Source organism: Zingiber officinale, chromosome 8B, assembly GCF_018446385.1.
Source record: "Zingiber officinale cultivar Zhangliang chromosome 8B, Zo_v1.1, whole genome shotgun sequence".
Classification (NCBI taxonomy): domain Eukaryota; kingdom Viridiplantae; phylum Streptophyta; class Magnoliopsida; order Zingiberales; family Zingiberaceae; genus Zingiber; species Zingiber officinale.
This window is the reverse complement of record NC_056001.1, coordinates 66,857,171-66,929,259: the sequence shown is the minus strand read 5'-3', so window position 1 is coordinate 66,929,259 and position 72,089 is coordinate 66,857,171. Positions and strand designations below refer to the sequence as shown.

At 37.7% G+C, this 72,089-nt stretch overlaps 3 protein-coding genes and 1 long non-coding RNA gene across 5 annotated transcripts; 1 reads left to right on the top strand and 3 right to left on the bottom strand.

The window, feature by feature from the left end:
* The first annotated feature begins 20,220 nt into the window (after positions 1-20,220).
* On the top strand, positions 20,221-25,774 carry LOC122015071 (transmembrane 9 superfamily member 1-like). The gene is made up of 12 exons (XM_042571742.1): positions 20,221-20,491; positions 21,695-21,887; positions 21,974-22,078; positions 22,231-22,248; positions 22,341-22,429; positions 22,536-22,688; positions 23,015-23,149; positions 23,230-23,396; positions 24,113-24,207; positions 24,432-24,805; positions 24,988-25,261; positions 25,350-25,774. Exons 1-12 carry the CDS (start codon positions 20,393-20,395, stop codon positions 25,415-25,417), a joined length of 1,770 nt encoding a protein of 589 aa, XP_042427676.1. The 5' UTR covers positions 20,221-20,392; the 3' UTR covers positions 25,418-25,774.
* A 215-nt stretch (positions 25,775-25,989) lies between these two features.
* On the bottom strand, positions 25,990-40,766 carry LOC122015931 (transcriptional corepressor SEUSS-like). Of its 2 annotated transcripts, XM_042573038.1 has the most exons (10): positions 40,464-40,766; positions 38,763-40,352; positions 38,479-38,598; positions 38,236-38,284; positions 37,904-38,118; positions 37,722-37,790; positions 37,524-37,621; positions 30,303-30,396; positions 28,380-28,449; positions 25,990-27,345 (listed from the first exon to the last, which is right to left on the bottom strand). In XM_042573038.1, the coding sequence occupies exons 2-10, from the start codon at positions 39,828-39,830 to the stop codon at positions 26,459-26,461; spliced, it is 2,670 nt and encodes an 889-aa protein (XP_042428972.1). In that variant the 5' UTR covers positions 39,831-40,352; positions 40,464-40,766; the 3' UTR covers positions 25,990-26,458. The 2 variants fall into 2 exon arrangements, with proteins under 2 accessions (XP_042428972.1, XP_042428973.1); XM_042573039.1 differs by having other exon boundaries at positions 38,763-40,766.
* A 13,131-nt stretch (positions 40,767-53,897) lies between these two features.
* Positions 53,898-54,225, bottom strand: LOC122014628. Its single transcript, XR_006120725.1, has 2 exons — positions 54,174-54,225; positions 53,898-54,089 (listed from the first exon to the last, which is right to left on the bottom strand). It is a non-coding gene; the product is annotated as an uncharacterized LOC122014628 (long non-coding RNA).
* Positions 54,226-58,545: 4,320 nt separating this feature from the next.
* Positions 58,546-61,412, bottom strand: LOC122013929. Its single transcript, XM_042570140.1, has 5 exons — positions 61,180-61,412; positions 60,403-61,095; positions 60,258-60,350; positions 59,216-60,086; positions 58,546-58,908 (listed from the first exon to the last, which is right to left on the bottom strand). Exons 1-5 carry the CDS (start codon positions 61,410-61,412, stop codon positions 58,546-58,548), a joined length of 2,253 nt encoding a protein of 750 aa, XP_042426074.1.
* Positions 61,413-72,089: the final 10,677 nt, after the last annotated feature.

Below are 72,089 nucleotides of genomic sequence, written 5' to 3'. Positions count from 1 at the left end.
TAAGGAAGTTTTTATTTAAATTTTCCTTATTTGCCAAGACCAAGGATTATAAAAGGGGGTAGGGGTGCCTTCATGGCTAACAACTCTATTATATTTTTCCTCCCTCTCTTCCTTGGTGGTGGCCGGCCCTAGAGTTTCTTCCTCTCCTCTTCTCTTCTTCCTTAGTGGTCGGTTTTCATCTCCCTTGGAGCACTTGTTGGTGGCCGGTTCTAGCTAGGAGAAGAATGAGAGAAAGGAGACTTTGTTTCTTGCATCCCTTAGAGCTTGGTGGTGGTGGCCAAACCTCTACATCTCTTGGAGACTTGGTGGTGGCCGAAACTTGCTTGGAGAAGAAGGGCTAGTAATTATTTTCCACATCATGCTAGTTTTTATTTTCTTTGTATGAATTCCAAACACAAGAGGCATATGATTCTAGAGTTTCGAATTTGTGATTCGAGTTTGTATTTTTTTTTATTTTTTGAATTTGTGATTCGATTGTTCTTTTTGGTTAAACCTAGAGTTATATAAGGAAATTAAATATTAGCTTTCCTTAAAAGGCTTTGTCTAGGAAGTGGTGGTTGTTCCCATATCCAAGAAGGTCTAGTGCCTCGCCATGTTTAACCTGGAAGCCAATTTTGGAAATTGATATTTAATTGAATTTATAACATAGATGGATTTGGATCAATAGTGTTAAGTTCCGCTTGCAATCCAAGTCTAAACCATTAAGAACAGATAAGTTAAATTTGGAATCAATAATGTAAAGTTCCGTTTGCGATTCCTAATTTAATTTCTAAAGAACACAATAGGTTGTTTAGGAAAGGTTCGACACTTGTACAAAATTTTTGTACAGTGGAACCGGTACGATCTTCCTAGGACCAACCAACAACTATGTGTTTACTTTAGTAGGTGGAGCCATTGCATGGAGGAGTGTTAAGCAGAAATGCATTTCGGACTCAACCATGGAAGCTGAGTATGTGGCAGCCTCTGAGGCAGCCAAAGAAGCTGTATGGCTTAGGAATTTCCTAATGAACTTAGATGTGATTCCTAGTTTGCCCAAAATCACAATTTATTGTGATAATAGCGGTGCAGTTACAAACTCGAAGGAACCACGAGCCCATAAGGCGAGTAAACATATAGAGCGTAAGTACCACCTGATACGAGACATCGTCAAGCGAGGAGAAGTTGTTGTCGCCAAGATTGCATCAGCAGATAACCTAGCAGATCATTTCACTAAGGCCTTTCCGGTGAAAGCTTTTGATCGGCATGTGGAGGGGATGGGAATCAGATGTATGGCAGCGGATATGGCAGCTTAGTCTTTTAGTATAAGTGGGAAATTGTTAGAGTGTATACTAAAGGTCTAGCTTTTGTAAACATTTATTTTAAAATAAAGAATCACATTGGTCAAAAATGTCTACATTTATATGCTAAGTGTAGTTGTTCAATTAATTTATATTGTAGATAACATGGTGTGTGGTGTCACACACAGAATATCATGTTATCAGTTCCTTATAAATTATAAACAGTAGCTCACGACCGATATGAAAATGAACAAACTATCAGAATAGTCGTAGTGTAATTAAGTATTAGTTTATCTTGACTATATAATTACACTAGTACACTTAGAGTGTATTGAGTAGGACCATTGAGGCAGTTTCTTTTTATACTTACTAAAAAAAAGAGAACAAGACCTCGGTTATTATGGAAGTGTGTGCTCTTAATCCTAATATAATGACAAACACATATATTTAATATTTATTTCTTTGACTTATCAAATGGTGAGATTTAGTTCGATAAATCAAAAGGCCCGATAAGTTGGGAAATGATATTACTTATAGTGTGTGTTGTTGATTATAGAAGGAAACTGTGTCCTAGTAATCTAGGTCGGTAATGTCCCCAAGAGGAGCTCATAAGGATTGTCATGTTAAACCCTGCAGGTGGACTTAGTCCGACATGATGATAAGGTTGAGTGATACTACTCTTGGACTAAGACATTAATTAAAATGAGTTGTCAGTAACTCAATTAATTAGTGGGCATCTAATATCTTAAACACAATGATATTAACACACTCATGATAAGAAGGAGTCCATAATGTAATTTGGGATTGGTGCGGTAGTGCAATAATAACTCTCTAGTGGAATGAGTTATTATTGATGAACTTGAGTTGTGTGTTCGAGGCGAACACGGGATACTTGAGCTCGTCGGGAGGCCAAAACCAATTTCTCCTCTAGGTCCCTGTCGTAGCCTCATTAATGTCTCATATCCACCCATGAAAAACTCATCTTGGTGTCCAAGAGAGGGGCTGGCCGGCCACTACCTTCTCAAAGGGGGTCGGCCACAAGTAATTTGAAGGGGGTCGGCCATATAATTCAAAGTATGAGAGGTGTTTTGAATTTTTAAAATCTTCTCTTTGTAGATATCTACAAGTTTTAAAAGAGAGATTTTAAAATTATAAAACTTTCCTTATTTGAATTAGGTCACATGGTTTAAAAGAAAGTTTTAAAACGTTCTTTTTTTAACCATCCACATGGTTTTTAAAAAGAGAGTTTTAAATTTAAAACTTTCCTTTTTGTAACCATGTTAAAAAAGAAAATTTTAAATGAGAAGTTTTAAATTTTAAAACTTGTTTTAAAATTTCCTTTTTTAAAAATATCCACATTAGGAAATTAAAAGAAAGCTTGTAAAATTTTATAAGAGCTTTCCTTTTTTGCTTATAAAATTTTTACAAGATTATTATTCCTTCTTTTAAGGGCCGACCACTCTTGCTTGGTGCCCAAGCAAGGGGCCGACCATTCAATCAATTAAGAGGAGAAAAAGGAATTAAAATGGAGGAAAGGAAAACAAGAGGAAGATTTTAATTTTTTGTAAAAATCTTTCCTTATTTGCCTTGGGCAAGTATTATAAAAGAAGGGGAGGAAAGACCTCATGATGTATCAATTCTTATTCTCTTGCTTGTGCTTTCTCTTGTGGTTGGCCCTCTCCCCTTTCCTTTTCCTTTGCTCTCTTTTGTTCCTTGGTGGTGGTTGTGGCCGAAACTTAGAGAAGGAGGAGGAGCTTTTGGGTGGTGTTCATCTTGGAGGTTCGTCGCCCACATGACGTCCTAGAGGAGGCGAGGAATACAGCAGAAGATCAAGAGGTCATTGCATACAAAGAAAGGTATAACTAGTAATTATTTTCCGCATCATGCTAGTTTTTTTTTTTGTATGAATTCCAAACACAAGAGGCATATAATTCTAGAGTTTCGAATTTGTGATTCGAGTTTGTGTTTTTTTGTTTTTTGAATTTGTGATTCGATTGTTCCTTTTGGTTAAACCTAGAGTTATATAAGAAAATTAAATATTAGATTTCCTTAAAATGCTTTGTCTAGGCGGTAGTGGATGATCTCATTCCCAAGAAGGACTAGTGCCTCGCCATGCAGTCCTGGAAGTCAATTTTAGAAATTAATATTTAATTAAATTTATAACATAGGTGGATTTGGATCAATAATGTTAAGCATCATTTGTGATCCGAATCTAAACCATTAAGAACAGATAAATTAAATTTGGAATCAATAATGTTAAATTCCGTTTGCGATTCCTAATTTAATTTTTAAATAACACAATAGGTTGTTTAGGAAAGGTTCGACACTTATACAAAATTTTTGTACAGTGGAATCGGTACGATCTTCCTAGGACCAACCAACACCCCACTACACTAATATAGCATAGGGAATGACCTGGACCATCTCTCACCAGGAATATAACGATAGGGTGATAGTCTCATGATTAAGTCACTATTGGTTTTGGGGGGTTTTTAATTGTAAATGGGTGGTCTGTGTTGCATTCTAAGACTACTAATTGGAAAAGTAATGCGAATAATTAAAACTCTAACCTAGTTAAACTATAATTTGAAGAGAATTAAAAAAACAAAGAGTAATGGATTCCTAACCTAATCTAACCTAATTACAATTCAAATTAATGATAAAACTTAAAGCGTTAGGCGAAACAAGCATGCAAGTAATTAAAGGAATTGAAATCTATAAACAAAAGTAAACAAAGCGTAAGGGGCATTAAATAAACACATGATAATAAAAACTAGACTAAACTAGAGATAAGTGGAGATTTTTCCCATTAAATGAGTTGTTGTCCTTAGTCGATAAAGGGGAACCCGAGACCCTTCATAACATAATTGATGCATCCTTGTGACAAATATTTTACAATTTATTCACAACAGTTTGTGAGTTATTTCACAATATGTTCTCAATAAATTGATGCAACCGCATCAACGATTATGAAAATCATGAATTATGTAAGATTTGTCAAATGAAATTAGACTATAGCATTTCAGTCCGATGTTGCAATCACTTCAATTTGATCAACACAGACTATTTCATGCCTGACAAAACACTCATACAATCATGCAAATCATAATAAAGACATATTTGTTATCTATATCATATATAAAAATAGAACTAAAAATGATGTATATGCATTCGCAAGTAGCTTTGATACCACAGTAAGGATCTTTTACGAAAAACAACATATATATATATGCGCTGAAAAAGGATCCCTCCAGAGATCCAAGCGAATAGAAAATACACGTTTTGATCATATTATTATCTTTGGTGCGTGAACAGAACAATCCTAGCAACATGACAACACTGATGCTTTGATAGATCTCAGCGCGATCAGAATATCTATGCCTCTACGGTATCCACAAGAGCAAGTCCCTTGATTCTTCTCTAAGAACTTCAAAAAATGGAGAGCTCTCTCTTCACATGAAAATGGAAGAACAAGAATGGATAGTCACATGCCACTCATCATCTTGCTAGAAATGATATATACCTCTTCACCTTCTTGTCATCTTTATAGATATTTAAGGTGACATTAAAAGAGGAGAAAACACTAACTCTTCATCTTATCCAATGAACTCTTCATCTTCTCCAATGACTATTAGTGATTATTTTAGTGGGCTCTATAGTTAGGTTAGGCTTTAATAAGGTCCGAAACCAATTTCAAAATTAAGGCTCAAACCTATACAATTTTAGTCAAACTAAAATAAATCAATATGCAAGTCAACATGCTCTTTATGTGTAACCTAAAAGATTCTTGTAACGTTGGAGTGTCCTAAAATTATTTTAGATATACAAGCAATAAGTGACATCTAACAATGTATTATTATTACCCAAATGGTAAGAATATCGAGATCTCACTTAACCTATTTGTGTCTATTATCTTGTATAATTCAATTCTTCTATCTTCGATATTTAGATTGATCTATAAGGCATAGACCATGCTATCCTCTTATTAATCTTTATGTTTCTTAATCTCTAAGTAGACTCACTTAACCAAATAAACTCAATATCTCATATTGACTTATTTGAGCATGACCATGCATTTTGGTGGTCGTACTTAATCAAGGGGACCACAGATATCACTTCCATTATATGGAAGAGATAGATTCCATTTACATCACTCACATCCCTCTGCATAAATTATTACATACCCAGTGATTGACTTTATAGTCCACTCCTTTATAAATGATGTTTGTCGATACCAAAGTACACAACTCTTTATGTAGGTAACCATAGTGACTTTAGGTATAAGTGTTGGTGCAATTTTCCTAGGTTAAGGTTGGCCAGGTTGACTAAGCTTGAATTGGCTCAAGCTTGAGTCGTAATGTGCGAGTTTTGATATTTGAAAATATATGAAGATTGTTTTGACAATGTATGGAGATTGCAGGAGCAATCGTCCATTTGGGGAGATTGGTCAAGGTTGACCAGTTTAATGTGAAGAAGAGTCAAGCAGGTCAAGGTTGACCAAATACTTGACTGGGAAGTCCAACAGGAAGGTTGGCAGAAGATGAAAATCCAAGTGGGTCAATCTTGACCGGACACTTGATGGGAAAGTCCTGTGAGTGAAGCTAGGTAGATGGAAAATCTTGATGAGTGAAGCCAGGTGAAACCCCTAGTGAGTGAAGATAGGCAGATGGAAATTCTGGTGAGTGAAGCTAGGCAAATGAAAATTCTGGTGAGTGAAGCCAGGTGAAAGCCCTAGTGAGTGAAGCTAGGCAGTAGGGAAGTTCTGGTGAGTGAAGCCAGACACGTGGAAATCCAGGTAGGTCCAGGAGGACCGGACACTTGACACGGAGAGAAAAGTCCAAGTAGATCAAAGGATTGACCGGACACTTGGTGACGAAGTCCCAATAGGTCAAGGTTGACCAAATGTTGGGTTTAGAAACCCTAGACTTGATTTAGGTAAGTTAGGGTTGGTCAATTTAATTAGGAGATCAATTAAACCAGAGCACAATCGATCAGTTGATTGATTGGGAGAGTGCTGCGAGAAAAAGGGGTCTAATTGATCGACTGATTGATTAGGAGACATTCTCATGAGCACAGATAGGTTCCCAATCGATTAGCCGATCTATTGGGCAATGTCAATCGATCAGCTATCGATTGGGGTTAGAATTCTCACGAGGTTGTGAGGAAGCCTGAATCGATCGGTCAATCGATTCTAGGTATTTCCAGCAAAGAGCACAGAGGTGCTCTGAATCGATCGATTGATCAATTCAAGCCTTCTCAATCGATCAACCGATCGATTGGGATATGATCGTTGCCCGGGTAGCGAGCTTTGGACAGCTGGGATTGTGCTGATCTGACGTGGCAATCGATTGGGAACAGGCCCAATAAATTGGAAGTCCTAGGAGTACAGAGTATAAAGCAGTTGGCGAGCTTTCTTCTCCACAGACTTCTCTCGATATTCTCCACCAAGTTCACGATTTCTTCCACCAGTTCTTGAAGCATCTGTATTGTTGCACTTTCAAGAATCAAGAGGTATCCTCAAGCTACATAAGATCAAGAAAGAAGAGGTTTTCTTTTAGATTTCTGTATTTACTTCTTTCTTCGAGATATATCTTGTTGTGTGAGTATTTACGAGGTTTCTCCACCTCTGGATTGTTCTGAGAAGAAGTGTTTTTCTTAGTGGAGAGTGCTTGTATGTGTAGATCCTTGGATTAGTCACCTCTTCTTGAGGTGGATACCAAGTAAATCTATGTGTTAGCATTAGAGAGTTTGCTTCGAGTTTATTTCGCTGCAAATCAACAACACTGAAGCAAGCAAATCAGCAACACCGAAGCAAGCAAACAAGCAAGACGAGTTATTCACCCCCCCCCCCTCTAGGTCCCGAAGTGACCCAACAAGTGATATCAGAGTGAGACCGCTCTTCACCAGAATCATCGCCAGAAGGACAACGAAGTAGAGGAAGAAGAAGTTGAAGCCAAATTTCAAAAGTAAAAGACTTCATCTACAAGCTCAACTTCAAGATGGAATTTCAAGATGGACTCGAATTCGACATGAGGGTGCCTCCACCATTCATAGCATCAAGCTTCGATTCTTGGAAATCAAGAATTGAAAACTTCTTCGTGATAGAGATAGAGCAATGGTTTGCTCTAATGGAGGGATTTGAAGCTCCAAAGGATTCAAAAGGCAACCTTATCAAGAAAGACAAATGGAGCAAGGAACAAGTTCAAAGATGTGAGGCTAATGACAAAATGACCAAGTTATTGGTCAATTTATTGTCTAGCGACATCTTGAGCAAAATAGGGGAATACAAAGACGCCAAGGAGCTTTGGAGCAAGTTGGTGAAGATCTATGAAGAACCCTCCACTACACCAACCAAGAAAAAACCAAAGAGGACAACTCATTAGATCAACAAGAAGAAGACTCTGAGGTTGAGAGGTGCTCAACATCGAAAGAAGAAGAAGTCCAAGAAGTTTCATCCTCAAAGGAGTACAACAAAAAGAGACAAAGAGGGAGCATACTCTTTGTTTCATGTGCAAGAGGATAAAAATGAAGAGGCCTCCGCCTCTAGGATTGAGGGGGGCGTCATTTATTGACACTGAAGCAAGAAGAAGCTTCTACCTCTGGGTCAAATGGAGGATCAAGTGCCACCTCTATAAGTAAAAGTATAACAATTTCAAGTTGTAATAATAAAGATCATATTATTTGCTTTGAGTGTAGGGAGAAAGGGCACTACAAGAGTAAGTGTCCTAAAGTGTCCAAGAAGAAGAGTCAAATGGCACCAAAGGGCAAGGAGAAGCCCAAGGAAGTTAGTCTCATGGAACAAAAAGGCAAGGAGCACATTGTGTGCTTCTCTTGCAATCAAAATGGACATTACCGGAGTCAATGCCCAAAGGGGAAGAAATCAACCAAGCTCAAAGGAGGAAGCTCAAGTCAAGGGGGAGCTTCTAAGGGGAAATCCAAGGTATCATTTATTGAGTCAATTCCTCTAAGTAATGATAAAAAGCATGCTAGAAATAATTTATATCATTTCAATGCTATTTATCATGAAAATAGAATGCATGATAGGATTAAAGAAAAATATGTAGCTTTTCATGTCAGGACCACCTCACCTAAGGTTAGGAAGGTAAATAACAATCTAGACAAAAATTCTATGGATTTTAGATATAAGCCTAGAATTAGAAATGCTCAAGAACCAAATGAAAAATCAAAATCTAAGGATTTAAGGATGAAAAACCAAGCCTTGAGGTCAAGGCTTGATAAATTAGAAAAGATCCTAAAAATAATGGAAAATATCTTAAGGGGCAAAATGAGCACAACCTAGGTTTAGGAATACAAGAGTCATCCTATGTCGATAGAGGTTTGGGATACAAACCTAAAGCCAAGAAGGATGTGTCTTCTTATCATAGAGTTCCATATAGTTATAGAACTAACCCTAGGTCTAGGGGTCAAGTCAAAGATACAAGAGAAGCTATCCCTAGAAGTATATTTGAGAATACTAATGTGACTAAGGCTTCAAAGAAATTCAAGAAAGACACTAAGAAGGTTACAAGGGAAGCTATCCTTAGAGTTGACCTAGAGGAGAGGAGCATGACCAAAGCTACTAAGAAGCCTAGGAAGGTAACTAGGGAAGTTATCCCTAGTAAATACCTAGAACACTCAAGGAGCACTAATAGATTTTGGGTTCTTAGGAGTATATTCTCTACACCTTAGATGTGTTTAGAGAGTGTTAATTTTAATTGGAAGGGTAGTTAACCTAATCTTGAAAAAGTTGATACTTGGAAGTCATTTTCAAGGTTTTGTTACTCCTTGAAAATGAAAAGGATTAATTGATTACTCTTTGGAAGAGTAAAATATGTCAAACTGAGAGAAAATGGACTTAATTTAAATTGGCACAAATAAGGAAAAGCAAAAGAAATGTCAAGTTAGGATTTTGACATTTTCTTAGGAAAATAAGAGCAATCTAGGATTAATTTTAAATTAGCAAAGATCTAGAGATACTTAGATAGATAATCTAGGTATATTTATTTACACTAAATTACTATGATTGTTTGTCCATCATATGTCATGATATCATATTTTACACTCATTTTATTATGAAAAATACAACAAAAATATCATGTCATGTCATATATATATCATGTAGCTATAGTATATTTTTCTTTAGAAAATTACTCATTTTGATGTATGTCATAAGTCATCATGCATTATTTTAAATTCCTCGTAATTAAGGACAGTGACACTTACCAACAAGTGTGATAAGGGAACATATCAACAAGTGGCATCCTAGGTAGATGATCATAATCTTTAAAATGCTTAGATAGATATGCACCTTAGATTAGGGCAAAACCAAAGTCTACATCTCACAAAGACTATAAGATGACTTGTAAATATTTTAGTGTACATTAGATATAAGTGAAATGTTAGGATGATGAACTAGACTCAAGATGTTGATTTAGTGCATTCAATTGAGTTTTAACTTCATCAAAACACATAGTTAGGTGTTATCCAATCATTAGGAAAGGTAATATACAAGTCATGTGCATTTAGCCCAAAGAACATGATTGGAAATTGGTTTTAAAAATTATTTCAAAATGTTTTTAGAAAACTTTGGTGTAGACTATCTTTTGATAGTAATCATCATTGAAAGGTTTGACCCAAACTAGAGAAAATCATTGAAGTTTTTTAAGAGTTTCCAATTTTATGTCAATCTTTGAAAATAGGAATTGTTTTCTTAGAAATCTATTTTTTTTTCTTGATAATATATGTTTTAAATAATGTCTACAAGAATTTTCATGATTTTTAGAATTTTGTAGAATTATTGGGGCATTTTTAAATTTTGACTGAAATTTGATTTCAGGAAATCAAAAATCCAATTGATCATCCGATCGATTGGGAGAGTTCAATCGATCAGTCGATCGATTGGGAGAGTTCAATCGATCAGTCGATCGATTGAACTGGATTTTCTCATGAGCAAAAGCTCACAGAATTGATTAGTCAATCGATTGACCCTGCCTAGATCAATCAAGTGATCGATTCAAGGGTATTTTCCGTGAACATAAGCTTGCGGAATCTATTAGTGGATCGATTGAATGACTTCAATCGATTGAGTCTCAACTTTAATCGGTTAGAAAGGCTGATTTTGATTGTAAATGTCTTATTTCAGCCCATTAAGTCATTTTAAGTCACATTAACCATTCCTAACCTTATGAAATTTATTTTTGAACATTTAAGGATAGTTTTCTTGATGAAAACAAGAGTGGATTAGTTAAAGAAGATTAAGTTAAAGTTTAGGATGAGGTTTAGTTTTATTATTGGATTTTCGACCTCATAACTTCAAATCTTGGCTATCCTAAAGTTTTAGGAACTCCAAGTCATTGTTGGCACAATGACAGAAGTTTGGAGCATATTTTGAGGGGGAGCTACTCCTTAAAGACATGAGAATAATTTTTGAAACCACAGAAGATTGTAAAACCTTCGTTATAGTAATTGTTCAAGGTTGAGCATTGAGTGTTAATGCTCAAGGATGAGCATTGGAGACGGTGAAGGGTATGGGGCATTCATTGTGGTGTTGTGAACAACATGTGAGGTTGTGAATAACAAATGAATAACTCTTCAGGGGGAGAGTTTTTTTATGTGCACCAAAGGGGGAGAATGTAGGGTTTAAGTTAGACCTCATTACTCTAAGGAGGAGTTTGTCCTCTAGGAAAGGGAGAGAATGAAAGAAACCCCTCATTCATGATTTAACATGAAGAAGAAGTTGAGGCTATGGATTAGTCTAACTTAAATGTATTGTCAAACATAAATAAGGAGGAGATTGTTAGTGTAATTTCCATAGGTTAAGGTTGACCAGGTTGACTAAGCTTGAATTGGCCTAAGCTTGAGTCGTCATGTGCTAGTTTCAATATTTGACAATATATAAAGATTATTTTGACAATGTATGGAGATTGCAAGAGCAATCGTCCATTTGGGGAGATTGGCCAAGGTTGACTAGTTTAATGTGGAGAAGAGTCAAGCAAGTCAAGGTTGAGCGGATACTTGACTGGGAAGTCTAACGGGAAGGTTGGCAGAAGATGAAAATCCAAGTGGGTCAGTCTTGATCAAACACTTGATGGGAAAGTCCTGGTGAGTGAAACTAGGTGTTGGACCCCGTGGGTGTTTTGATGTGGTCAACCAAGTTAGGTTAGGTCCTGCTTGTTATTTGATCCCTGTGTCTAAGTGTGCAGGAACTTAGGAGTGTAGGAAGTCGAGCGGAAGACGCAGCTAGCGAGAAGGACGGTATGGGAAGGGAGCCGATTGGCTCGGTGCGTCCGAAGGATGAAAGAGCTGCGGAAGAGTATACCGGTGGACGAGAAGAACGTGCATAGCGTTCGAGGGACGAGAAGCCGGGTCGGAAGCTTGCTTGAGGAGAAGGCCGGAAATTGGGTTCGGGTGAGACCTATTTTGGTTGGCCGAAATCACCCAAGCGATCGGAGCTTCAGAAGAAGAGGAAAAAGAGAAGCTGGAAGCTATTTATACCATGCAGGTTGAAGGTGCCCTCAACATCATTGAGGGTGCCCTCAATATTGAAGGTGCCTCTATCACCTTGAAGGCACCTTAGACCAATCCGAGGCACCTTCAAGGGCATTGGAGGTGCCTCAGACCCAGTCTTCGTGACCGTTTGCAACCGAATAGAGCTTTATCCGGTTAAACTGCTTGGAGGCGCCCTCAACCCTCTTGGAGGCGCCTTTAACACTCGGGATAAGATTTCTAGGAGCTATATAAAGGCCCCTGGAGCTAGAAAATTAATTGATCAACTCTATAACAACTTCCTAGCAACTTGTAAGAGCTTTTAGTGTGTAAAAGGCTTCTCCGCCTTCAGAGAATGAGACTTTTCTAGAGCGCTTTCCAACCACCTTGGATTAACAACCTTCTTGGTTGTAACCAAGTCAAAATCGCTTAGTCTTCTTTTTTTCTGTTATTCTGCTTTATTTATTTTCTTATTATTGTTGCTATAATTTTAGAGTTGAAAGTTTGATGAGGGTATTCTTATTTTACAGGCAATTCACCCCTCCCCTCTTGCCGGCCCGCTGCACAAACAAGTGGTATCAGAGCCCGACAACCTCGGAAGGACTAACCGCCGACTAAAGCATGAAGATTAAGACAATGGCCGGAACAAACATTCATCCACCGAAATTTGACGGAGACTTCACTACATGGAAGCAAAGAATGGAAGTATTCTTTAAGACTGAGTTTGATATTCTTCTTATTTTGAAATATGGTTTTGTAGCTCCCAAAGACAAGGAAGAATACAACTAGGCGAAGAAGGAGCAAGCCGATTTCATGGCCAACGGAAAGGCGGAGTTCCACCTGCTCAGCGTCTTGCCGCCTCAGGAGGTAAGTCGGACTGGAAGCTACGACTCCGCTAAAGACCTCTGGGAAAAATTCTTGGAGCTCCACGAAGGTACCTCAGAAGCAAAGTTAGCAAGATGCGACATCCTCCGAACTCAGTTGACGAATCTCCAAATAAACAACAACGAGAAGGTAGGCAACTCCATGCAAGAATTAAGGAGTTGATAACTCAACTGACCAATCTCGGAGAACCGGTAACGAGCCGAGATTCTATCCGGTATGCGCTCAACGCCTTCCCAAGAACTCCAGAGTGGGCTTCCTTAGTAGATGTTTACTACATCTCTAAGGACTTTGATGTAAGTACTTTAGAAAGTTTATTCTCTACTTTGAACTTCACGAATCAAGAATTGCAAAACCTAAAGAGAAGTCAAGTCTCAATGTTGCCCTACAAGCCGAGATGGACGATTCCTACTCTGAAGCGTCAATCGACGAAATTGAAGCGGCATTATTGGTAAGGAAGTTGAATAAATTTGTTAAAACTAATAAATTTAGATCGCAGTCGAAGAAGCATCAACGCAATAAAAGGACGGTCTGATGCTACAACTGCAACGAAGAAGGGCATATTAAGGATGACTGCCCCAAATTAAAGAAAAGGGACAAGGAGAAGTCTTGAAGACCGACGTCCTCCAAACACAAGAGTCTGAAGGCTACATGGGATGAATTTTCATCCTCAGAATCTGAAGTCGAAGCCTTCTCGAGATTAGCACTGATGGCCAACCATCTTTTTGAAGAAACCAGCTCAGAGATGAGCATAAATGAAGGAGGAGGATCATTAGAAGAAGAAAGCTACAATGAAGGGGGAGCATCACCAAGTGAGGTAAGTAAGGTACGTGCTCTAACCCCTACTCAATCCTTTCAATTTATCAAAGTGCTTACGAAAGATCTAGTAAAATTAGAAAAAGAAAATGTTGAATTAAAATTAAACTTAGCAAAAGCATGCCCTCTAGAAATGTATGATAATTTGAAATTAGAATATGAAAAATTGAAAATTGAAATTGAAAAATGATCATACATGCCTAAATAAATTTCCAAAATTAAAATTTATGGAAAATTGAATTGGTATATTAGAAAACACCAGGGTCAACTTAGAAAAGTTCCCAAAAGTTATGTACCCCCTAAATTCTTAAAAAATCCAATAGGAAGGAACCTATACTGGGTTCCAAAATCTTTGCTAGTTTAATTTTTTTAAGTTAGAGCTTACAACGAGAAAATTAAACGTTAAAATTTCTTTATGAGGCTTTGTCTAAGGAAGTGATTGTTGCTCCAATAACCAAGAAGGCCTAGTGCCTCGCCATGACCTGGAAGCCAAAATATCGAAATAAAATGTTTAATTAACTTTCTGGTAAAAACATAAAAATTAGAATTAAATAATGCTTTAAAAAGTTTTTCAAACATCCTTTTTAAAATTCTTCAAACAAAAATTTCTCTTAAGAAAAATGTTTGTTACTTAAAAAAAAGATTTTTTTTCTTGAATTTTTTCAATAATTATTACCCCTTTTTTTTTTGCTGTGATCAAAGGGGGAGAAAGATAGGTTAAAGATAGGTACAAGTTTAGGGGGAATTTTTAAATGTTTTTTACTTAAAATCTTGTGTTGCAAATTCTATTGCAATCCTTATGATTGAACTGTTAGTTTAGTAATTTCTATAAATTACTATTTGTCTATTTTGTTTCCCTAATTTGAACTTGGGTTGATGCACATAAAAAAAAAAGAGATTGTTGGACACCGTGGGTGTTTTGATGTGATCAACCAAGTTACATTAGGTCCTGTTTGTTATTTGATCCCTGTGTCTAAGTGTGCAGGAACTTAGGAGCGCAGGAAGTCGAGCGGAAGACGCAGCTAGCGAGAAAAACGGCACGGGAAGGGAGTTGACGAGCTCGGTGCATCCGAAGGATGAAAGAGCTACGGAAGAGTACACCGGTGGACGAGAAGAACGCGCGCGGCGTTCGAGGGATGAGAAGCCGGGTCGAAAGAATGCTCGAGGAGAAGGCCGAAAATTGAGTTCGGGTGAGCCCTATTTCGGTTAGCCGAAATCACCCAAGCGATCGGAGCTTCAGAAGAAGAGGAAAAAGAGAAGCTGGAAGCTATTTATACCATGCAGGTTGAAGGCACCCTCAACATCATTGAGGGTGCCCTCAACATTGAAGGCGCCTCCATCACCTTGAAGGCACCTCATACCAGTCCGAGAAGCCTTCAAGGGCATTGGAGGTGCCTCAGACCCAGTTTTCGTGACCGTTTGTAATCGGATAGAGCTTTATCTGGTCAAACTACTTGGAGGCGCCCTCAACCCTCTTGGAGGCGCCTTCAACACTCGGGATAAGATTTTTAGGAGTTATATAAAGGCCCCTGGAGCTAGGAAATTAATCAATCAACTCTGTAACAACTTCCTATAGCAACTTATAAGAGCTTTTAGTGTGAAAAAGGCTTCTCCGCCTTCAGAGAATGAGACTTTTCTAGTGCGCTTTCCAACCACCTTGGATTAACAACCTTCTTGGTTGTAACCAAGTCAAAATTGTTGAGTCTTCTTTCTTTTCTGTTATTCTGCTTTATTTTATTTTCTTATTATTGTTGCTATAATTTTAGAGTTGAAAGTTTGAGGAGAGTATTCTTATTTTGCAGGCAATTCACCCCTCCCCTCTTGCCGACCCCGCTACACCAACACTAGGAAAATGAGAAATCCTAGTGAGTGAAGGCAGGTGAAAGCCCTAGTGAGTGAACCTAGGCAGATGGAAATCCTGGTGAGTGAAGCTAGGTGAAAGCCCTAGTGAGTGAAGCTAGGCAGTAAGGAAGTGCTGGTGAGTGAAGCCAGGCAAATGAAAATCCAGGTGGGTCCAGAAGAACCAGACACTTGACACGGAGAGAAAAGTCCAAGTGAGTCAAAAGATTAACCAGACACTTGGTGACGAAGTCCCAATAGGTCAAGATTGACCAGATGTTGGATTTGAGAACCCTAGAATTAATTTAGGCAAGTTAGGGTTGGTCAATTTGATCAGGAGATCAATTGAACCAGAGTCTAATCAATCAACTGATTGATTAGGAGAGTGCTGCGAGAAAAGGGGGCGCAATCGATCGACCGATCAATTGGGAGATATTCTCATGAGCACAGAGAGGTTCCCAATCGATCAGTAGATCAATTAGGCACCGCCAATCGATCAACCGATTGATTAGCGTTGGAATTCTCGCTAGGTTGTGAGGAAGCCTGAATCGATTGGTCAATTGATTCTGGGTATTTCCAGCGAAGAGCACAAAGGTGCTCTGAATCGATCAGTCGATCGATTCAAGCCTCCCCAATTGATCAACAGATCGATTGGGATATAATTGTTGCACAGGTAGCGAGCTTTGGATGGCTGGGATTATGCTGATCTGACATGACAATCGATTGGGAGCAGGCTCAATCGATTGGGAGCCCTAGGAGCACAGAGTATAAAGCTGTTGGCGAGCTTTCTTCTCCGCGGACTTCTCTCGATATTTTCCACCGAGCTCATGATTTCTTCCGCCAGTTCTTGAAGAATCTTGGGGGCAAGTATTGCTGCACTTCCAAGAGTCAAGAGGCATCCTCAAGCTACACAAGATCAAGCAAGAAGAGGTTTTCTTTTGGATTTCTGTATTTACTTCCTGCTTCGAGCTGTATCTTGTTGTGTGACTATTGTATGAGGTTTCTCCACCTCCGAATTATTTCGAGAAGAAGTGTTTTTCTTAGTAGAGAGTGTTCATGTGTGTAGATCCTTGGATTAGTCACCTCTTCTTGAGGTAGATACCAAGTAAATCTATGTGTTAACATTGGAGAACTTGCTTCGAGTTTATTCCGCTACAAATTAACAACATCAAAGCAAGCAAACAAGCGAGACGAGCTATTCACCCTCCTCCTCTAGCTCCCGAAGTGCCTAACACTAAGGACTATTTATACTAATAGTCACTATGAGAATATTTATGACATTCATATAATAATCCATAAAACATTCTCACGGTAGGTCTATTAAGTACATATTCTCTAATATATACTCATGTGTCAGCTTGATATCTTGTATCTATGACTTATATGATTAAGTCATCAGTTGATATACATGATAATCTCAATGCATTAATATTGCCCTTGTATATTAATGTGTGATTAGGAATAGTTAATAGTGGTATTTTATATATATCTACAGTCTTCCACTATTAATTCAATAAATTGATATGTTGTAAATTAGAATCTACTACCCTAGAATATTATTATATTTATTCAACTTGCACAGATCTAAAGTAAATATAATAACCATAAACATTGTCTTTTACTAATAAAATATGATACAATATGCCCCTTGTCAATCATCTCATAATTAGCTTTTAGAGTAGATACTAACAAAAGATACTTAGAGAGGCATTCTTACAATCCAAAATAGAGAATAAAGAGGATGAAATGCTTAACAAGAGATTATCGGTGTCCTCGAAATGGGTATTCTTTACTTCAGAAGTGGAGGAATCATCGAAATAGATGAAGATGGTGGCTTTAGGGTTTCCTCTAGAGAGGAAAACCCTCTCCCAAGGAAGGGGCGGAGCCTTTGGTCCAAGATGCCTGGAGCAAAGTTTTACTTGACCCTTTTATACCTCCTTCAAATTTTCAGATCTGCCCCATTTGTTTCGCCCCACCAAAACAGTTTTGTATCCCTTATAATTGATTTTCTCGGGTTGAACCCTGAAGTAGATCTTGAAATTATATAACTTTTGATAGGTTGAATGACCCATAACTCCAATTGAGCCAAAAGTTATGGTTGTTTTACTTTTAGTTTGCAGTTTAGTCAGAATCCAACACAAGCCCATGCCCATTGACACGACCAACCATGGTGAACACTGGAAAATGGCTAGAATCCAAGATGGGGTGTGCCCGTCGACATGATCGGTCGTGGTAGAAGCTGTTGGTTCCATTTTAGCATTATTTTATGCATGATTTCTACCGTATGGACACACTAGTGTCATGGAACATTGTTGGAGCATATTCCTTGATTCCTTGATTAAAATTTAATCTTCTTGGCCATAGGAGCATTCATGAGTCATGGGGCATGGCCAAAGTGTGCTCCTTGCTCCAACTCCACTTTCCAAAGGATTTATGCTCCAAAAATCACATTCTATCAATGAAAATAAGTAAAGAGTAGTTCTCCGAACTAAAAGAGTAAAAATAATGAAATCATATAGAAATAAGATACAATAATGTAAATCTTGCTTATGAAATGTAAGTAAATGTACGACAATCAATGCCTAAAAATATACATAATCTATGCACATCACATGGCTAGACCTGTGTTCCTTATTGTTGTGAGCTTCATCTCCTCTTTTGACTTCGGTTGATGCTTCCTTTTACTTCCCTATAAAATCACATTTATATTTTAAAAAATAATGTCATAAATGTAGAGAAATTGAACTAAAACTCTAAATTAACCCTTGCTCATAAAATAGAATATGAATCAACATTTAAGCATATAAGATGATTAAAAACATCAAGTATAAGAGCAAAATAATACATTAAAATGGATGTTATCATTGTTATATTGGATCCTTCCAGATATTAGAACACATAGATGTGGTAGCTTATCGTCTGACATTACCTCCAACCCTCATAGAGGTATATGATGTTGTCCATGTCTCCATGCTATAGAAATATGTACCACATCCAACCCATGTTCTATCTCATACATAGTGCTCCAGGATAGATGAAAAGATCCAACACATGTCAAAGGTTCTCTATGCTAGTGCAATTGGTTATTTGATGTATACCATGATTTGCACAAGACCTGATTTGGCACAAGTGATTAGTATAGTGAGTAAGTTTCTTTCAAATCTCAATCGACAATATTGAGATGCAGTCAAGTGGATTTTTAAATATTTGAGGATTACTACATATTATGACATTGAGTTCAGTAGATAAGAGGGTGATCATTCAAATACAGGATATGTAGATGTAGACTATGTAAGGGATATGGATGGCAGAAGGTATACTATAGGATATGTGCTCACTATGGCGGGAGGATCTATTTGTTGGAAGTCTATGATACAACCTATAGTTACATTGTCCACTATTGAATCAGAGTACATGACAATAGCTAAAGCAGCCAAAGAAGCATTGTAGCTTATAAGGTTGGTCAGAGAACTCAGAGTTCAACAAGGTGGGGTTAAGATGTATTATGATAGCCAGAGTATTATCTATTTGGTGAAGCATTAGGTGTATCATAGGAGGACCAAGCATATTGATGTGAGATTTCACAAGATCATGAAGCTGATTTCTTCTGGGGAGAGACTACTTGAGAAGGTCCACACTTTTGAAACCGTTGCAGATATGTTGACAAAGTCAATTACTATAGAGAAGTTCAAGAATTGCTTAAACTTGATCAATTTCTTTAGTTGTTATAGGGAGACAGTTGAGACTGGAGTTGTTCTCAGATGCTCGTGGTTCTCCTAAAGGAGTGGATACTAGTCAAGGTGGAGAATTGTTAAAGATGACTTGTATCTAGCCAACATGAGGCACAACCTTGCCAGGAGTCACAACTTTGCCATGTCAACTGCTGAGAGCACGGGCACGGGCGTGTCAAGAGGCACGATCTAATCATGTCAACCGTTATGGATTGGACGAGTGCGTCGGAGGAGTTTTCTCATAGTCGTGCCGCAGGGCACGATCATGTCTTGGAGAATTGACACGGACGTGCCATCGAACACGGCATGATCGTATTCGGGTTTGAGGAAACGGGCACGCCCATGACATGAGCGTGCCCAGGGAATGACTTGACCGTGCCTTGTACTGGAGGAGCTGAGGGTTGCGAGTTTTTAGGTTTACATGGTATTTTTTATCTAAATATCATATATTATTTGAATTGTATAAATAAGATCATTGTAACTCTAAACAAAAATTCTAATAGAGAGTTCTAAGTCGTTTGTGGAGTAGGCACACTGCCAAATCTTAATAAATCTTTTTGTTTTCTCCGCTCTCACAATTCTTCTTCCTCTTCGATTTCTTATTTGACTATTTTTCTTGTTTATTACGGGACGATCTTAACTTATGTATTTTTGAAATTATAAAAGTTGAATACATGGATAATATCAAAACTTTTTTTTACACGTTGCAAAAGGCGGGTCCCGCCGCCCAGCGGCCCCCTCACCCCTGCCCCACGAGTATGAGAGGGAGTAAATCACGGTGAATACGGGCCCGGCGATGACATGGCGGTCGAAGGTGTTTAGCACGGACAGATATTGATGTTATCGCAATTGCTGCCGCAGACCTTCGACCTCCCGACCCATGTTGCAAGAATACCATGTCATAACCGGTTGATCCCGCCCGTTGGGGCAAAACTTTTTTTTTACACGATTCAGTAAAATGTTGTTTTTATTTTTTGATAAATTTTGATTATTTTTTCATAGTGCCCCCAATATTATTAACTTTTCATCCAGGAGGGGGATGGGATGTGAAAATAAGATAAGTAGGAGGTTCAGCCCGAGAAACTGTAGGATGACACTTGAATTAAAAGAAAACTCAAATGGGTGAAATGAAATATTCTCATAATCGTTAGAAGTATTTACAGGTAAGGTTTGGGTCTGTCTATTTAAGCAAGTCAGCGTAGACTGATAATTAGTCGAGGAGGACGAATCGAGGAACCCAATTAAAGTGCCCTATTTGAGTACTCGGTTCTGCTGGTGCGTTCGAGAAAGGGCTCGATCCAACGAGGAGCTTCGCTCAATCCGGCTGCCACCGTGCTCCGGCTCCCAGATCCAGCCGCGGCCATGCTTCACGGCGCCCGATCTCCTCCTCCCTTCTTTGTCACCACCCTTCTCCTCCTCCTCCTTTCCTCGTCGGCTTTTGCCTCCGAGTCGGACCACAAGGTATGCTGCGGATCCTGTTTCTTACTTTGACGATCTGTACGTTCGGGTCGCCGGGATCTCGTCGAACACCTGTAAAAAGGATGATCTACGATTAGCTACTGTGGTCTTTCTTTTGTTGATTGTAGTGCAGATCTAGGCTGAAATCCTCCGTATGAACTGTTTCTTCGGCCATAGGTTCGCGTCAAGATTAGTTTTTTTCCTGGTTTGACAAAAAGGAAACATTATGTTTGGAGTTTTCTGGATTGCGTTTTATAACTGGCTCATACGACTGAGCTGGATGGAGGAGCTCTTAGACGTCGTAATTAAGTTGAGAGTTGATATCCGAATGTAACTTGGTTGATTTCGCCTGGTCCACAAATAACAGTTTGAAAAGTTTGTTTTTCTTTCTTATAGAAGTTGCATTTACCTTATGGAAGTTCAGCAGGCATATGCACAGCCTGGACTATCTTCTTTCTGACTCAGTGGATTTTGTATTTCCTTATCTAGAGCTTATGTCACTTATTATCCATCCCTATGGGTCACGTTGATCAAGTACTTGCATACAGCCTTATAGCATTATTGTCTCGTGTAAGTTGACAACAGAGAAATACTTTTGCCTTGTTGTTTGTAAACAAAAATAAATTTAGATAAATTTTACTTGTTCGCACTTGTTTCACAATTTAACCTCCAACAAAACTATGATCCATGTCTATGGAAGTGCACACTAAGGTAAGTATATTTGAAATAGAAAATATGGAGTGCATGGGTAACAGTGGTAGGTGTATTCTAGTTTTATCTATTTAGAATTTTAGTTTAAAGATTAATGAACTTTGCCCGGTAAGTTCATAACTTACAAGAATCATAACAGTCACTACTTTAGCTATGGAAGAAATACTTTATTTAATATCTAGTTTGCAATTCTCTCATTCCATTGCATAATTGATCATATATGCTGGCTTGCTCTGACTTTAAATTTTCTACTTTGATTTGGCAATTAGTGCTGGTATGTGGTGTTTAAATGTCCATGAACTTGACTCAATTTTTCCTAGGTTTGATTGTCAATTTAACAATGTTACATGTGCTGGTGATATAATCATGCAGTGCCAGGCTGAAGAGCTGGTCACACTCCAGGACCTGGATAGAATAGTTTCCAATTGCTATATATTTCAGTAGCAAATAATATTTCTATCCTTAATTTTCACAATGTTATCAATTCACATGCAGTACCAAGCTGGTGATCTGGTCACACTTTGGGTAAATAAAGTTGGTCCCTACAATAACCCTCAAGAGACATACAACTATTACAGCCTTCCATTCTGTCGGCCATCTGAGAACCCTGCACACAAGTGGGGTGGGCTTGGAGAGGTCCTAGGTGGAAATGAACTGATTGACAGCCAAATCCAGATAAAGTTTAACGGTATGCAGCTTTCTTTACTAGAATATGCTATTATCATCATTCTGCTTGCCATTGGGTTGACCATTTCCTGAAAATTGATATGCCAGGAAATGTTGAAAAGGGTTCCATTTGCACAATTGATCTTGATGCCACAAAAGTAAAGCAATTTACTGATGCTATAGAAAACTCATATTGGTTTGAATTATTCATAGGTCAGTTAATTCAATCATTTATTTGCATCTTTTCAAATTCTATAATCCCTTCTGTGAACAGCCTTTGTTTTCTTGTCTATGTGCTCATCTATTTTCTGAGACTCACCTTAACCTAATTTCCTTGTTCTTCATTGTTCGTGGACATGATGTAGATGACTTGCCTCTTTGGGGTATGTTCTTTCCCGGTTCATGTATATTGCATGCTTCAGATTGTTTGTTTATGCTTCTGTGTTATCGATATATAGCTTCTGCTTTTACCCAGGCTTTGTTGGGGAGACTGACAAGAATAACAAAGATAAAAAATACATTTTCACACATAAAAGTATCCTTATCCAATATAACAAGGATCAGGTGGGTAGTTTGTCGGTGCTTTATGACTACATGTGGAAAACTTTTTCTGTGTTTATTTTTGTCAAAATTTGTATGAATATCAGTTTTTTGTACCTTCTTTTTGCAGATTATTCATGTGAATCTTACTCAAGAAAATCGTAAACTTTTGGAAGTGGGGAAAAAACTGGATATGACATATTCAGTAAAATGGGAGACCACCAATGTGACATTTGCCCGTCGTTTTGAAGTTTACTTGGATTACCCCTTCTTTGAACACCAGGTAATCCAATTTCAATTTACTTAGCAGTTAGCATGACCTCATTTTGTTGTTTTGTCTTATTGTGCAACTTCAGTAGTGTAGCAATTACTTATATTACGATGATCCTTGGTTTTGAATATCATTTCATACATATGGCACTGTAGCAGTGTTTGCTGAAACGATGATTATCTGTGTTAATACTAGAGCATACCTTGTAAATATTGTTAATATTATATGCATCATGCAAGATGGCATTCTTCCCATAAGCATATGGTGTTTAGAATGTTGGAGAAATATGAATGAAATTTTCTTTAAAATTCAGTCTGATTACTTTTCTCCTTACACAGATTCACTGGTTCTCTATATTCAATTCTTTCATGATGGTCATTTTCCTTACTGGACTGGTTTCTATGATATTAATGAGAACACTCAGGAATGATTATGCCAAATATGCTCGGGAAGATGATGACCTTGAAACTCTGGTTATAACTCACTGAACTCACCTTATTTTCTCTCTTTTAGAATTTCTTCTAAAAATCCTATGCATTTCATTTGTTTTTAGGAGAGAGATGTAAGTGAAGAATCTGGATGGAAACTCATTCATGGGGATGTCTTTCGATCTCCTCGCAGTTTGGTTCTTCTTTCTGCTCTTGTTGGTACAGGTGCCCAATTGGCAACACTTGTTCTTTTGGTGATATTGTTGGCAATTGTTGGAACATTATACATTGGGTATGTCTGCACTTAGTTTTCTAACTGCTTGGTCAAACTTCATTACTAATTCAAAGTTAATTTGCATTGTTTATATCGCTAGAAAACTTCTACCTTCATTACTAATTCAAAGTTAATTTACATTATTTATATCACTAGAAAATTTTTGAATAATCAAACAGACACTAATGGTTAATACCATGGTAGTACATTTGAATAAAACTGCATAGTGTTCTTCTGCCTCAGAGGTGCTGATATTTGGCGGTTCCAGACTCACTAGCATGCTTCTTATATTATTTAAGAGTGAGGCATTTTAGTCTATATTGTTAGGTTTAGGTTGATTAATTAGTCTTCTATACATATGCAAACCCAAGGATGATATCCTATTATTCTTTATTTTTGAGAATCTATTTCTGGGAATAGTTATTCCTGCTTATATCTATTACTGATCAATTATTTAATAGCAAAGTGCACATACAAGAAGAATGGGCATATGCTATTATGAGTAAATACTGAAATGATTCAGACTGCAACAGTACTAAAAAATGTTTTTTTTTCTTAATACATTGGAAATAGATTTGGTAGCAATGCTGATCCTTGTTGTTATAGTATGACAATTTATATAGTATGACAATTTATTTGTTATGTATTTCTGCTTATTTGTTTTACAATAATATTTTATCTAGGCTTTCTTATCTGGATCTGGAGTTTATCTATTAACCATTTATTTTGATCAGGCGAGGATCAATCATTACAACTTTCATTGTCTGCTATGCACTCACCTCTTTCATTTCGGGCTATGTTAGTGGTGGGCTTTACTCGCGTAATGGTGGTATGGTTCTTTTCATGGTCTGCCTTTCAAGTTCCCAGCAATAAATTTAGTACTATGATTTGGAAAACTTCTACCTTGTTGCACCACAGATCTATGCAAGATTTTTACTTGTGCAAACCTGCACAGTAGAAGAGAAACACAAACAATAAAGAATTTCAAAAAGAAATCTTCTCCTTTGCAAGTTTTGAAAATGTCTTCTAAAGTTTTTCTGATTTTATGGACAGGTAAAAGTTGGATAAAGGCAATGATTGTGACAGCATCACTGTTTCCATTTTTGTGTTTCGGGATTGGTTTCATACTCAACACAATTGCTATATTTTATGGATCATTAGCAGCTATTCCGTTTGGGACAATGGTGGTTGTCTTCATACTATGGGCTTTCATCTCTTTTCCCCTTGCACTTCTAGGCACTGTTGTGGGTAGGAACTGGAGTGGTTCACCAAACAATCCATGCCGTGTTAAGACCATTCCTCGTCCTATTCCTGAGAAGAAATGGTATCTTACCCCTTCGGTTGTCTCTTTAATGGGAGGATTGCTTCCATTTGGTAGCATTTTCATTGAGATGTATTTTGTGTTCACCTCCTTCTGGAATTACAAGGTAACCCACACCTCTTTTGTAGCACTCGCCTTATTGACTACTCTGGTGCTTGTCTTCCAGTGTATTTATGTCGTATAGGATCTCTAAGTTCTTAGGTGCCTATAACTTTGCTAGCCCAAATCGAGCATCTGCAGAAACAAAGATACAGAACATCTGATTGATAATTTGCTCCTTTTTTGCAGGTGTATTATGTGTATGGTTTTATGCTACTGGTGTTCCTGATCCTCGTAATTGTCACCGTCTGTGTGACGATAGTCGGTGCATATTTCTTGCTAAATGCCGAGAACTATCACTGGCAGTGGACTTCATTCTTCTCTGCTGCTTCGACCGCTGTCTATGTGTACCTCTATTCTATATATTACTACCATGTGAAGACCAAGATGTCAGGCTTCTTCCAGACCAGCTTTTACTTTGGCTACACGTTAATGTTCTGTTTGGGCTTAGGAATACTTTGCGGTGAGTCATGTCAAGCAACTTTTGCATCTAAAATGTGCCTTTACGTTTTCCAAGTAGCTGTTTTCATCGCTTATGTTCAATTTCTCAGGCGCTGTGGGGTACCTCGGCTCTACTTTGTTTGTGCGAAGGATTTACAGAAACATTAAATGTGACTAGCCCCAGACGCAAAGCAAATCGAATGGTATGGCATGTGCTGGTCTACAAATTTTTGGAACCTCAAAATTCGTAACTTCACCCCCAGAAACAGATTCCGATAAGATTTGATGTTGCTCTCTAAGAATCCACGGAGGAATGCACTTCTTTCGACTTTCTTTTACTCTCGTTCGATTTCTATTACGGACTTGATGAATGTTCCCTTTTTTCAAATTGCATTAGTTACATAGCCTATGGTTGTACTTAGTTTAGCCAAAAGTTAACTTTGATGTACTTGGACAATCATTAAGCGCCAGTTTCTATAACATTTATATGTATAACATTTATATTTCAAGTCACTTCTTCGATTAGTTTTTGCCAGTTCCATGAAAAACTGCTAATTTGAAAAACAAAAAAATCGTGTGAAACATATGCTGACATAATGTTGTTCTTCAATTTATTACATCAAATAACAAAAACACCATATTGTCAGTGACTAAGCATTTTCTTAACTATAAATTCTTTGTTCCAGAATTAGACAATAACTATAAATTCTTCGTAGAATGCTCAAGAACAATTCAAAGACAAATAACACGTGAATTGTAATGTTCATTTCCTGTGAGTTTCAGCAAATCTTTGATTTGAGTGATCATTTTTAGATTTCAACTTTTCACATTGCAACAGTATCACTGTCGATGTTTATACAAATCCTCGAGGGAAAAGGAAAACCACTCTACAACACTTGAAGGCCATCTCGATCTGCAATTTTACGATTTCTCGACCTGCATACCAGGGTTTCCCTCCATGCATCCTCCCAATATGAAATATCCGGCCGATAAAATAGATGTTCTTGGAAGCATAATACGCAGAAGAAAGCATTACTAGTGAAATTAGAAAAAGCATGTAAATGAAACAAGGACGAATATGAGGTTATCTTTAGATGAAATTAGTTGAGAGGCTTCGGAGTGGGATAGACAGGTATATGGCTCTCTCTATCTATGGTGATGTGCAACCCGACTTTTTTTTTTCGTCTACTCGAATTGGAGTTGAATGTTCTGACACCTGCTACGGCGGGGACTTCCAATCAAATTGAAGATTATTGAAGTTGTTAACAGCTCCAAACCTGTCCAGTAGTCGGTTATTAATGTCTTGTGGTTGACAGTTCATAGCTGTTGGATCCTGCTGGAGGTGATTCGTTCCTCCAGCCCTTCCATGCATAGCCATGGCATTATTTGTCATTGTTGCTTGAATCCCACTTGCTACAGAAGGCAGACTAGTCCCACACATGCTTGTAAAGTCACCAACGCCGATAGCTGAGTGATTGGGCATCCCATTTCCGAGCAAGCAATTTGCCCCATTCATGTTTGACGCCATCCCATTGATCGGCTTCACATCATTCCTCAATGAACTGACACCATTAAGTTGTGAAGACATCAACAACTCCTGTAGAATCTGTTGGACAGAGCTCTGTGATTCGTTTGGATCGTTCTCGTGATGTTGTGTTGTTGGCTGTTGCATTGTAGGCAAACTTGCAGGTGAATTAGAGTTCAGGCGAAGCACATTTTGTGACGCATTGGGTTTCATAGAGGAAAATGTTAGGGAATTGGATTGAGATAGAGGTACTGAGTTCGATGGACTGGCAGAAGGATTCGGAATATTAGTTCCTGCATGAGTGCTGCCCAGAGTATCCATTTGGTTTTCTTGGCCGGTGTTCATAGAATTTTGGAGGGCGATAACTGAAGCAGACGATGCTGACGTAGATGAAGCATTAAAGGAGTTATTCATACCGACAGCATCATTATTGACAGCAGAACCCGGCATGCTTGTGGTATGAATAGAGCTCGGATCATTAGGGTTTGAGTTCGGAGTGACGATCTGCATTTGCTCGGATTGTTGGGGCTGCTGAGTTTCTAGCCCTGATGAAGTCCGACGGGGGAAGCTAATCAAGCTCTCTGGCAGACATAAAATAACAAATAAGAGTTAGTTTACTACTATCGTCACAATTAAGGTTTCATAGACACGCTATCGAGAAACTATGCTATCTCGAAACTATCAAGTGAATATGACATAACAGAACATGATCAACGTGTTTTTGTGTTCCGTGTGAAGCTGGAAAAAGCAAAGCGGAGCTATAAAATAGAAGTTGCAAATAGCAGTTTTTCCATACCAAAAGCCATTTTGTTGTTCTTGTTTACCAGATTAAAATCAATATTCTCCTCTGCATATTTTCGCCTCTGAAACTGTAATTTTGATGAAATTTTCAAATATTTTAGGAGGGAAAAGTCGATAATACCATGAAGGAGTTGATATATGCAATCTACCATGCAAAACCTTTGAAATGAAAATTTCTAATGCATTCGAGATCATGAATTTTATTCGTATACCTTCATTAAGCTTTATGCAAGGCTAAATCAAAAGCAATATTCAAAACAGTCAAATCATTTTTTATGACATTCATTAGAGTTTCCTTGATCTTGTTGGTCTCTCACTTTACAACTCATCTAACTACAAAACCTTTTTTTGATTCTAGGGAATGTCTAACATATGACCAAATGATCGCCTTGGAACGTTTTCATGACATCTCAACCTATTCCCTTGTTTTATCATCTATTAGCATTACACCTATTTGCTTTTGAAAAAGAGAATTTTTTAGATTTTATCTATTTTGGCGATCTCAGACAACATTTTACCATTCTCATTGCTATTACCATTCTGCCATTTTTTTAAAAGGCCACATGATCACACAAGCCTCTAAAAGCTCCTCTTCTCCATGTCAACAAGCCACCTTCTACCATGTCAATAGACCCAGAGTATCTAAAACTCACAGAAATTTCAGGTACATCTATCTTAATCAATCCCTATCTTAAAATCTTTAGTTTTGAATTATACTATGAACGAACAACAATAATGAACCACTAGCAGTTGAACATTGTCCAGTGAATTATTATAGAGCAAGATTGAACAAAAAGAACAGCAGAGAGTTTACCCATAGGTCCAGCTCCAGTTTCTTTGCTAAAATCAATCAAATCCTTCATGCTGTTGACCACTTCAGATATCTAACAACCGTCCGAAGTAAAAGATCAGCAACACAATTATGACTGAATATGCTCAGATACCTTGAACAGTAGAATCAAACAAGAAAAATCTAAACAAAAGAAACAAACAAAAAATAAGCTGCAATGCCCTGCCTATTGTGTCCACTTAGAAAAAACAAAAAAAAACAATCAGACTCATGGTGCAGTTGCCAACAATACATGCATGTTCTATCCCAACGATATAAGCAACACAATCAAACTAAAAAATAAGAAAAGAATATGTCTACAACAATTTAGATCAACTTACAAACCTAAAAAGGAAACTAAATATTAAAAAAATGAAATAAAGGATAAGAAAAAAGATCCCCAAAATAAAGTTTAGTAATTCTGTCATTGGAGCTTTGAGGCAATCAAATAGACTTTTGCAATAGTGCACTCAAAGTCATTATGTAATCACCCCAATTCGATAGCTACAAATTCTCGTGTTATTTTTCAGCAGAGTTTTAGATGGTGGTTTGAAGAATGCTTTCCCAGGGAGCTTTTGGCTTACAAAAGCACTCTGGAAGTGTAGAATGCTTGTTAAATATATGCTTAAAAATATAATACAGATAAAAAGATTGCATTATATACAATTAAAACTAGAATTGGATATGATTGTCTTAGGTCGGTCGTTGTCCAGTTTGGTTATGATCAGTCAGTGCTGTAGAATGACCTCCCCTTTCCTAATGGAATGTAACTAAATCATGACAATGGTTCCTCCTCTTCAACCAGAGGGGATTTTGTCAAGTCAATATAATACAAAAACAGGGTATCTGAGACACGCAACACCACCATAGGCTATTGATTCAGATTACTATGCATCCATCATATCAAATATCCTATTATTGGATATGTCATCACAGTAAATTTCAAAAAGATTATTCACTCAAAACTAATAATTTGACATCATAGTAAACAAACACAAACCAATTTAAAATTATTTAAACTTCTAGTTTAAGTTATCATATATACAAATACTGGAATATGACTTGATACAAAAAATACTAGGGTGTTATAAACCTGCAACCCAAGTTCAAATCTGCTATCTTCCGAGTTCCAAGAGCATGTAGATAAGCAAGTTAGCAAACTCATCTCTACTCTCTAGTTAAGGAAACATACTAGTTCAGGAAAGAAAACCTATATCGCATGTGCAATCTAACACATATCCTAGTGCAATGAGAAGAAGCTCAGATTTATTTTAATGAATCCATGGCAAAATGCAGCTTTTCCGTATGAAGTTTTAGATTCTTCACCTCTAGAAGAGATTTTCTAAATAATTTTAATGTGTCTAGGTCATACAGATAAAGGGATGTTTTCACAAGAGATGAATATTGTTTGTATATGACTCATTAAGTACATTTATATAAACATAGACAGACACGCAAAGGCTATGTGCGTTATAAGGCTTATCATTTTATTGCCAACTAGGATTTTTTAGCATAGCCGACCCCACCTAATGGGATAAAGCTCGGTTGTTGTAGGATTTTTTAGCATAAAAAAGAAAAATTATAAAGTGTCATATCTCCATTTATTCATCTGTATATTCTACCACCAATTATAATTTTCCAATTATGTTTTAGTCCTTAAAAATGTAGATCAGCGACTTGTTAGAAAATAAACACATCTTTCTAGTGAGTTTTCAAAATAATAGTACTAATAATCACTTGAGATATCTTTAAACTAAAATAACCAATTGAACTGATGATCAAAATCATATACCAGGATAGGCAAAGATAAATAGAAGTCAGCATGAAAGAATTTAATAAGAAAACTGTTAAAGTATCTCTAAGAAAATATTTTTTTAAAAAAATTTATAAGTGCAAAGCAATCTCTACCTGAAGGCATCGAACATATCTTTTTGTATATCCTAAATCATTTACCAACGGAACTTCCAGAGCCTTGGCAAATTGTCGAGCAGATGTCACAAACCTACCACAAATTTCAGTTGCATTACATAAGAATTATAGGCATATACAAAAACTAAAGCACCACTGCATGTACAGAACTGAAACAATACCCATTTAAAGATCAAAAAACTTCAAGAAGAAACACCCATGCCACTTGCTTACCTTATATAATGAAGATATGCAACTCAGAAACAATAAGCGTGAAACATACACGGCAAAAAAAGCATAGATGTAGTAGAACGATTTTTTTTTCATACAAAAACTCAGGTCAAATCATTCTTACCACTGCAAGGCGCTACCTCTACATTACAATGCGCATTCCACAAATTCATACATAATGTATTAAAAAGTCCCTGACCAGCACATAGTGACAGAAACTTCAGCTTCCATAAGTTTCTCCATTGCCATAATCAGGAAAAGAAATCAGTTATTTAGTTTTAGCTCTTTAAGAAATCCAAAAATTTTAATTTAACTTTCAAAGAAACCATGCTTGTTTACAGTTTCCTGTTAAAATTTCAGCCAGAAATGGCTATAATAGACACTTCGGAACATCCAAGTAAAATCTTCCACATCATTTTCATTAATATAATGCTGCATATATAATCAAGTGAATTTCACTTTTAGCATGTATTTTAAAGCAAACCTTATTTTAAATGTATATCCGCATCTTCACTTTTCCCCCCATTTTTTATGTCGATTTTCGCCATTACCTTCCAGAAATTACATGAAGCAAATACAATGTGGACAAGATAAAATAACCAAGTTGAAATGACATTTAAACATTTTACTGGAATGATTCTATTATTTGCAGCTCATCGAGAGATGCTGATATTCACATAAAAGGGGATGTGAAAGAAAGAAAAAAACACAAGGGACAACAATCATTCAAAAATAGAATTTTAATTACATTATGTGCAATATCTAAACAGGAATGAGGACAACAAAATAAATGTACATATGATAATACAAGTAAAAAAAACAATCCTATGTTGAGTAATCAGTACATTGAATTGTTTGCTATCTATTTTGCTACAGCTGTCTAAATGTAGGACCTAGTTTAAAGTACTGCCTAATATCCAAAAGAAATTAAATGCTACCTGCCCATATAAATTATTTCCAAAATTGAGAAAATAAAAATATTTAAAGTACATCAAAGGTGTGACAAAAAATATTATTTATATGTTTCAATGCTTTGATGAAACATAAGAACAGGATTAAAACCCTGCTTTATATAAACTATTGCAAAGCCATAAAGGCACAAAAGAAGGTACAAAAATGGAATTAAGATATTATGATAACATGATATCGTGGTAAGATGAGAAAGAAACCAGAGTAAAAAAGAAGAGGAAATTAGGCTGATTTTGTTACCCCTCAAATTGAAGATATTGCAATGCATAAAGTTTGCACATTAACACAATAAAAGATGATAGAGACCCATGGATGCGGATGTTATAGGTGCCCAATTGTCATTCGATGCATGCAAGGTGAAACAGCCCACTTGACCCAAAATATGATTTAAACGTTAAACAAAAATGACAGTTTGTCTATAGCCTTTCACTGGAGTGCAGAGACATCAGAATAGCTCAATGTCATATATGTTAATTTGTTAACAACATAATGACAAGAGATTCACTACAGTTAGTTAAGGGATGTCATTAACTGTAACATAGAGATGCAAACGTGAGAATTTAATGACAACATAGAATGTTATAACAGAATAGCAAGCAGTACTTCAGTTTGAGAAGCCTGAGTAAGAAAATGAAGAAAAGATCTGAATCAATGAAGCTGGCAGTGAAGAGACTAAAGTCGATGGACAGCTGAAAATGAGGAAGTGCGATGTTGAGAAGTGTTTAGATGGATGTCAAAGATCAAAGCTCATTGGAGAAGATCAAGTCCAAAATGGTCTTCCCTGAGATGTCGGAATGAATTGTCAAGGTAGAGATAAATTGCTGAGGTGCAGAAGAAGAGCTCGTTGACCACGATCACAAGGGTGACAATGGGGAAGCCTTTGGACAAGGTTTCAACAGGATGATAGCAGCAACTTGGAAGAGACAATATTGTAATGTCAGCACTGATTTGTGGGCTCCAGCATCGAGAAGAAGATGAAAACATGAAATGCATACCCGAAAAGAGCAACCAATGCCAAGACATAGATGTGGAGAGGACAGGCCATATTTGCAAGATTAAACTTGTGGCTTCCTCCCTCAAATAAGAAGTCAAGCACTGAATGAAAATGCCAAAAATAACTTTGGTGAATTTTGGAAACCATAAATCATATCAAATTGTCAATCGTAAAGTCTAAATAAAAAATTATAAAACCTCAAGAAAAGAATTCTACTTCATTTAAAATAATTGGAAGGAAGTTAATGTTGATCCATATCTAACATTGATGGCAATGCACACGCTATTGTTCATCTAATTCCACTAAAATGAAAATGAAATAAGCAATAAAAAAAGTTCATCGGCAAATGCTTTCACATATAAAAAAAGGTAAATTGGAAGACAACTTTACTATGACATTCCTTTTCAGTCACCATCAACTTTGCGCTCATTGTCACTTTGCATATTGATGTAACAAGACTTATTCTTCTCAGTATTTATTAGGTGTCGTGTCCACCTTGGCTCTTGTCAACTCAGTCACCCTGTGATATATTAGGTTTAATTTATTTCCTAATCTTATTTTTTTAGATTTAACTTTAGTGAGTTTTGTTTCTTTTTAGAATTGTATAAAATAAGATTTGTGTGGAATTGTATTGAATTGAACCAAACCATTTACAATTCTTTTCACTCCTGATCATATGCATGGACCTCATTGTTCACATGTAAATCATAATGTATTGTATAATATGAATCATGATCATATGATTCTAAGAATTGTACCAATAAGAGTATCATAGTTATGATATCATGTACATTTTAGTAATTCAATGATACATGATGTACGATTAAAGTGTTATGCAAGTGATTTATAGAATCAATATCAATATAGGGATCAGTTGGACCAAAAATCTTAATATTGATCATATCAAATTGGTAGGATCAACAAGCTTGACTTGAAAATGCTAAATTCAAAATGAAAAATACACAAGAAAAGTTTTGTTTGGTGTCTAATAATAAAAAAATATAAAAGCTAAGTATTTGTGTGTTATTATTACATAATCATAATATATAACTAAAATACAAAATTTAACTATTTGCACGTTTACTAATATTTAATATTATAGTCCAGTATATAAATATCTATTATCAACACCAATGAGTTTTAAATATGTAATAATAAATACCATAATACAAGTTAAATGTTGTTTAATATTCAACCATTTCTGCAATGACACTATTAATATGGATATTAAATTATTTCAATAAGCTTGCACCATGTCTTTCTTATTAGTACATGAAAGCATACTAAGTTAATAATACCTAACCCTCAATATTGTATTATTTAACAAGTATTGTTGATGACAAGTAATATTTAATACATACTATTTACAACAATTGGATGTTTTGACCCATTTGCATTCTATATATACAATGAGTATTTAGTCCATGTCCAATTATAGTGCTGCAACGTCATACATGGAAAAATTATATTCCAATTTTCTTGTTACCTTAGTTTACAAAATTAAGATACACCTGTCTACTATATTACTGCACTACTTTAGCACTTTAAACTGTTTTTACCTTGTTAGTTCGACCTGGACATGTGTGTCCTGATAAATCTCATTTTCGCAATCAAGCTACCCCCATTAATCTCTCTATTAAAAACAAGATATCCCTTTCATCTCTCTCAATTGCAATTCTTGTACTATCCAGCAGTCACATTCAATTTCTAAGCAGAATATCACCAATGCAGTGACAAAACATTAGCCCGTATTTCTACTTCTTCCTTTTTCCAATTCATTCTCCATTTCCCATCCAAGGAAATTATCATAATCAACAAAAATCAATTGTCTCACTGAAATTTGAATGGTTATTACCCAATATGCTTCAGGTTTATCTTGTTCCAAGCTTCTCCCAACTGTTCCATACATATTCTGCTTGTTGTATAATTTCTTTGTACATAGCACATTGGGTTCTGCTTGATAGACACAACTTGTCCAATTCAGATCTGGATTGGCCGAATTTGAAAACTATGGTCATAGTGGAAATGAACATAAATGAAAATAAAGAATTGTCCAGGAAATAGTAAGATATCATGCTGAATCGAGACAAAATCCAAATAATCAGATAGTTAATTAAGACGATAATCCATTTCCTTAATTACAGGCATCAACACAAAAGCTCATTATTTTACTAGGGTAATTAAAGTAACAAAACAGGCAAGTTCCACATGATGTAATAAAGTACCATAATGCAAGGACCAAGAAACCTTCAAAAGTATCATACAAAGCAAAAATGGAAAGATCAGTAACATGAATTTATAATTTAAGTCATTATTTTGTCTCTCCACGTGTTCGCTTCGATAAGACAAGATGTGCAATGACAGAGATGGAGGTTTCCTATCTTAAACTTTTCTCCTCCCTTCACCCACAGCCTACATCTATCATTCTCCCAGTTGCTCCCTTCCCCTCCTCACTTCATCCCAACAACCTCCAGTAGTCAGCAGCTTGGGTTCTTCCATCTTGTGTTCCACATCCTATTGCAGGCAGGAAAATGGCAGCATGCCACAGTGTGCTCTTGCCGAGTATCAGGTGATTGAGGTGACGCTGTGACGGGTTGTGCAAAGTGACATGTGTGGATGACAATTGTAGATAGGGAGATAGGGTGGCATCATGAGTGAGCACGAAAGCAAGCTGGTAGTTAAGAGAGGCATGTGGCCATATACCCATTTGTCATTATAGGGCAATGGTCTTCATCCCAACAACCTGCAGTAGCCAGCAGCTTGGGTTCTTCCATCTTGGGTTCCTGACATCCTATTGCAGGCAGGAAAATGGCAGAGCGCCAGTGTGCTCTTGCTGACTACCAGGTGATTGAGGTGATGGGTTGTGCAAAGTGACATGTGTGCATGACAATTGTAGATAGGGAGATAGGGTGACATCATGAGTGAGCACGAAAGCAAGCTGGTAGTTAAGAGAGGCATGTGGCCATATACCCATTGTCATTATAGGGCAATGGTCATAGTTATTTTCCCCATGGAAGTAGTGCATCTATTTACCTTTCTTCTTCTGGTTTCAATATTGAAAGTATTTGGCGCAACAAAAGAATAAAAGGATTATAAGGATGAAACCATAATGACAATATGCCTAGGCCCTCATAATCATATCTAACGATGAGATTGAATAGAGATGCAATCATTGACGGCACCCAAATCAGACCCATAAAGACCATGAAATGCCTAAAGCGCTCCTCTAGTTTAGCTTCACTTCCTGTTTGAGATGGCACCAAATATAAAGCAGAAGATATGAGAGAGATTGATTGATGAAGGAATTTGGCAAGATGTGGACTCACTGGCGAAATGTGAATGATGCTCACATGGTGAGGTTGTTGTGGTCTTGAGAGATCCCAGAGGGGGATAGGAGATGAAGAAAGTGGCAACGATGACAGTATACGCTACCTAGAGGTAGTAGACGATGAAGCTTTGCCACTGTTGAAGGCACAGAAAACAGAGGAGGTCAGTCCCATGGTACATGTATGTTAGTTAGTAACCGGAACTCAATTAACTGTTAGAATTTTCCCTGGAGCTGTACAACGATGACAAAGATCGTAAGGATTTAATTGATCTGGAAATAGACATTTCAAGGCAAGGGTCTTAAATCTTAATCGTGGGAAGATGAAAGATCATCTGAAAATAGAGACATGATGAAGATGAGGGATTAGAATTTATTTATTATGGACAGGAAAGAGCAGTGTTTTGAAAACCGGGCCAAGATCAAATTGGTAACTCTATCAGGTTGATAGTTCAAAAAGTCAAATTTGTTGAACAAATGAACTCGATAATGATGTAATATATATAATTTGTACCTTTCAATTGTATATATAATTAATAAGTACATTAGAAAATAATTGACCGATCAAAAGGTCAACTCAGAAATTGGCATCAAAACATAAATTATACTTTTATTTGTTATAACTATTTTAAGAATTTAATAAAAATTATTACAAATCAATGAAAAATATTATAAAATATATAGATATTTATCTACTTCCATTTGTATTTCAGTTTTGTACTTAATTTTGGAAATAATAATTGCCGGTAGTAAGAAGGCCATTTTTTGGATTCTTTTTCCAGTTTATATTTTCCACTTTGTTAGAATTCAAACAAGCTTTTCTATAATCTAGGATGCAATCTTAGATAGAACATTGCTCTTTCTACATTCCTAGTTGGTCAGGCACAAACCAACTTAGAATAGTTAGTTAGAATTGGATCAAATCTTCACTGTTGGTTAGCATACTTGAATCTAGTTTTAGTGCCTAAGCAACCCATATCGCTTTGTACATTTATGATTACCACATACATATTTAACTTGTTTGACAATAGTACGCACTGTTTAGAGAAGTTGACAACATAAGATGGTTGTGTAAAGGAATTAACATTCTCCTGCTGAATAGTTTGAACACTCGATGTTAGTATATGTTGTCAGCATTTGATCTAACCATCATGATTGATCACATTTTGTTATAGACTAAATATTGAAAAAAAATATGTTTGAAATTTAGGATGTAATAGGTATATTAACATATTTATCATGCCATTGATGTATACATATGGAATTTTATGGTTTTCACTTATATTAAATTGGTTTGTTATCCGCCAACACACAGGCAGATAGTTAATCTTAGAAATTCCTACATAACATACTTGCCATCAAATCATCTATGTGGCTGGCTCAGTTTCCTGATTTACCTCTCTATAGATGGTTGTGTAGCCGGCCATGTGGGGGCACCCGGGGTCGGTGTATGACCTTTTGCAGAAATCTATGTGGCTAGAGTTATAAAATACTAGGTAATATTGACAAAATATAAAAATCATATATACCCAATATAAATTATTCTGAAAACATACCCATATGCAACATATGTCAAAGGCAAGAAGCCAAAGTCCATTGGTTTACTAGGATATGACAGTGAGAACAGGAAGAATCCAGATAGTTTGCTAAACAAAAAAACAAAGGCAAGATATTTAAGTCTGAAACATGAGAATGGACATACGAATTGCAAGTGTTTTGTGCATCCTGTGTAGATAGGCTTGATGATGCACTTTGAGTTGCAGCCTGATACCTTTGTACCATGCTACCAAGTTGACTAACCTGCCCAGCGAGATGTAAAAAATTAACTTGAACAAGTAAAAATAGATGACAAGCATAAAATATTCAGGCTTAGATTAAAGACAAATGGTAACCTCTATACCTGAGGAATGATAACCCTTCGAGGAATGAGCTCTTCATGGCGCCTAGCACAGAACTCCCATGAAGATATCTAATCAAAGAATATAAATAAAAAGGTGTTTATCGATACATAGCATCATCCAGGAAATATTTTAGCAGTGTCTAGTTGAATAAATAGTACTACAATCATTTACAAATATTCACCTTTAGGTCAGGATTAAAAACAATTCGTAGTTGTCCATCACGCACTACTCGTAGTTGTTCAAAGACACTCTCCTGAGTTGCCTTGGCATAATCCAATACAATTTGACCTGAAGCATTCTGATACTCACGTGGCATATCAACATACAAAAGTTCCTCTAAGGTGCCACTAGCATACTTTATCTGGAAGAGCCTTGGTAAAACCTCGACAGTAGTTTCTGCAAATCGAATATATAAAACAATAAGCACGGGCCTTAAACTGGCATTTCAAGAAGCCATTCTGATGACATCTAGAACAGCCTACATCAAAATCCAAATCAAAACATCTAACTTACCAAATCCGCGTCCTGGCTTATGGTTACATATTTCACAATGCCACGCATCCTACAGATTTCAGTCAACAAAGCTTGGTTAAAGAACAATAAAATGATTAAAAAATTGAAAATGTTCGTGCTATAAAATTTTATGCTCAGAATAACCATATGATCAATCATTGAACAGAAAGTTATTAGTGAACATATATAAAGCTGAAGTCAACTTTTAAAAAAACAAAATACATATAAATACAGGCTAATTACCTGTGGAAAAACACCAGTAGTTTGACGACCAGTTCCATAAAGAGAGACACACCAACGCTTCTTCGCATCAGGAGCAAAGAACTCGGCTATAAATTTTCTCCAAAACTCAATGTTGTTGTCCTGCATTACAGTTAGGATGTAAATCATATTGATACAGGGGTGGTCTAAACTTTAGGTTGCTGATCAAGGAGTAAACACATTCGGAGCACTGCCATGTCAGAAGGGAAAAGGAACAAGGGCATGGTAGGCTCACAAAGGTTGTGGCAAACAAAAGTTAAGCTTACGTGTGGTCGATGCTGCTGATGGTACATGTACTGGGTTAGTCTCCGAGCACACATCCCTGGTTCATACATTGTTGGTTTCATTGCAGTTCTAGTTGGAAGATTCTGCTGGAGAAGCTGCTGTTGCAATTGGCTTCGTTGCTGAGAGAGGTTCTTAACAATTTGTTGTTGTTGTTGTTGTTGTTGTTGCTGCTGCTGCTGCTGCTGCTGCTGTTGCTGTTGCTGCCGCTGCTGTTGTTGCTGTTTCTGCAACTGCAAAATCCTTTGTTGCTGCAAGTAATTCATTTGTGCAGCTGCTGCAGCAACCTGAGTGTTCTGCCTTGATAGCTGCAAAATCTGCTGCTGCTGCTGATGTTGCAGAAACATTGATGTATCTGAATGTTGATTTTCCATTTTAACAGTGCCTAAGCTTCTCAGGGATTGTAATTGTTGCGGCTCCATTTTTACTGCACCAATGCCACATAATGTCTGTAATTGTTGTGATGGCCCAATCTGATTATTAGGTCCCATTTGAGGCTCCAACTTAACAGGCCCCATCTGTGGTTCCATCTTAACAGGCACCATGTGACCCACATTACTCAATCCTCCCCGAAGAAGCTGCTGCTGATTTTGAGGAAGAGAGATCTGCTGCTGGAAATTCTGCATTGCATCCATTTTAGTCTGCGGTTGATTTGCACCAAGTTGGTTGGTTGAAAGGTTTTGGAAACATTGTTGTTGTCCCTGTCCTTGACCTGACGAAGATGTGAATGGCATAGGATTAAGCTCGGCTGAGCCAACTGTATCAACAGCACCAAATCCAGCACGCTGCTGGAGACTCGTTGGTGCTGAAGAAAGTCCACCAATAGGCCCTCCATTCCCGAATGAATTGCTAAGTGGTGGGATATTTGTTACATTACCAAGCAAGCTGTTACTGTTTAACTGGGTCCGAGGGGAGACCAGAGAAGAGAAAGGAGGCTGAGATGGGACTGAAGCTGACTGGGATCCTCCAAGCAAGCCAGAATTTGATCGGAGAAGGGAGGGGTTAACAGACTGAGCCCCGCCAATGGAATTCGAAGACCCTGGTGGCACCATGGCTTAAGATGCCAAACGGAGCCTTAAAAATGATGCTTAAATCGGGACGATTCTACAGATTTCACACTGCAGATGTGTAAACGAAGAAGGAGAGGAAACGACCTTCGCTTCAAACATATGGCAAGACGATGAATTCCAAGTGGTGGAAGAGCCAAGGTAAATGGATTAGTCCATTCAACTAACTCCCGAACAAGCGAATCTTATACAAAGAAATATAAACTAAAATCCACCAAATCTTTCCTCGCTATCCAAGCCAAAAATAGCAACCCGAAAGGAAGAGAAACCAGTGATTATCCAAATGCCCAAAGAAAAAAAAAATCAAACCAACGTGGAAACAAGGCTAGATCTTTCTTCAGGAATGAAAACTAAGGATCACCAAAGCAGCTGAATATCTGATCTTTCCTCGCCTGCGACTTCCCTCACGCTAATCTTTCCCACTTCGCCCGCTGCAACCTGCAGTCGAATCGCAACACCGACTCCGACAACGAAGACATCGCAACGCCAGTCCAGAAAGTGACACCTCTACGCAGTGAACCAAAAAGGAGCCAACTTTTTCAATGATCCGACGAGAAAAAAGGAAGAGCGAGAAACAACGAGGATATCGTGCGAGAAACCGAGTTCCGAATCCCTTACCAAACAAGATTGAAGGGAAAGTCTCTCCCTTTTCCCACCTCGTCTTGCGTCTACTTCCCGACTTTAGGGTTTGTCTTAAATGCGATTATAAACGCTCCGTCCGGTTTCAAGTGAGAGGAACGGAGAGACAGAGAGGAGGAAGGATCTGCTCGTGTTCCAGCGGACGTCAGAGATCTCTTGGATTCGATTAATCCTCCCTCGGCACCATTTTGCTTCTTTCTTTTATCTTCCCCTGCTTCATCCTTTCCTCACCATGTGTTAGTCAACAGCTGCAGCCGCTTCATGTCATCTGAATGGCATGCCATGTTATGCACATGGACATGGCCGCCATAGCCATCCGATGATCAAAACCATGGATGATGAGGAGCCACGCATATGTGCCGTGTGCGGTAGCCAAACGGCCGTCTGCACTCTGCCGTTTGCAAACTCATTCGATGGGCTCGTTTGCAAACGGATTCGACGGTGAGGGACAGTCGCATAGATATTAAATGCGAACGCGTGCACGGTGTAATATAACGAGAAGAGTTCCACTATTTGATTACAGAAGTTTTCGATCTGCCCTACGAATTTGTTGAAAATTTCATTTCGTCTTTTAATTTAAACCAGTATCATTCGCACTTAAGAGTGAACAGTTTTAATAATTAAATTGACTTGAATTCATTTTTTTTAACGGATAGAATCGACCCAGCTTTACGATGAAAATAGGAGAAACCGAACGATGATGACAACACCAATCCATTTTTATCCTATTAAATATGATTAGTTATATACATCCTTTTATATTATTAAATTTTTATTTTATTTTATCATCATTTATATTTAAATAAATTTTATATTTTATTATTTTTAATCAAATTTTTTTTATTTTCCTCTTCCTCGTTCGATATATGTGTTTATCGTAACTTCACATAGGAGTGATCGCGGATCGAGTTAGTTCAGTTATTAGGGTAAAAAATTATCCGGCCCTATTAAATCAAATAATACAATATCAGGACCTACATCCGACCCTATATCTGACAGTTATTATATATCAGATATCTGACGGATTATCAATTATTTGGATATCCGACCCTATATCCAATGAAATATAAAATATAAATATAAAACAACAAAAAAAATCAAATATTTTAAAATGATAATAGACATTACTCATTACACGTTGTAGCAGCTAATCGTCAGTAGCTGCTACAACATGTAGCAGCTTATCGACAGTAGTTACTACAACGTGTAGCAATTTATCGATAGTAGTTGCTATAAGTAGGGGTGATCGCGGATCGGGTTGGTTCGGTTATTGTGATAAAAAAATATCCGGCCCTACTAGATCAGATAATGCAATATCGGGACCCTACATCCGGCCCTATATCTGGCAGATTTTTTTTCGGTTCGGTTTGGGTCGATATAAGCGGGTTGGTCGGTTTGGCGGGTTGACTGCTCACCCCTAGTTTCACATCACTTAACTGAAGTATTTATTGGTTATCTAAATACATGTGACATGTGACATGTCAGCTTGTATTATCTTAAATGTATCCCTCGGAGTTTTCTTTCAATAGATGCAACTTCGATTTTCTCTCTAATGCTCTCATTTTTTATTTTATCCATCTTCATATGTCCACACATTCATCTCAACATTCAGCTCCATATAATATAGCAGATATAACTATGATTTTGTAGAACTTTCCTTTAAGTTTTAGAGGTGTTTTACGGTCGCAAAAAACACTCGACGCGCTCCTCTATTTCAATCATCCTACTTATATTCTAAATAAAATATCTCTCTCAATCTCTCCATCATTTTGTAAAAATGATCCTAAATATTTAAAACTATTGGTTCCGGACAACTCGACATCTCCTATCTTAACAATTATCTCATTACGTCTAATATTACTAAACTTAAATTCATATATTCTGTATTTATTCTACTAAGCCTAAAATATTCCCATCATAGTGTTTCCCGCCAAGATTCTTGTTTAACATTTACTCCTTCAAGTGTCTCATCTACCGAAATAATATCATCTGCAAATAACATGCATCACGGTACTGTGTCTTGAATGCATGCAGTGAGTTCGTCCATAATTAGTGTAAAAAAGATAGGAAGCTAAAGTAGATTCTTGATGCAACCATATTTTTATTAGAAATTATTCAGTTATTTTACCTGAAGTATTTACTCTGGTCGTTACATCCTCGTGCATATTCTTAATTAGCTTAATATATATTACAGTAACATCTCATTTTTCTAGAATTCTCCATATAATTTCTCTTAGAACTGTATCATAAGATTTTTCTAAGTCAATGAATACCATATGTAGATCTTATTTTTGCTCTCAATATTTTTTAATTAATTATCTAAGAAGATGTATGACTTCCATTGTTGACCGTCTAAGTATGAACCCAAATCGATTTTCGGTCACCGAGGTTTCTTTCCTTAATTATTTTTGTATTACTTTTTTTCTAAAATTTTATGGTATAACTCATTAGTTTAATAGCTATATAGCTTACATAATTTTATATGTCTCCTTTGTTCTTGTATAAGAGAACTAGACTACTTATCTTACATTGATCAGATATTTTTTCCATTTTTAATATAATGTTAAATAAATTTATAAGTCATTAAATATCTTGTTTCCCTAGACACTTCCATACCTCTATCGGAATATCATCTGGTCCAATGGCTTTTCCATTATGTATCCTATTTAAAACTTGTTTTACTTCTAAGGTTTGAATTCTACGATAAAAATTTAAAATTCTATACTTATTTGACCTACTTAAATTATCTAAGTTAAGTTAGTCACTTAACCCTTTATTAAAAAGTTGATGAAAATATTTCTTCCACCGCTCTTTTATTTCTCCATTGTTTACTAGTACCCTAGTACATTCATCTTTAATATATTTTATTTGGATAAGATATCTTGTCTTCCTTTCTCTCACTTTAGTTATTTTATAAATGACTATTTTTTCCTCTTTTATATCTAATTTTTTATATAATCGTTTAAAATTTCATTCACTACTTTTTTTAACTTTTTTCTGGGCTATTGTATATTTTTAAGTTTTCCTTCTTCTTACAAATATATAATTCCTTATAAACTATTTGTTTTCCTTCATTTTCTCTTATACTTTCTTATTCCACCATCAAGATTCCTTACTTAGTGGTGTATGTCCTTTTGACTCGAGTATATTCTTAACTACTATTTTCAACTTTGATATCATCTTATCTCATGTCGTATTAGAGTCACCGTATATTTCATCTAATGCTTATACTCCTACTTTCTCCTTAAATATATTTTATTTCTCGTCATTTAAATTCCACACTTAATTTTAGGAGTCATATATTTTTTTCCTATTGATATTATGTTTAAGGCATATACCCAACACTACTAACCTATATTGGGTAGTTAAGTTTTTCTCCAAGGATGACCTTACATCTTTACAAATCTTTATATTCTTCACATAATCATAAGAAAGTCGATTTGCGATTTATTATTTTCACTTTTAAACGTAATTAAGTGTTTTTGTCTTTTCTTAAAAAAACATATTATCTAATATAAGGTTATATGCTATCGCAAAATCAAATATAATTTTTCCTTCCTCATTTCTCATTTCAAATATTTTTTTTTTCACTCTGACATGCTCATTTAAATCATCTCCTATTAAAATCATTTCTTTTAACATAATGTTTTATAATATTTCATCTAAGTTATCTCAAAACCTTGATTTGATAGCTTCATATAATTCTACTTAACATATACACTAATTATGTTTATAGTTTTTTTCGCCACTAATATCTTAATAACTATAATTTTTATGTCATTCTCTACCTACTCTTACAACTTCATCGTTTAACAAACTATCTACAATAATACTCATTTCATTTCTTGATCTACTATTTCTTATGTACCTAACTTAAAACTCGAGTTCTCTATTATCTTTACATTATTGCCTATCTATTTTGTCTCTTGCATACATAAAATACTAATTTTCTCCTAATCATCTTATCTATTAGCTCTATTGATTTACCAATGAGAGTTCCTATAAACGTTTCAAATTTTAAATTATTAGTTTTTCTATAATATTTATTCTTATCTAACCTATGGTGTGAAACATTTTGCCTATTTAACACTACACTCAAATTCTTCTGGAGATGTAGCAATTCTTGCCAATATGTTACAGTCTGACCCTGTAACATGAACTCTTGTATATTTAGTTCTATACCTGAGTTCTGAATATGTAGCGGTCTTTTCCGAGACGTTACAGTAGAATCTTGTAACACGTTCATTTAAAAAAAAATAACTTAACATTAGTATAATAATTTAATGAATTTATTCATTTAATATTTACCATAATTAAAATAAATTTAACACATAAAAAAATAATTAAAATTTTAATCATCAATAAATTAATCTCTTACATCATTCGAATCTGAGTGTTAAACATTCTCAGTTCGAAATCAATCCATCAACTGAGTGTTAACTAGTCAATTGATAAGATGTAACAGGACAACGATCTTGGAAAGGTAATAAGTCGGAGTAAAGTAACAAGGTCAATGAATTTAAACAAAGTCAAGGCGACATGCACAAATAATAAACTTTAAAAAGCAACGAGAGTGCTAGAAAGGGATCATAATTATAAAAAGAATGTATAAATGATATCAATAACTAAAGTAAGACAAATAAAAGTACAGATATGATAAAATTAAGAGTGACGAGATTATAAACTTATAGTCTAAAATGAGATTGAAGTGGGTCCAAAAATATTAATCATTTAGATGAGTTTTCATCAATATTTTTTAATTTATTTTGATAATTAATAAAAAAAACTTTTAAAGGATCAGATGAACTTCTTTAAAATTAGTATTAAATATATGTGAATAATAAAAAAATGGAAGAGACATAAAGTTTTATTGTGAATAAAATTTTAATCCCATATTAAAATTTAAAGATATATAAGTTGATTTATATTGATTCATATGTATTAATAATGTGAACGTATACATAGGAAGAGACTCTCTCTCACACATGAGTACGCAGAGGGTGCAAATTCATGGTCCAAATTTATACTGAACCAAGTTGACTCGTGTGTCGGCTCGTCCTATCGCTTGGGTCATAAATTCATGGTCCGAATTTGTACTGAACCAAGTTGACTCGTGTGAGGGCATGATCTGCGTGCGTCGAATATTGAACCAGTTGTGGAATAACCTATTTTACCACATAAACCTTTAGGGTATGTTTGGTTCAAGTTATCATGTATAACCTTGGTTATGTGATTACCAGGTAATCACATAACCAAGATTATGCGGAATAAAACATAACCAAACAACGCGTGCGTCGAATATTGAACCAATTGTGGAATAATCTATTTTACCACATAAACCTTTAGGGTGCGTTTGATTCAAGTTTTTATATATGACCTTGGTTATATGATCACCAAGTAATCCGATAACCAAGGTTATGGGGAATAAAAAGTTAATCCTAATATTGTTTGGTTCAACCTAGGTAATGTTATAATCTAATTTTATATTTACCATATTACCCTTATCAATTACATGATTAATTTTTTAGAATAAATTTAATTAAATTAATAATAATTATTAATATTATATTAATTAATAACTTGATAATATATATAATAAATAAGTATAATTGATTTATAATTTTTAAAATTTAAAATAAATCTATATATATTTTAAAATATAATTAAAATAATTTACATATGTGATTAAATTTTTAATTCTTTTTTATGTTACTGTACTTCTCCCTCCTGCCCCTTTTTTCGTATCGACATCTTCTTCCACACAAGTCGTCGGCGCACCGACTCCTTTACGGACCTCCGGCACAATCTGCGCATCGTCTCTGTCCAGGCGATGGCTGACCTCAGCCGTCGTTGCTTCACAGTCACCGCTTGCTCGCCATCGTCGCCGCCACCTGCTCGCTGTCGCCGTTGCTCCGCTATCGCCATCGTTGCTCACTGTCGCCTCCTTCTTGCTGCCGACGGGCCGCCTCCTCCGCGAACCTCCGACGTTGCCACCTGCTCGCCGTCGCTGTCCAGGTGATGGCTGGTCTTAGCCGTTCTTCATAGTCACCGCCTGCTCACCATCGCCGCTGCCACTTGCTTGCCGTCGTCGTTGCTCCGCTATCGCCATCGTTGCTCACTGACGCCTCCTTCTTGCCGCCGACGGGCCGCCTCCTCCGCGAACCTCCGATGTTGCCACCTGCTCGCCGTCGCTGTCCAGGTGATGGTTGGTCTTAGCCGTTCTTCACAGTCACCGCCTGCTCACCATCGCCACTGCCACCTGCTCGCCATCGCCGTTGCTTCGCAGTCGCCGTCGTTGCTCACTGTCGCCTCCTTCTTGCCATCACCGCCATTGCTAGTCGTCGTCGTTGGCCCCAGTCACTGTCGTTGCCCCCATAGAGACCGCTGCTCCTACTCACCACCTGCTAGTGTTGTTAAAAGAAGAATTTATCTCTTTTAAGTGTCACAGGGTAATTTTGGGGAAAAAATATTGATAACCCCGGAATCGTGGAAAACCTAAGGTTTCTAAGGTTTTCTGATTCCGGATTATATTCCCTTATTGCTAACGTGGCAGGAATATTACATTATCCGGAATCATTCATTACTTAAATCAAACAAGGGTATCCTTGATAACCTATCAAGGTTATCATTGATAACCCCCAACCAAACACGCGTTTTACAACTCAGCAAATAATGATCATTAAATGATTATGAATGTTACCTATTGGTCTGAGGTGAATCTGTTTCAAGGAAACTGCGACCCTCGTAGGCCTTGGTCTATTCGTTCGCTCGGCTCGTTCTATCGCTCGGGCGACACTGTTCACATACTGCTTTTCCAAGCCGCCTGCTCGACTTCTCTTCATGCCCATCCTACCGTTCGCTCGTTTATCCACTCTGCCTGATTTGCTACACAACGCAGTCGGCTATACTGCCCGCTCGACCTTTTTGTCTGTTCGATCAATCCGCGCTTAGCACTTGACAGAAATCAACTCACGCTCGCAGCCTGAGATTATCAGCTCAAGTCATCTCGACAGATAAGTTGAGTTTAATTCAGTATACTTTAAATTCGGCTAATTCTCAAGTATCTTTGGTAGATTGTTTGTCAAACAATTAGTCGGTTCAAAAAGTTAGATATTTAGATTATAAAAAAAAATATTTTTGCCCTTGGTAGTTCTCTATGTGATTAATTAGGTATCTAAATGTCGATCATAGGATAAGAGTTTGAATTTTGATAAAGTCAAAGAAAAAAATCCTCTCCGTACTGGCCAACTATAACTTCCTAATTTACCTTCTTATAAATAATCGTGGAGATCACTGTGATGCCGTTAGGATGGAGAATTCTATCTTTTACTATCATAAATATTTAAAAGCTGAATTTCAACTGCAATACACTACAGAAATTTTGTTTATTAATGGAATAATAATTCTAAAAATGTTAACAATTTACGTGCTTTTTAATTTATACTGGTTGCTTATATACATTTTTACAGGGTGAATCCGTCGCTTTTAGAATTAATCGGTTATAAGAAAGTTGGATAAAAAAACCTTAAAAGAAATCGGTTTCTAAAGAATGATAAATATAACAATATATAGAGATAGTGTCCATCCAACTTTGAACAAATGGAATTTGACATGGAATCATAAATTTTATTTCTAATGCTTTAATAAGTTAAATAAAAAGATAAGTCCTTGAAACTAACATTTTAGAGTTTTTCAAATCCATTAAACATAATTTAAGTTAAATCAGGGGTCAAAGTGATTATTTGTTCTCTTTTTTAATTCGTGTATCCTTTTGACGACGTTAGCGTTATCAGTCAGGCGCCGTCAAGCTAGAAGAGACAACGACATTTATTATTCTTTATTGGACAGTTATAATTTATTTAAATTATGATTTTGGAAATTACACGTCGGATTTTGTCAGCGATGAATTGATGTAAATATATATCTTTCTGTATCTTAACGAGGTGGGGGCAACCGGAGGATGTCATTATAATTTTCAAGACATCGATAGGGCATGAATCAAATATTTATAAATAACTCAAATATTTATAAATAACTTTAGTGTTAGATTTAATAAAAATTTATTTATGTTGATGTACATAAAATTAATTAAATTATAATAATCCATTAAATTAAATAAATAAGTTTCAACGTATATTATTTAGTTTATTAATATTTATGAATAATATTTGATCCTGTCTGAGAGTAAGTTGACGGACATTGGGAGGTGACACTCATGCTGACTGGATGTTGGATGAAGACGACGTGGACCTCCAACGAGCTGAGCCTACAACCACAAGTCGTTAGTACCAAGCCAAGGAGGGGTTCCCCGGCGATGGTCCTCTGATGCTTAAGTCAGTCACCGGCGATAAGCAAATGAAGAATGAAGTAGAGAGAAAGGAGCAGTAGCGTAATTGTAGCTACAGTAGTGAACATACCTTCGTCGAAGCCTGGGGGTCCTTATATAGGGCTACAGGGAGGCGCGTGCACACTTCCCGAGGTGTGTGCGCTTCTCAAAGCATATCTGGAAAAGACGTGTCAGAAAAGTGTATCTGACGTCATACCCGAACATCCCTAGCATATCCCTGACGTGACAGTGAAAGCTTCCACCGTACGATTCTCTGCCCGATCATGCCGCCGACCATGCAGCCCATCGGTGATACTGGTCCCTAGGAAGATATCGCCAACCGCTCCTCTTGTCTGTTACTGGGTCGAGCGAGAGAGCCGCTCGGCCAACTTGTCGTCTGGGTGATACAATAGTCGGGTCAAGTATCCGCTCGGTCGATGACTTGCTACTCGGTTCAGTCCTGCCAAGCGAGGGAACCCTATCTGCCGGGTCGAGCCTGCCTCCACTACTTAGTCGAGCGGGGCAGCCCCTCGGCCTTCGTCCCTCCCTGCTTCGAGCTTTATGAGCGTCAGAAGCTCGGTTTTTGACAGAGCTGTCGAAGTGTTGGACCGACTACTCTTTCTGCTGATCGGGAAGGTAGTTCACCCGATCGGACACCTGCCTAGGACTTTGACCTCCTGCCGGGCGGACCCCACCTTACGACCGGATCACATGCCTCCCCTCAAGTCTAGTCGAAGGAGGATGCAAGTCTGACTGACTGGATAAGTAGTCTGGTGACCGATTGGCCGATCGACCATGGATAGGTTGGACCCCGATCGGCCTGTGTAAAACTGATCTTTCTTTGCCGATCGGCGTTTTGAGCCTTTGTACTTGGACATTCTTTTCTCATGGTTCCCGGAGAGGCGTGAGCCGGGTAGTCAATGTTGACGCCACTCGAATCACCTCGGGATACATGCAAATCATCCCCATTAAGGCTGAGCACGCAGCCACGCCCATTAAATGTTGCCCTATGGGGGGTGCCATGTGTCGTCGCCACAGTCGCCACACGTCCGAGGTGATAGTTGCTGATGTGATGTTTGATGGTTCGAATTCAACGGCTGGATGTGTGCTTTGATTCATGTGCCCTAGATCGGACGGCTCCGGTCGGCCAAGCCATTCTTTATAAAGCCGAGATGTCGGCTTCTGTGTCTGCTGTGTGCTCTGGCGATTTGTGCGTTTGCTCACTCCGACGATTGTGCATTTGCTTGCTCCGGCGAACCTTGGCTCTTTGCTGCCGCGATCCCCAACTCCTTACAGTGGTCCTCTCCCTCTCGTAAGCTTTCCCTCTCATTCTCCATTGCTACTTTCCCACTGCTCTTTTTCCGCCACCGTATTTTTCAGTTTTCTGTGTTTTCCGACCATCTTTCCCGTCGAACCTTCTACCTTTTCATTTTCTGGCCATGACGAACTCTTCGCAGCTGTCCGACTCCATTCCTGGTCTCTGATATACTACCATGGAGACCCGGTTCGACGCGGGCGACGCCGCGAGTTTGATAAACACCTTTGACCTTCCTTCCGACCATGAAATAGTTCTAGCATCTCCGTCTGGTCGGCCCAATGACCTGCCGGTCGGCACAACTTGTTTCTTCCAAGACCAATTCGTGGTCGGTCTTCGGTTTCCCCTCCACCCTTTCATAACCGAGGTTTGCAACTACTTTCGCGTCCTGCTCTCCCAGCTTGTCCCCAATTCCTTCCGCCTGCTGTGCGGCGTGGTAATGTTGCTCCGAGTGCACAACATTCCACTGACCCCTCAGGTCTTCCACTACTTTTATTACCCCAAACAGCCCGAGCTGGACACTTACCTTTTCCAATCCCACATCGATCTGATCTTTTTTGACAAAATGTCCTCCTCCAACAAACACTGGAAGGAGTACTTCTTCTTTTTGAGACTCCCCGAGCGGCCAAGCTTCCAAACCAAATGGTAGGTCGGGCTTCCTACTCAACTTGATTTGAAGAGGTACAAGACTTGACCGGACTACCTCCATGCTGCTAATATGCTGGTCGGCCTGAAGTTCGACATTCATAAGTTGCTGTCAGAGGGTGTGATGTACGTGTTCGGGCTAAGTCCGATCCGAACCAAGCTCCCGAGCAGCTTAGGTATGAAATTCCTCCACCTTCTTCCCTTGAGTCTAACTGATTCTTATCTTCTTTTGCAGTCGACATCATGATGTGCGCTCGGGCAGCCGACATAATGGAGGCCAAGCAAGCTGAGATTGAAGCAACCGCAGCCAAGGAGATGGAACGGCTCGGCTTGACCCCTGTCGGCTCACAAGAAGGTACAGTTGAGGAAACCCCAATTGTGGGCGAGGGGATAGTCGAACAGATGCCCAGCATAGGAGGGGTGACTGACCCGCGCCTGGTCCGAGAAGTGCCACCTGTCGTCCATGCTGAGGGCTCGAGGTCCTCGGGCGATGAGGTACCGCTCACCCGCAAGAGACACCAAACGGACACACCCTCTCACTCCACCACTTCGATCGTACAAGCTTCTGCGGGGGGAGGCACCCCGTCTCCAGCCGCTCCTGCAACAGTGGAGGCTGTTGGTTAGTGCTAGGAAAACGTACCGGCTCCACTGTGCAAAATTTTTGTACAAGTGTCGAACCTTTCCTTAAATAACCTATTATGTTCTTTAGAAGTTAAATTAGGAATCGCAGACGGAACTTAACATCATTAATTCCAAATTTAACTTATCTGTTCTTAATGGTTTAGATTTGAATCGCAAACGGAACTTAACACCATTGATTCAAATCCACCTATGTTATTAATTCCATTAAATATTAATTTCCAAAATTAGCTTCCAGGACTGCATGACGAGGCAAATGACCTTCTTGGATATGGGAGCAACCACCACCGTCTAGTCAAAGCCTTTTAAGGAAAGCTAATATTTAATTTCCTTAAATAACTCTAGGTTAACAAAAAAAAAAAATAATCGAATCACAAATTCGAAAAAGAAGAAAACACAAACTCGAAAAATAAATTCAATAAAGTAGATCTAATTGCCTCTTGTATTTAGAATTTTTACAAAGAAAATAACTAGTATGATGCGGAAGAAAATTACTAGTTATACATTCTCTTTGTAAGCTAATGACCTCGAGATCTTCTGCCGTATTCCTCGCCTCGCCTTGGACGTCGTGTGGGCGACGATCCTCCAAGATGAACACCACCCAAAAGCTTCTTCCTTTTCTTCTAAAATCCGGCCACCACCACCACCAAGGAGAAGAGAACAAAAGGGAAAAGAGAAGGGAGAGGGCCCGCCACACCAAGAGAGTCTTCAAGCAAGAGAATAAGAGTTGTGTCTCATGAAGCCCCCTCACCCCTTCTTTTATATTACTTGCCCAAGGCAAATAAGGAAAAATATTTTATAAAAACTAAAATCATCCAAGAGTTTTTCCTTTTCCCTTTTAATTTTCCTTTTCTTTCTTCTTGATTAAATCAATCACCAAAATTAATTGATGATGATTTTATTTTTTAAACATGGCCGGCCACCTTGCTTGGGCACCAAGCAAGGGTGGCCGACCTCCATAAGAGGAAAAGAATCTTTATTTTTAATAAAATTTTACAAGAAAAAAATCTTATAAAATTTTACAAGCTCTCTTTCCTAAAAAGGAAAGTTCTAAAAATTAAAACCATGTTTTAAAATTTAAAACTTCTCTTATAAAATTTCCTTTTTTAACATGGTGATAGAAAATTTTAATTTTAAAACTTATCTTCCTTTTTTTCCCTTAAACCATGAGGATAGTTAAAAAAAGGAAAGTTTTAAAACTTTTAAAACTCTCTATTAAAACATGTGACCTAATTCAAATAAGGAAAGTTTTACAAAATAAAATCTCTCTTTTAAAACTTATAGTTTTATACAAAGAGAAGATTTTAAAAATTCAAAACAACCCTCCTATTTGAATTAATCTTGGTCGGCCCCTACATGCTTGGTCACTAAGCAATAGGGTCGGCCCCTATAAAGAGGATGTGGTTGGCCCTTGCTTGGTCACCAAGCATTGGACCGACCCACTTCTTGGACACCAAGGAGAGCCTTACATTTGGATGGACTTGAGGCTATAATGAGGCTACGACAGGGATCTAGAGGAGGAATTGGTTTTGGCCTTTCGATGAGCTTGAGTATCCCGTGCTCACCCCGAACACACAACTCAAGTTTATCGATAATAACTCATTCCACTAGAGAGTTATTATCGCACTATCGCACCAATCCCAAATTACATTATGGACTCTGATCCGGTGGTAAGAGCCCGGGACCCCTAACGAGGGGTCAACGCCACGTGGAGGTCAAAAGGCCAGGTGGTCTGTCGAAGAAGGGTGAGCCGACCGGACTCATAAGAAAAGTTCAGGCCGATCGGTCTGCCAGTACACTATGTGAAAATCGATAATAGACTTCGGATATTATCCGAAGTAATAGGTAGATATTTACCGAAGTAGACGCACGTGAAGTAAAAGGGTTATTATTTTACTTCGGCACATGATTACCGAAGTCTATCACCGGTCCAAAACCGGTTCAAAATCAGACCGGTTTCGAAGTAAAAAACCTTTATTACTTCATCAAGACCAATAAAATTACCGAAGTAATTGAGGATATATTACTGCAGAGGTAACATTGTCTAACGAAGTGTAAAGAAGGTACGGCTTCACAATTGTTTATATTATGGTGTAGTAAATAGTTAATATTACTTCTGTATATTTTAGCTTGATCGAAGTAATTGTTATTGTAATACTTCATCGTAGTATGGAAGTAGGAAAGCATATTTTACTACACTTCAACAATTTACGTTAACGCAGTAATACATATGAACGACTTCAACAATTTTAATCAGTGACAAAGTAAATAGTTTATTTAACTACGACAACATTTAAATATACCGAGGTCTTATGTATTGTATTACTTCATCATTTTTACTTATAGTATCGAAGTAGTTGACTATATTTTACTACAATACAAATTTAATTGACAAAAGTGTATATCAAATATTTTGCTATAACACAATAATTTTCATCACCAAAATTGAACAAATATATCACAAATATCTGTCAAATAAATTCAAAAGTGTATTCATAAAAGAAATGTTTAAGCATAACCTAAAAACTTTTGTATCCATAAATCTCTAAATACAATCTAAACTTTATATCATAGCCTACACTTAGGCACCCACATAGAAATAGACAAATTCGCTCCATTCACTTCTGACTTCATCATACTGAGATTGATTGTAATACTGTTTGTTCTTTGATGCTGCAAACTGAATCATTAACAAAAATTTGAGGATCAATGAAAAATAACTTAATATTTTATAAATAAAATATTTCATAAAGAAGAAATTCACCTTTCTTTCCAATTGTGGATATTCATCTAAGACTATCTCTTTCATGTACCGCATCACACAATATCCACATTCAACACCACCATTTTGTTTAAGATTACCCTAATGAAATTGAAAATGTCATGCAAGAAGTCACAATCCAAATAATAAGAATTATTAATTGATGTCTAAATACATAGTCACAATACATACTGTCAATTGTTTAAAACCTGGTCCTTTTGAAATACCCCTTGATGCATTGTATATCTTGACCCCACTACATTGTAAAAATAGAAAATTAGTTTTTTAACCTATAATGAATTGAATGCATTCAAAATTAGCATAAGTTACGACTTACTTGGTCACAATAGTTTGCCAAGCATGATCTCGGTTCCTGTTACTCAAAGAGTCTAATAAATATATCATATTCTTATCTTCATTAATTATAGTCAATATCCAATGGTACTTGCACAAAAAAAATATAACATTGACTAGCATGTAGTAGGAAAAATAAATAATTAAAATCTTACCCGGTGTTATATGGGATGAAGCATATGCTATCTCTGTTTGATGCTCCCAACTGAGCAGCAATATGTTGTGATAATTTACTACCATCTTCACCCACACCGCATGTAGGTATGTGACCAGGATCCACAAATGACACATACTCAGCTCTATTTTCTTTCTTCATGTATTTGTAAAGGTAACTGCAAGGTATTAATTGCAAGGTAATGGCAAAGTAATGAAAAATCTAAATATACCCTATGTAAACCAAAGCAAAAGCATGTGAACAAATATTGTGAACAAAGCAAAGCATGTGAACAAATATTGTGAACAAAGCAAAGCATGTGAACAAATATTGTATTTAACATATAACATACCCCATGTAAACCAAAATGTGTCTGGCACCTATCTCTTTCATCTCCATAAAGCGTAAGATATCTTCTCTTAGCAACCATACACTTTTAGGACGTCCAAACATAGCTTCATCAAATTCTATGTGTATGCTCTCATCTTTAGGCATCAATCTGATAACATACGAGTAGATATACTTGCATGCCATCGGTAAAGTTTTCTCAATTTCCTTGTACTTGTCCTGATCACCATGAACATCCGAAGGAGCAAATGATTGATGTTGTACATTCTTCTGCAATATGTTAAAATATTCAAATGAGTATTCAAATGATTAAGGTTTTTTCCAATACCAACTTTTCAAGAAAATTGAAAGTACCTTCTTCGTTGGTAAAATTACCAACTCTTTAGGCCAAGCAACAATTGTTCCAACAGCATCATTGACGATTGTTGGTCCAGACCGAATTGGGATTGGAAGCTCTGCTTCTTCATCTAATACAACATCAATAGATACCTTGAAATTCCCTTCCCCAAGTGGAACATGATGAATCAGTATATTTGGGGCTCCTTCTGATAGTATTGTACCATATGCCACCACATTTTCACGTTGCTTGACAGCCAAGTTACATTTTTTCCCCTTTAAGAACAATAAGAAATTGTATATAAAAATCTGAATTTGAAAGAAAAATAACTTTGACATAAAATTAAGAATTATAGAACCTCCAAGTTTGAAGTGCCACATTCATAAACCTCCACATCTCCATTTTGGGTCGTTCATGTTTGAGGACTTGTTTGATATCACAACCTCACAAGTTTGATTATCAATGACCTGAGCAAGTTGAGCCTTTAATTTCTCTACTTCAGCCTTCAAGCTCTTATTTTCCTCTGATTGCTCTTTGAAGTTATTGATCGAATCCTTTGGGACTGATTCCCTTTTCTTTCTAGCAGTTTTAAAGTAGAGTTGAGATTTTACACATCCTCCCACGCCTCTAACCCGTCCATAGTGTTCTCGATTTCCTAAGGCAGTAGTTAACACATCATTCATCCCAGATGATTTGAACTCTCCTTTGACTTTCTTTTCCAACAAATCATCCTACAATATGAGATTGTAACAAATCAATCCAAAAATTCTAATATTATTTAGCAAGACAATATGAAAATTAGATAAAAAAAATATTTACAATTTTTTCAGCGACTTCTGCTATCTCCATATTTGTTATGTTGCCAGATTTGTCCTCGCGGGCTTTCCGCCAAAGTATCGATCTATCAACTTCTTCATTTTCAGCAATTAATTTTTTCTCCCTCTATAATTCCAAAAATGATTAGTTACAAAATATTAAATACGTGCTTGAAAATGACAAATACAATGTTTCGAAGCTTACCAATTCAGCCTCTAAGCCGATGTAACCCTTGCGAGATAGTCTGTGATGATATTTATAATGCATCGTTCGTTCTTTTTGCTTGTTATGAATCACCTACATAGAAGATACATTCATAAACACTTGTATGCATTGAGACTTGTAAGCAAATAAACTATAAAGACTTGCTGCAATCATTTGTGCAAATTGTAAACTTGCTGCAAATTGTATATGAATCACCTACATTTAAAGACTTGCTGCAAATTGTAAACTTGCTGCAAACTATAAACACTATTATGAATCTCACCTATATATAAATACTTGCTGCAAATTACCGCAGCTAATTTTAAATGAAAAGAATTGCTGTAAATTGTAAATGAAACATTACCGCAGCTTTAAATGAAACATTACCGCAGAATTGTTGCAACATTAAAACATCATGCAGAATTGTTGCAACATTAAAACATCATGCAGAATTGTTGCAACATTACGTGCAACATTAAAACGTGCAACTTTAAAGACTTGTTGCAACATTAAAACAGTTCAAACGTGCAGAATTGTTGCAACATTAAAATAGTTCAAACGTGCAGAATTGTTGCAACATTACCGCAGTGGTAAATTGTTGCATTTACCATACGTGCAGAATTGTAAATGCAAATGCAGTAACTTGCAAACGTGCAGAATTGTAAATGCAAATGCAAGAACTTGCAAACGTGGCATGCAGAATTGTAACTGCAAATGCACAAATTACACTACACAATCAGTAAAATGCAAAAGAACAAACAATACTATACTTTAAAAGAGTTGCTACAATCCTTAACACCATTACGTACAGACTTGTAAATGCAAACAAACAACACCCTACAAATTTGTAAGTTATACAACAAGTTGATATAAGAAAGATTTGTCTATGAGACATTCCAAAGATTTCCAGCTAATACCATATAAGTACGTACCTCCCATGATGGATGAAGTCTCTCATCTACAAATGCTTTCCAAACTACTTTTGGAATCTGATATTGACTCGGTGGACAACTCAATTTTTCAGGATTATCTTTATTTGGCCAAACAAATCTGCTAGTGAGTTTGTTTTTGAAATCTCGCCATTTTTGAGATGCTGAATTCATCACAGCAGTCTCGCTTTGTGGTGCTAATTCGAACACATTCTGCAACACAAAATATTTGTTGGTACTATTAATAGAGAAGTTGAACACGAATAAGAAAACAAATCAACATACAAGCTAGATGATTATACAACTAATATGATAAGAATGAATTAAAGAAGGCAATGACAACATAGAGTTGGAAAGCTAATTTCATTTGGGATTGTATTTATATATTAATCTTACCGAGATCTCTTCCCACACTTTTTGTTTTATATTTTCTGGAACAGTAAGCCAAGATTTTATGTTGATTGGCACCATGGTTCTAGCAACAGAGTCAATGTATGATTGCAATGCCTTTCCATTTGCATTGTATAATGGGCGCCCCATGTCATCATAATCAATTTTTGCTTTTTTCCCCCATCTTGCAGCTGCAGTGAGTTTACACATTGATGTAGGACCCCGTTTATTCTTCTGCACATCTACAGAATGTTCTTCTCTATCAGTAACTCCATGTAGCTCCACATCGGCTACTCCATGTAGCTCAGCATCGACTACTTCATGTATCTCCTCAACTGCTACTCCCTGTTTTTTACGACCCATCGAGTATTATCTGCATAAGAACATAAATGTAACCAATGTTAAAATTTTTACAATAATAGAAACATAAACATGACGTATAAATTACAATGACACATAAATAAATAACAACACAAACGTAAACATGACATAGAATTACATAACATAATTTTTTAAAGTGCATAAAACATTTCTTCATGTTCAAAACATAAACATTGGATAAAAATACAAAACATCATTTTTGCTTTTTTGTGACCCATACACCCTCAATTTCTGATCTAAAATATCTTTCATGTGCAGGAATACAATGAGTATTAACATCATCAATTGGTCGAGAATTTGGAATACTGCTCCAATCATCATCATCTTCCTCATAACATCTATTTGGAACTGGAAGCACAATTGACCACCCCTTTTTTAATGGGTCATCAATATAAAAGACTTGGTTGACTTGACTTGCAAGCATAAATTCGTCATTCTTGTGTCCTCGTTTGTTTAAATTGACTAGGTGAAGCCACATTCATCGTTGTTGATTATTCCTTTGTCATTTGCAACCCACACACACTTGAAAAGAGGAATATGAAATTGATGATAGTCTAATTCCCATATTTCTTCAATCACTCCATAGAAAGACACATCAACTAACAAGGGATTCTTATCTTTAGCACTACATACAAGCATGGTGTTGGCAACTAAAGAAACCCCACTGTTTTGGCAAACTCTGTCATCATCCCGCGCCTTTGTTTGGTATAAATTCCCATTTATCACATAGCTATTATACTTAAGGATTTGCACACGCGGTCCATGGGCCAACCATGTTAATGTCGATGTTGTTCCACCATTGCAACTGTCAATTTCAGCAGCCACCTAACATGTATTCAATTTGAATATGGTGATTAAAAATAGTAGATATAAGTTGTTCAGCGCAAATGATAGCAAAAATTTAATGAATCTAGTATCCACCTTTGCGCGAAACCAATCAATAAACCCCTTGTTGTGAGCATCTTGTATCCACCTTTCATCTTTCTCTTTTTTGGGAAACATTGATTTCAAAAATATTTTATGTTCACTGTAGAAATATTAAAATATAAATTTGTGTCAAACATTAGATAATCTCAATTACATATGCAGAATCATAAATAATACAATACACTTACATTATATAGGGAGATACTTCTTCCATATTTTCTAGCACAATCAAATGTGCCTGTTGCAGATCAACTTGTTGCACTATAATTGGTGTGTTGCATGCTTGCAAGCCAGAAATATTTGCTTTTGAGTCTCGAATTGATTGAGGGGCTCCAATAGGATCAACGCCATTAAGGTATTCTGAACAAAACTCAATTGCTTCTTCTGCTAAATATCTCTGAACAATGCAACCTTCAGGATGTTTTCGACTGCCCACATAACTCTTAAGAACCTTCATGCATCTTTCAAATGGATACATCCATCTGAAGTAAACTGGTCCACATAATCGGACTTCTCGAACAAGATGGACAGTTAAGTGAAGCATGATATCGAAGAAAGATGGGGGAAAATATTGCTCCAATAAGCAGAGTGTAACAACCAAGTCAGATTGTAGCTTATCTAACTTGGCTACATCTATAACCTTGCAACAAATATCTTTGAAGAAGAAGCATAATCTTATGATGGCATATCTAACATGTTTTGGCAGTGCATCACGTATGACTATTGGCAAGAAATGCTGCATTAAAACATGACAATCATGGGATTTCAAGCAAGTCAACTTCAACTGATCCATGCACACAATATTATTCATGTTCGAAGAGAAACCTTCTGGAACTTTTATATCCTTTAATGACTTGCACACTTGCAACTTTTCTTTTTTTGTGAATGAGCACGCAGCAAGAGGAAGATATGTTCTTTTCTCCCCAACTATAGGTGTTAATTCAGGTCTAATTCCCATCTTAACCATGTCCAACCTAGTTGCCACATTATCCTTGGTTTTTCCTTTAACATTCATCAAAGTATTAATGAGGGATTCAAAGACATTTTTCTCGATATGCATAACATCAAGACAATGCCTTACATGCAGGTGTTTCCAGTAAGGAATATTAAAAAAGATTGACTTCTTCTTCCAACATTTTCTAAAATTTGTCACTCCTAAATCTTTTTCTTCTATATTGACTTCCAACTTATTAGCCTTTGCATTCTTTATTTTCCCTTTCACACTTATCTTCTTTCCAAACTCACACCTTATGTCAGAAAGTTTGTCAAACAACTTAATCCCAGATAATGGTCTAGCTGCTTCTCCAAGTTCCTCCATGCCATTAAACTCCTTCATTTGCCTACGATATGGATGAAACCGTGATAGGAATCTTCTAATGGCCAGCAAATGACATTTTCTTCCCATTTTCCAAGTGTCTTGCATAAGTATCTTCTCCGCATATTGGACATGCATAATAACCATGTGTAGTACATCCACTAAGGTTACCATATGCAAGAAAGCCATTGATGGTCCATAATAAGACTGCTTTAAGAGTGAAGAACTGCCTGCGATAAGCATCATAGACTCCATCAACTCCTTCCCACAATCGTTGCAAATCTTCAACTAGCACCTCCAGATAGACATTAATATCATTTCCAGGCTGCTTAGGCCCTGAAATGAGCATAGTTAGCATGATGTATTTCCTCTTTATACACATATTTGGAGGTAAATTATAGTTGACCAACATGATTGGCCAACAACTGTACCGACTACTAAGGTTGCTATGAGGATTAATGCCATCAGCTGCAAGTGCTAGGCGAAGATTTCTTGGCTCACTTTCAAAGTCAGGCCACATATGATCCACCAACTTCCATGATGGTGAATCAACTGGATGACGTAACTGACCAACAACTCTTGTAGAATCTGCATGCCATGTTAAATTTCTCGAGGTCTCTAAAGATTTAAACATGCGCTTAAATCTTGGAATGGGAGGGAAATACCAAACCACCTTAGCAGGAACACCTTTCTTCTCAACCTTGTTTTTGTTTAGCTTCCACCGTGACAAACCACATCTAGGGCAACTTATGCAGTTTTCATATTGCTTCCTATAAAGAATACAATCATTTAAACAAGCATGAATCTTTTCATGAGTCAACGCTAAACAACTCAAAGTCTTTTTTACATCATACATTGAGGATGGTAGATTGTGATCATTTGGTAGCATATCCCCAAAATCTAATAGTATATCTGAAAATAGAGCATCACTCATTCCATGCCTTGCTTTGGTATTGTACAGTTTCACAAGTGCACTCAATTTTGTGTAACGTTGACATCCCTTGTATAATGGTTTCTCCGATTCTTCTAAAAATTTCATAAATTCTTCAGGATTTTCTGTATAGTTATCATACGCTGCCTCACACATATGAGCAGTTTCAAAGTTGTCATAATAATTATTAATTGGCTCCTGATTGACACTCCCTTTGACGTTATCATTTTTGGTAGGCTCACCATGCCAAATCCAATTCATATAATTTTGACTAAAACCATGGAAATAAAGATGCTCTAAAATAGACTTAACCGGTCCTTTTTTAAGATTGATACATTTGCAACAAGGACAATGAATATCATTGGGGTCAATATTGGGATTCTGTAAACAATCTCTAATAAACTGTTCCACACCCTCCTCATACTGCTTAGACCTTCTATCCAAATATATCCAGGATTTATTCATTTCAATCAAGCAAAATCTACAAACAAAGAAAATCTGAATATATTAAAGTGAATAAACAAAAGTTAAAAAAAATACTACATGTAGTTCAAAAATGTAGAATCCATGCAATTTTAATTTGTAAAATCTAATGCAAGAAATCATATAGTGACAAAAATCATATAGTGACACTCAATTCCAGAAGTCATGTGACACACAAAAATAAAATTAAAACACACAAAAATCAGATAGTGACACAGATTTTGATTACATCTTCCTCAATAAATATATAAGATACAATTACAGCAAAGAAACAGATTTTGTTTATATAATTCTGTCATTTACTAATGTAACCGCAAGTTCTTTTCAGATAAATATAAGCTTCAATAAAATTAGGAAATCAACTCTCAGAAAATATAAAGAGTAAGATTAATCAGACTATTTAGGAAGTCAATTATACAAAATATTTCCATAAACAAGTAAATTTTGTCAGATTTTAATCAACTCTCAGAAACATGCACGCAAAGACAAGGCATGCACATAGAGACAAGACACCCCACACTCCAAAACATACACACAAAGACAAGACACCCTTTATTTTATGTTTTTATTTTTATTTTTTACTTCGATAGGAACATATAATTGCATATACTCTTTTAAAGTTGAGATAGACACAAATTGTAAAAAGGAATAAGGCATGAAGTGATTTTGTCTCCAAACACAAGCCCAAAGTCACAGAGGTTGTGAAACAATGGAACAACAATCTCTCATCAAATGATGGACCTAGAAAAGCAAGGTATAGGAGGAACTAATTGCATGCACGTGCTCAAGGGGCTATGAATGTTAACAATCAAAAAGGTTAGTATAGTTCAAATGTAAGCGTGGTGTGTGGTAAAAGAATTCCTCTATATATTCTTATACACTTTTCATATATCTTTTGAAGGATGCCTTGCATTGTCTAGCTCAATTTGTAGTTACAGATGAAAGGATTGCTTGAATATGTAATTAACTTTCAGCAACAAAATTCTTCAAATCAAATTCGCTCACTAAACAACTACAGTGTACTAGATCTCTTTCTTTTCCTCACTGCATTGCAAACAAACAAACAAACTATACCAAACTTTCAAAGATGGACCACCTGCATTGCACAAGACTTCTCTAATGATTAAGATGTGACTTTAAATGAATTTTCTACCATTCTAATGTATCAACAATGACACTACACAATTATGACACTCAATTTATAAATTGTAAGTGTTAGCTAGAAGAATCATATCAGAATATCCTATGTATGCATTGCAATCTTGTACCAAATTGACAACTTAAATGATTTAGGAAGATAGTCTAGTCAATGGAAGCAAAGGTCCAAACTTGATCAAAATCCGATTGTAAAACTAATTAAATGGTTTAGGCAAGGCAACAAACATCAGTAACAGAGTGTAACAACCAAAATGTCAATTGAGTGATAGATTTTTGGAAAACTAGAAGAAACCATAGGGAGGAGATGTCATAAACTATAGGGAAGGAGGTGCCCTAGAGTAGGAGATGTTAGAAACCATAGGGTAGAAAACCAACCTGGTTGACGAGCTGATGGGGCTGAAGGATCGGATCGGTTAGAGACGGCGACCTCAAACTCGGCAGTTGTCTCTTCTTCCCGTGGCCAAGAAACCTCAAAGAGGAAGACATGGCGCTGCAAGGAAAGGAACGAAGGGGGTGGGATAGGGAAGACGCGCGTGACCGAAAGGGAGGGTTAGGGCGGTGAAGAAAGCACTTCCTCTTCTTCCCGTGACAAAGGCGATGATGAAACCTAGCACTGTCGATCGGGGCGGCGGTGAAGAGGTTTTCGTGAACAAAAACGCTAAGTTATAACTTAGCGTATAATTTATTAATAAATTATTAGGATTTTATTACATGATTAATTGAAAAATTAATAAATTGATTAATTTATTAATAAATAGAAAAATGTTTTAATCGGTTGAGAGTTATTACTTCAGCATATAAACATATGAATTTTATTTTGAGACTTATTACTTCAACAAATATATATTATGAAGTAAAATATCAATAAAAATTAGTAGTGAGACCTACGATTTTTAATCTATAAAGTCTAAAATAAAATATACTTCATTAAATTTATTATCGAATTAGATTATTATATATTACTTCGTATTTATAAATCACCGAAGTAACTTGTGGCGAAGTCTATACCCGATTTTCACATAGTGGTAAACATCTGATAGTAAAAGGCGCCCTGACAGGAATCGGGGTTCCGACGCTCAATGAAATAGTAAACAATGGCCGAGCGGAAGGCCTAAGAGAAGGTAGGACGTAATTATAGGACCGTTAGATTCGATAGAGGGGGGGGGGGGGTGAATATCGATTCGAAAACTTAGAGTATAAACGCAGCGGAAAAGTAAAATAGATACAAATATTTTTTTACTTCGTTCGGAGCCTGTGACGACTCCTACTCGAAGGCTCGTGGTCCTTGACTACTTTCGTTGGGCAATCACTAACAATTCGAATATAGTTACAAAATTGAACACAGGAACTGCTAGTGAAAATAAAGCAATACCGACAAGGAAATTAAGAAATCGAAGGAGCACTTTGTCGGAGCTTTGTTAGCGTTGCACTGAACGTCGAGCAGCAAGACCAGCAGTAGAAGAGTTCTCAGATTGATTGATGATTGCTGAAGCTCCTGCCTGGGGCTTCTTTTATATGCTGTTCCGGGCGCCTGGAATGCGACGTAGCTGCACAAACCGTGATGCTCCACATGGCGACGACTCGGCTAGATATAATTTGCCTTCCGGGCGCCCGGATTCCCTCCGGGCGCCCGGACCACCTTGTTCCAGAAAACTCTTTTTTCCTGCAAAACAAAGTTAGTCCGAGGCAATATATATCCTGCAACACAGATTGTTAGCACATTTTATCATAGTAAGAATTAGCACAAGTTAGTATGACTTAAATTCCGTCTTTCCGAGACCGGAATCTAGTCACGATCTCGACTTAGATATCTGAAATGGATCTAAGCCGAATTGACGCCTAATGTTCCCTTCCCGGGAACGCGTCCTCGCAGTCACTCACCTCCAGTGACTTACCTCACTTACCTGCCAGACGTCCTTCGACCCGTCTGGACTTCTCGCCAAGCGTCCGGTCAGCCCGTTGACCCGCTTGGACTTCTCGCCAGCTATCCGGTCAGCCCATCGACCTAGCTGGACTTCTCGCCAAGCGTCCGGTCAGCCCGTCGACCCACTTGGACTTCTCGCCAGCTATCCGGTCAGCCCGTCGACCTAGCTGGACTTCGTGCCAGACATCCGGTCAGCCCGTCGACCTGTCTGGACTTCTCCTGCACACTCGATCAAAGTGTCAGACAACAACAAAACTAACTTAACCTATTTGTCATTCATCAAAACTTGGGTTAGACCGTTAGTGCTACCCGCACCAACAATCTCCCCCTTTTTGATGGAATGACAACTTGGTTAAGTTAGTGAAAGAACGAAAAAGCCAGGTACATTGGTTTTACAGTTAGTTTCAGTGTTTTCAATTTGGTTTGTCTAACTTAACCACCTAACCCTCCCCCTTTGGCATTCATAAAAAAAAACAAGGGTAAACAATCATAGTGTAGAGTTTCTGTAAAAATAATCACAGCTAATCTTGAATAAATCTGAGTTTGGTTTAAGAAAACAATTTTTTAAATCCAAGGAAAAAAATCAAGTTGACTTGGGGGAAAAAAATCTGAGTTTGATTGAATTTTGAAAAGTTTAAAGTTTTAACTTCTCAAGCGTGAAATTTTTTTTAAATTAGGTGTTTCAACTTTTCAAAAGGTAAATTTTTCATTTCAGGTTTGAGTAACATTTACTTTTAAAATTTTTAACTTCAATCTTTCAAAACAAAGCAAAAGTTAAACGAGTAAGATTAAATTTGCCAAAATAATTTTTAAGGCTAATTTGATAAAGGCTAAGTTTGGAAAGTTTAATTTTCAATAGTCAACATTTTAAATCAGGTTTGAAAATTAGGTGGGATTAAACTTTCAAGTTTTTCAAACACTTAGTTAAATTTAACTGTTTTTGTAAATTAATGTTCAAACATAAGCTAGTTTTTTAAAAAGCATTTGTCAAACACATAAAATTTTGATTAATTTCTCCCCCTGAACTTGACACTTAAAATTAAACAGCTATCTAACAAATTAGGTACTAACTAACTATCAGAAGATAGTAGCTTTCACTTGGTTAGTCAGATTAAGGTGTTTATAAACAGTCAGTGTATGACTTGACTGATGATCTTAATCTGATTACTGTCTGATTTGTATTTAACGTCCAGACTTATGCTGATGCACTGAAATAAGCATCTTAAGTCCAGACAGTTGGCCTATGCATCTCACCCATTTCTATGTTTGTCAAACACAAGCAAGGTAAACCTAAGGTGTTGGTGAGATGCTCAAAAACTAGTCCTATGGGTACATGCTTTCTAAGGATTCAAAACTAATCTAAGGCCAAAACTGTTTTTGAAAATCTAAAAATGGAAAGTTTTTGAAAACAAACAAGTTTAACCTATAATTTGATAAAACCATTTTTGAAAGTATTTTTGAAAGATCCTAGTCTATCAAGATAGAACATAATCAATGTAAGTCTGAAATATCACTAGATAGATCCAAAATATTTTACAGGTAGTGTAGCTACAGAAGTTAGTCATAACTAGATCTACTGAGATGATGAAGGGGGTGGTCCAGATCCCAAGGATCGGAGAAGCGCCATCAGCTCAGTGTGTCGGGTATCCCCGGCAGCTCGTAACTCGGCTACCTCTCACCGAATGTCTCGATGAAAATCAGAGTTCTCCTGTTGGAGACTCGCCATAGCTCTCTCTAGTCCGGTCATACGGTCGGATAGAGAGCGGGGAGCGTGACGTGGTGCTCGAGCTGGGGGAGGTGGTGGAGCCGGTGCGGCTTCCTCTGGAAATAGTGCGAGCATGAACTCGTCCGCCTGTGCGTCTGGATCGGGTTGGTGCTGTGCCCCCCTCCGCCAAGACATAGTCCCGTCATCTCTATCTATCTGGATACCGGCTAGGGAGAAGTTCCGAGCTGCTATAACATCGAACTCGGTCATATGGGCAATGTCTCCTCTAGTGACATCAATGCGCAACGAGGACATATAGGCTGTCAGAATGTGACCAAATGGCATATGGACTCGTCTATCAGTCACGAATCCAGCCGAGTAGATAATGGTGGAGAAAATATGTAGGCTGATGTCAATTTCTAACCTATGAATTAGGGCATAAAGTAAGAACGAATGGAATGGGCGCATCACAGCGATGTCCCGAGTAGTCAGTGGTAAAATGCAAAGGACTACAACCCTATAAAGAGCGTAGTCCTGGACCCGAAGTTCTACTGACCTAAACTGTGTCACAGTGGGATCTCTCTCTCCCCAAAAAAATACGAATAAATCGTATCGAGAGTAATATGTGAGTAGGGATCTCCGAATGGTAGATCCCTCGGAGGATAGCACAAAAAAGAACAAGTAGATGGACGCAACTCTAAAAACTCTCGGATAGTCATAGGGGAAAATGTGATATCAGTGCCTGCTGCCCTAGTGGTATAGGTGAGATCGTCTACTTTCACTAGGTTATTGCAAAATTCGGCACACAGACTTATGTTTATTGGACTGGTACATTCGACAAGGTTCCTTAAGTTATAGTGGCCTATAACCTCTAAAGCGGAGGGACATGACCTTAGAAAGAACAATCTATCTATGCAGGTAGTCCTAATTATAAAGCCCGAAAATTCTCAAAACTGTTTTAGAAATATAGCATGATTTTTCTGGAATTTTTAGATATTTTTCCGGAATTTTCCGAGTAGCGGAAGTAGCAAAAATAATTAGAACCGTAAAATAGCTTAGGCGGGAATCGAACCCGAGACCTATGGTTTACGGGTAAGTTTAGTAACTGGTGAACCCAGCAGGGCCGTGCTGAAATAAAGAGGAATCAATTATATTTATATTAGAATTGGGCCTAGTTACCCACTTAATATAAATAAGAACTTAAGTTGGGGTTTGATTTATTTTGAAGTTGGTTCGGCAATTCCTCCTCACGAAAACCTCACGCCACTTTCCCTCTCCAAACCCTCAACGCCGAACACCCCTTCTCCTCTTCCTCTCTCGGCGCCCAAGTCCCAAGGGCTCTCGGATCACTTTCCAGCGACGACTCCAACACGAAAGAGGTTCTTCTCCGCGAGAGGAACGCGAAGACGTGATCGGATCGTCGAGAGGATCATCTCCACCGGAACTCTAGCGAATAGAATCGTAAGAAATTACGATCAAGAGGTAAGAAACCCCTCACCTGCAGTATAATAGCTCCGTTTGGATTTTCTATGCATTATATTAGTAATATGCAGAGTTTGTTGACATGTAGGGTGTTTTAACCCTCCTCTCAGATTTAGGGATTTAGTTGAGCACCTTTAGATGGGCCGGACACGCTTACCCTCTTCAGTTGGGGTTGTAGACGTTGTCGGGTGCCTAAAGGTGATCTCCCTAATAAAGAGGAGAGTTGGGGCACACTAAGTGTTCGACAAAATAACTAGATCAGTAAAAATGCAACTTAGGCATTTTAATAGTACAGTTAAATGCATTAGAAGCGTTTAAAACAGTAAATCAGTTTATGTTAGCTATATGGGACTACGGTCCAATGGGTGGGCTCCCACAGTCGCCTCTAGGTTCAGATAACCTAGCCCTAGGTTCAGATAACCTAGAAACAGCAAGTTAAAACAGTTACCTATATTCAGTATTTTATTTTCAGTGGCACTGTACTGGATCAGATATCCATTGGGTTGGACTCCCACAGTCGTCCCTAGGTTTAGATAACCTAGTTAACCCTACTAGATTCGGGACTTGCAAACCCGGGTCTAGTTAGGGATGCGCGCACAACAAGTACAGTTGCCGGGCCCAAACAGCATGATTATGTATTTTCACTTATTATGTATTAGATTTCAAAACTCAAAATCAATTATGCTAGTTGAGTTTGTTTCCAGTTACAGATTTAGTTTCAGTTAGTTTAGCCTATATTCAGTTCAGTGTTTATTTGGTTGCTTTGCCATGATTCAGTGCTTATGCCATGCTTGTATGTTATGCCTTACGATTTCAGTATACCATGTCTTAGCAAGTTCAGCGCATATTTTCAAATAGCATGATTTAAAAGCATATTGCATCGAATGCATGATTTTGTGAGGTAGATGGTTTCTTACTAAACTTTAAGCTTACAGATTCTACTTTTCCTTATACTGCAGATAAAGGTAAAGGAAAGATGGACTAACAGAGGAAGCTGGAGGGCAATGCAAAGATGGTGTGTGTGGCAGGAACCGGAATCAAAGGTCCTTAGGGGACTTAGCAAGTTTAACCAATGAGAACTCTAGCAATTTTTACTTTCATACACTTTCAATTGTTAAATGTGTTTAGTGACTTAAAATGCCATGAACCAGTGAACCTTACTCTAGCTTAAGTCTAAAATTGTTATTACATGTTGTTAGAATAGTTATCATGCATGGGATAGTTGATAGGTGGAGTCTTGGCACAACCTGAGTGAAATCGAGTTGATTGAAATCGAACTCGATCGGTCTCGACCGATCGAGGGCTGGTGTGTCCTTTGGATCGATCGGTAGGCCGATCCAGGCATACTGATGATCGACCGTCTCATGGATCGGTCGACCGATCCGAGGCGAATAGAGACATGGGAGGTGGGCGGTCGGTCTGACCGATCGAGGTGCTCTGGATCGGTCGGTGGGCCGATCAGTGCGCCAACGCAGGACGCGGAGGCTCACCGATCGGTCGGTCAGGCGGATCGGTGAGGTCTGGATCGGTCGGCGATCCAGTGACACAGAGAAGAAGAGAAAGCCTTTGGATCGGTCCGCCGACCGATCCAGAGACTTCTACCGTGCCAGTATCAAGCTGGATCGATCCCGTGATCGATCCGACAGCCCAATCGATCTGTGGATCGATTGAAATGCCTGATTACAGCTAGCAGGTCATCCGGGAGGCATAGGTTGTCTCCCCTAGCAAGTGTACAACTCCTAGGTACACCCAGAGCATTAAGTTTTGATCAGTTTAGTAGAAAAATTTTAATTAGCCTAGCTTTCCGCACAGTATAGTTTAGCAATAACTGTAGCGATTCGCCTTACAGCCTAGTACCCAGAAGGTGGGTCGTTACAGACTGGTATCAGAGCAGTGTTCCATACTTCCTACACACACATCAGCATTGTACCTGCAGCTTCCAAGTAAGAACACCTCTACTTTATTTATGCTTCTTGTTTATTATTACAGTTCATGTTTATATACCTACTGCTTGTTAGTATGTGATAGTTTAAACATGATATCAGTAGTTAGATAACTGTGATAGTGTTAGTTATACCTATGTTCTCTATGTCTTTAGAAATGGCACGAGGACGCCCAGCTAGAAGGGCACTAGCTACTGAGCCCCAGCAAGAGGCAGGCAGTTCAGTGCCTCCTCCAGACCTTACAGCACTAGTGGCTCAGTTACAGCAGCAGCTCGCTGAACAGCAACAGGAGATAGCCACCTTAAAGGCTAATCACCCCGGAACCGAATCTGACGACTCCAGAAGTCTTAGAGGTTCCACCAGCTCAGCCTACAGCGCCAACACCGGCACCAGTACCAGCACCAGCAGTCCCAGCAGCTGAGCCAAGAAAGGAAGCCTATCTGATCCAGTGGCAGCGAGTCAAGCCAGAGAACTTCTCAGGCACTAGTGAACCATGGGATGCACAAGCATGGTTCAAAACACTGGAAAGCACGATCGAGCTTCTGGACTGGCCGGAACACGAGAAGGTGAAGTGTGCCTCCTTCTGCCTGACAGGAGACGCACGCATGTGGTGGGAAAGAATCAGAACGAAGCGAAACCGGATGACATGGGGCGACTTTGAGAAGGAATTCTTTGAGGTTCTTTCATATCGGTTCACAAACCGCCACTATGACGAGTTCACCGAGTTTCGTCAGGCAACCTCTCGATTGAGGAAGCCGTGAAGAAATTCAACAGTGGCTCGTCTATGCCCGAGCTAGTCGGACGGAAAAGGAGCGGATCGGGTTGATGCTCAAGATCCGAGGCCGAGATAGCGATGAGCGTGGCGGTGGCATCGTGAGCCCGAAACCACGGAGGAGTTAGTGGCGGTGCCTTGACCACGAGCATTACGAATAGCATGAGCGTGAGCAAGTCTCCTCGAGTCAAGGGCCAAGGAAACTCTCACACTCAAAAGCAACAAGGCCACAGCTCTAACTGGAAAGGAACTGCAAGCGCAAATCGGGAGTGACTCAAAGGAGGACCATCTAGCAAGCGACCCGGTTATCCAAAGTGTGCCACTTGTGGGAAATTCCACCAGGGGTTTGTCGCCACACGAGGATGCTGAATGTGGACAAGAAGGGCACATGGCCAAGCGGTGCCCGAACAAGACCGGTCTTCCTCGGCCACAGCAGATCCAGTATGCAGGCTAGCCGGCTCGATTACATCAGATGCAGCCGCTCTAGAAGGTCCACTTATCGGCGGGGCGATTAGAAGCCCCTCCGGCTATGGCGAATCGAGGATCTACTCACTCACGAGAGAGGACGTAGCAAATGCCTCGGCAGTCGTCACAGGTCAGATTAGCATTTTTCGATATAGTGCTACTGTTCTATTTGATCTTGGGGCAACCCATTCATATATAGCCGGGTGTTCTCCGAGAAATTAGAAATACCCCGGAGGTACTCGGTGGTCGGTTTAGCGGCACTACCTTCAGGAGAGGTCATGGCATCCACGCTGGCTCGAGGCGGTGCGGTCATTATAGCGGGAACTCTTCGTGATCGATCCTGCTGGAAATGATCGACTCGGCGTCATCCTTGGGATAGACTTTACGATCAAATACGGTGCTTCCATAGAGTGCTGTAAGCGAAAAGTAGAAGCACAGTTCGAGTACATCGGAGAACCAAAGAGAAAAGCCGAAAATTTCTCTCGGCTATGAAGGCACAAAAGTTGATGGATTCGAGATGTACGGTACCTAGCACATGTAGTCAATACCGGCCATGACGAGGACCAATAGCTAGCAGAGGTCCGAGTTGTATGTGACTACCCGAGTCTTCCCTGAAGAGTTACCGGGCCTAGCACCGGTCGGGAGATTGAATTTGAGATAGAGCTCTTCCGGCACCAATCCTATTTCTAAAGCGCCCTACCGCATGACTCCAGCGGAAGGAACAACTATAGGAGCTACTTGACAAGGGCTTCATCCGTCCTGGGAGCGCCTGTGCTATTCGTGAAGAAGAAGGATGGAAGCATGCGGCTATGTATAGACTACGAGCAGAATCGGTCACGATCAAAACGGTATCCTTTTTCGAATAGATGACACATTCGACCGATTAAAGGGAGCGGCGGTG

What these genes read in the sequence shown, in the direction of transcription:
- LOC122013929 (XM_042570140.1), bottom strand. Translation starts at nt 61,412, where the DNA reads ATGTGTGAGGCAGCGTATGATAACTATACAGAAAATCCTGAAGAATTT. An exon ending in CACAATCTACCATCCTCAAT is followed by an intron (nt 61,096 to 61,179) that starts GTATGATGTAAA and finishes TATTCTTTATAG; the next exon opens with GAAGCAATATGAAAACTGCA. An exon ending in GACAAACTTTCTGACATAAG is followed by an intron (nt 60,087 to 60,257) that starts GTGTGAGTTTGG and finishes CCTGCATGTAAG; the next exon opens with GCATTGTCTTGATGTTATGC.
- LOC122015071 (XM_042571742.1), top strand. Translation starts at nt 20,393, where the DNA reads ATGCTTCACGGCGCCCGATCTCCTCCTCCCTTCTTTGTCACCACCCTT. An exon ending in CCTCCGAGTCGGACCACAAG is followed by an intron (nt 20,492 to 21,694) that starts GTATGCTGCGGA and finishes ATTCACATGCAG; the next exon opens with TACCAAGCTGGTGATCTGGT. An exon ending in CCTCCTTCTGGAATTACAAG is followed by an intron (nt 24,806 to 24,987) that starts GTAACCCACACC and finishes CCTTTTTTGCAG; the next exon opens with GTGTATTATGTGTATGGTTT.
- LOC122015931 (XM_042573039.1), bottom strand. Translation starts at nt 39,830, where the DNA reads ATGGTGCCACCAGGGTCTTCGAATTCCATTGGCGGGGCTCAGTCTGTT. An exon ending in TTTTTAATCCTGACCTAAAG is followed by an intron (nt 37,791 to 37,903) that starts GTGAATATTTGT and finishes TTCTTTGATTAG; the next exon opens with ATATCTTCATGGGAGTTCTG. An exon ending in GATATGTTCGATGCCTTCAG is followed by an intron (nt 28,450 to 30,302) that starts GTAGAGATTGCT and finishes GACGGTTGTTAG; the next exon opens with ATATCTGAAGTGGTCAACAG.